The sequence below is a fragment of the Megascapheus bottae genome, chromosome 7, assembly GCF_031878675.1.
Source record: "Megascapheus bottae isolate mThoBot1 chromosome 7, mThoBot2.hap1, whole genome shotgun sequence".
Classification (NCBI taxonomy): domain Eukaryota; kingdom Metazoa; phylum Chordata; class Mammalia; order Rodentia; family Geomyidae; genus Megascapheus; species Megascapheus bottae.
Window position 1 is genome coordinate 47,944,603 of NC_143515.1, and position 72,089 is coordinate 48,016,691.

The 72,089-nt window shown below is 36.6% G+C and overlaps 1 long non-coding RNA gene across 1 annotated transcript; it reads left to right on the forward strand.

Moving 5' to 3' along the window:
* Nucleotides 1-24,832: 24,832 nt before the first annotated feature.
* On the forward strand, nucleotides 24,833-53,732 carry LOC150060758 (uncharacterized). The gene is made up of 3 exons (XR_016536156.1): nucleotides 24,833-24,980; nucleotides 49,438-49,558; nucleotides 53,663-53,732. It is a non-coding gene; the product is annotated as an uncharacterized LOC150060758 (long non-coding RNA).
* The last annotated feature ends 18,357 nt before the right edge of the window (nucleotides 53,733-72,089 follow it).

Below are 72,089 nucleotides of genomic sequence, written 5' to 3' on the forward strand. Positions count from 1 at the left end.
TTGATGAATCTCTGTCTGGTTTGGGGATGGGGGTTATACTGGCTTTTTAGAATGAGTTTGGCCAAGAGCCTTCATTTTCAATGTTGTTGAAGAGCTTGAGGAATATCAGTGTGAACACTGCTTTGAAGACCTTATAGAATTCAGTTGTGAGTCCATCTGGCCCTGGGCTTTTATTGGGTGGGAGGTCTCCTAATGCCATTTCTATTTCAGTGCTTGAAATAAGTCTGCTTAGTTGGATTAGGTCTTCTTGGTTCAGTGTGGGTATGTTAATATTGGCTAACATTCATCCATTTCTTCTAGATTTTCAAATTATTTGTCATAAAGTTTTGAAAAGCATTCCCTTAAGATGCTCTGGATCTTGGTGATTTCTGTTGTGATGTAACCATTCTCATCTGTTATTTTATTTGGATGTGCTCTCTTCTTTTTTTTTGGTAAGATTTGCTAAGGGTCTGTCAATATTGTTAATTTTTTCAAAGAACAAACTCCTTGTTTTGTTGATTCTTTCTATAGTTTTTTTGGATTCCAATTCATTTAATTCTGCTTTGATTTTAATAATTTACTGCTTCTACTGGGATTAGATTTGATTTGTTGCTCTTTTTCCTAGAGATTAAGTTGCAGCATTACATTGTTGGTTTGAGATTTTTCAAATTTGTTAATGTAAGCACTCATAGCTGTAAATTTTCTTCTGAGTACTGCTTTGGCTGTTTCCCAAAGGAGCTGGTATTTTGTGTGCTCCTTTTTGTTAAATTTCATAAACTGCTGAATTTCTGTTCTGATCTCCTCGATGACCCATTGGTGATTCAACAATGTGTTGTTCAATCTCCATGAGTTATGGGGTTTTTGTTGGTGGTGATGTGTGTTCAGTTCCAATATGATACCCTTGTGGTCTGAGAGAATGCAGGGAATAATTTCAGTATTTCTGAATCTGCACGGGTTTGCTTTATGCCCTAATATGTGGTCTATTTTTGAAAATGTTCCATGTGTTGGGGAAAAATCATATATTGTGATGTTGGCCGGTGGAATAATCTGCAGATGTCTGTTAGACCTAGTTGGTCTATATATTTGTTCAATTCTGAGGTTTCTCTGTTGAGTTTTTGCCTGCTTAATCTATCCATAGGTGAGAGTGGTGTGTTAAAGTCACCCACAATCACTGTGTTTTGATATATGTGTGGGTTTCAGTGAAAGTAAAGTTTGCTTGATGAAGTTTGGTGCTCCGGGATTAAGTGTGTAGATATTTAGGATGGTTAAGTCCTCCTGGAGGAGAGATCCATTTATTAGTATGTAATAAACTTCTTTGTCTTTTCTCACCAATTTTAGTTTGAAGTCTATTTATCTGATATGAGGATGGCAACTCCAGCCTGTTTATGGGGGCCACTAGCTTGATAAACTTTATTCCAACCTCTCACTTTCAAAGATATTTGGTTTTTTTGCGCTAGTTGTGTCACTTGAAGACAGCAGAATGATGGATCTTGCTTTTTGATCCAACTAGACAGTCTATGCCTTTTAATTGGAGAGTTAAAAGTCCATTGATAATGAGATTTAGGATTGAAAAACATTTACTAGTTCCTGCCATTTTTAAAAGCTTTCATTAGGGCCTGTGGCTTGACAGTTCTTATGGTATTTAGCTGGTATGAATTTTAGGTGCCATTTGTTTGTTAGTATCATGTTTGTGTTTGTTTTCATTGTGTAGAACACCTTTGAGAATTTTCTGTAATGTTGGTTTGGTTGCTACATAAGGTTTGCAGCTTTTCCTTGGAATGGAAGTTTTTCATTATTCCCTCAGTTATGCATGAGTGCTTAGCTTGGTACAGTGTTCTTAGTAGTTATTTGTCTTAAGGGTATGGCATACATCCTTCCAATCTCTTCTTGCTTGCATGGTCTCTGCTGAGAAATCTGGGGTTATTCTGATCTGTTTTCCCTTGTAGGTGATTGTTCTCTTCTACCTGGCTGCTTTTAGGATCCTTTCTTTAGTCTCTATTGATCCTGTACAGATTATTATGTGGAGGTAGGATGTCCTTTTCTGATCAGGTCTGTTTGGGTTTCTAAAAGCTTCTTGTATCATGATGGGCCTGCCCTTCTGGATATTTGGGGAGTTTTCTGAGATGATTCCCTGAAGTATATTTCCAATAACATCGACCTCTTTCTCCAGGCCTTCTTCAATACCAGATAGCCTTAAATTAGGTTTCTTATTTGTATCTTGGACTTCCTGAAGCATTTTCCCATATTTCCTAGATTTGCTTTGACTCATTTTCTGTTCTTTCTCTATACCAACTAGATTATCTAGTTGGAGATTCTCTCTTCTGCATTGTCTAACCTGCTATCAAATCTTTCTAGTTTATTCTTCCTCTCCCTCCTTCTAATTGCTCATTTTTATGTCTTGCATCTCTTGTTTTAGATCGTGTATGGACTCTTTAACTCCTTGAGTGGTTAGCTCAGCAGCTTTACTCTCATTGGACATATGTTGGAATTCTGTCAGCTTTGTGTTTGTAGATTGTATGAATTTGTCCATTTTTCTTTGTAAACCTTTTATTATAGCCTCCTTTATGGTTTCCTCTCATTCACGTATCACTTTCTTTATGGTTTCATGTCGTTTAGATATGGCTTCCTCACGTATCTCTTTCTGTATGTTTTCAAAGTTTTCATTAATCTTGTTTGTCAATTGCATTTGTGTAGCATTTAGAGTTTTGCCATTGACTGCTCCATTGCCTGTTTATATTGGGTTGAAGATGCTATTCCTTAATTTGCCATCTTTCTTGAGATTCTTGTTCTGCCCATTTGGAAATGGGAGCAAGATTAATACTGCACAAGATTACAATTTTTAAGATATAGCCAACCTAGAGCTCTTTAGCTGGGGACAATAGATGTTCACAATTTTTGATTGATATTATCACTCTCTCTCTCTTTTTGTGCACTTATAGACAAATCTAATACCACCACTGGTCACTGTTTTATGACCAAAAACAACACCACAATCTAATCTCTATTGTATTTAAATCCCTCTGTATAGTTGAACTCCTAAATATACAGTATTGCTCAACAACCATCAATTGTAGAACCATGCATTATAAAAGTTGAAGGATGAACAGAAGAACAGAGATAGAAAAATAGTATGAAAGACAAGAGGGGAGGTAAGAAAAGGGTAATGTAGGGGTGTAAATTTAATATAGTAATGAAGGAAAGGATAGCGTAAGGATAATTGACCTAAGGTGATAGGAAGTTAAAATAATTGAGTACAAAATTTAGAAAAAAATAAGATAAAACTTATGAAAATAAGAAGAGTAATAAGAAGAATATTTAGAGGGGAAGGTATATATATTAGAGATCAATGATAAAAATTTAATAAAAGTAAAAATTAAAAAAAATTTAAGTAAGAAAAATCAGAAAAAAGTTGGGGGAAGTTCCCACACAATTTTGAGTTCTTAAACAAGAAATCTGAGCTTAAGAACCAACAGATTAAAAAGAAGGTGACTGTATCAATAAAAATATAATTTGTATCCAGTCTGTACCCAGTGTTGTCCCTATGTTTCTAAGGAATGACCACAATGACGGAAGAAAAGCAGGAAAAAAAAATGGAAAGAATCATAGCATTAAAAAAAGGGGGTGGAGGTAAAATTGCAAAAAAAGAAATAAGAACACATAGAAATGAAAATAAAAAAAGGTAGAAAAAAAGGAAGGTATTCTTCAGTTTTTTTGGAGGGGGGGAGGGGGACGGGGTATGAAACTTGTGTCTCCACTAAATTCAGGATCCAAACACTTTAAAAAGTCTTTTTCTCCTGCGATTTGGCTTTGCAGTTTTTGTGATCAGTTTGCTTGATTTGGCAGAAAAAAAAAAAAAAAACTGGTGGAGCCTTTGAGCAGCTTTGTTTACCAGGAGTTTGGCCCGGCCCAGGAAGAGGAACTTCTGCTATAACAGGGGGGCGTTGGTCTGGCTAAGCTGCCTCTGGGAAATCCTTTGCCCTTTTGAGTGATGGTGCTGCCAGCACCACTTCTCAGGCTCCTATTGGTTTGGCAGGGTCTTTGCCAGCAGTCAAGATGGGGCTGCTCTAGGCTGGTGAGGGAGTGGATTTCTTTCCACTGCCATTTTGCGAGAAGAGGAGGAAACCGTCCACGGAGGTACTCACAAATTGCTGGATTCTTCAGTTTTGTGAAGCTGGCAGGTCTGCCATGGCTGGGTGACAGCTCTGGGCTCGTGCAGGCTCTATGTGGCTCTGTCTGGAGCCCGCAGGTCTGAGCTGCCGAGAGGTGCTGTCTGCTCAGGTGCAGGAGGGAGGCTTTGTCTCTGCGGCGGCTCCAAGCAGCTGGCACTGCTCCACGCTGTCTTCTTGTCCTGGTTTTCTGCCTTTCTCCTCTCTGACTGAGATCTCTGTGGTGCTAAAGCTTACTTAGGACGGATCTTTGGGTATGAACTCCCCTATGATGCTAGAACTGCTATTTTGGTGAGAGCAAAGAAAGACTCACACTGAACCGCCACCATCTTCCCTGATTTCCAAGGACCATATTTTCGAGAAGTGTAATGTTAGTTACACCAATAAAAAAATTATAGATTTAGTTAAATTATAGATTTAGTTAAATCTGATTCAAATTAAAATGAAATAAGCTGGGTTGGATTCCAAAGCTTCAGACTTTCCCTACTTGTGAGAGAAGGGCTCATGTTGCTACATTCACAGCAACAAGTTCTCAGGAAGTGAAGGTTTGCATTCCCTGGGCCCACATGATGATCATGTTACAGACCTATGTGGAAGGACTGCATCAGCGGGTTGACCTTCAGGCATCACCAACTGAAGTGCTTCCTGACACCAAATGCTTACTCTATAATCAGTGATGATGATTCTGAAGGCAACCTTCTACCCGCTTATAAACCGAAGTGGTGCCCAGTAGAAAGATCTAAGATTTCAATGTGATGTTTCTACTCTTAGAAAATGTACCCAAGATTTCCTTAGTCCATAGCATTTTCCCTGTGTTCTTTGTATTTGGGAGGGGTTTCTTATGGTTGTACCACAGTTTCCCTCTAGCCTTGCTTTGCTTGGTTTCTCTATGAACAGCATCAACCAATAGACATTCAAGCATCTGAAGAAAGACTCAGTAGCTTTCTACATCTTATATCGTACTAACAAAACTTATTTAGTCACTAATTAATTATTGAGTGCCTACCTGATGAATGTATATTATCCCGACAATAAAAAAAAATTCTGGGGACTGGGAGTTTGGCCTAGTGGTGGAGTGCCTGCCTAGCATGCACGAAGACCCAGGTTTGATTCCTTGGTACCACATACACAGGAAAAAGCCGGAAGTGATGTTGAGGCTCAAGTGGTAGATAGAGCTCTAGCCTTGAGAAATCCCAAGGACAGAGCTCAGTCCCTGAACTCAAGCCCAGGACTGGCAAAAAAAAAATTTCTTCTGAGATTGAGCTGGACTTCACGACTCAATCCTATAATCCTAATGATTTAGGAGACTAAGATCCAAAAAGTGGTTTGGAGACAGACAAAACAAAATAGACACACATCTCCAGTTAGCTGGCAGCAGCTAGAAGTATAGGTGTGACTGAAGTTGTCACCAACACAAGTTGGTAGAGAATCAACTTGGAAAAAGAGGAGAGTCCTTGAATACAAGACATACACAAAAACAATTATTGTGACTGTACAACAGAATGCATTATAAGAAAAAAAGCAAGAAGAGAACAGAGAGGTCTGTAAAGAAATAATCATGTAGTGTGAATTAGAAGTGAGGCCCACAGATTGAGTTGAAGACAGTAAATAGATGAACAAACAGTGCAGGCAGCTTTGATCATAGGCTATGAAATATGAGACAGGGAGAACCAAGGAAACGAATGTTCTATTACACAGATTAATATGTATCTATGACATACAAACCCTCAGCCTAATTTTAATTATATTCTAAAATCTAAGTGCCAGTGATTGTATACAGAGATTTCCTTCTTGAATACTTGTTTGTGAAATACGTCATTTGAAATATGATATAAAAGTTCATGTTAATAAATTCGTTAAAAAATAAATTAAAAACTTCAATACTGAGTCCAGTTTATTCAGTCTGGTACCTATTCATTCATATCTGTGACTGAGGTAGTATTTACACAGAGTTTTTTAATTTATTGAATTGATACGTGGAAAAGTCTGTACTCATCTCACATCTTAAAAATTCAGCTGAGATTATCCTCTGAAAAAAAGCATATTGACTCTAGAATCCTATGGCCTAGTTTTTAAAAAGGTCAATTCTACTCCATTAATCACTAAATAGGCTTAATCACTTGTCCTGTAACTTGTAAAATTGCCTCCTCATAATTCACAAGTCTTTTGCAAAACCCCTATTAACCTACTGTAAGAAATTCTTACTTCCTAAGAGAATACAATATTTGTACATCAGCCAGAGCTACAAAAGCCCATTGTGTCATTATGATAATTAGCTTTCTTTTCCCTTGAGGTAAATTGCATATTCTTGCAAATAATATGAAAGTGACCTATGTTCCATATGATAAGGGAAGTATCTCCAATCATCCAGATTGTTTAACAAGACAGGCTTATTTTTTTCACTCATATTTTAATTGGTGCAATGACAGCCTCAGAGCTCATTAAGCATTTTAAGGCACCATATCTTGGGTGTAAAATATTTTTATTGAGAAAATGAATTTTTTCCTGCCTTGAGAATAGCTTTCTAATTAGAAAGCATATACCATTAGTGCAAGTATATCACATTAAACATACACTCTGATGAATTGATAATTCATCTCAATCTCAAATTATAATCATTTTATTACCTTTCTTGCAGAAAAGAAAGCACTCCAGTGAGGCGGAAAGAAGCACAGTGGTATTTAAAGAAATTGGACTTTTCTCAGCTCAGTGATATCTTCTAGCATAGCCATGGCTTTCTAGATGGTTGAATAACAATTCTGTTTTGGGTTTTTTTTTTGTCCTCTTCTTGCTCTAGCAGCCAGCCAGCTTTTGAACCTGCTGCCTCTAACCTACCACCCCACCAAGGCTTTAATAAAGCTGCTTAAATATTAGCTGGTAATAATCCCCTCAGAGAAGGTAAAAAAATGTGTGAAAAAGTTACATCTGTCATCGTTAAATTCACCTCCATTTATTCTAGGCATTATAGTAATTATAGGAAGATCCTAGTCTAAATCTTACTGCAGACACCAACTAATGCCAGGAGAGAATGATTGTCCGCTGTTTGTCACACAATCAGCAGTTTTAGGCAGTATATAATATATTAGCTTTCAAATTTTCTTCATTATAAACTCTCCAAGTTTAATTTACTCAACTATATGGAGGTTAAAGATCTGCTGGTAAAGCACTCATCATTAATGGTGATTATTCATCGTCACTCTCAAGTAGGCAAATCACACTTTTGCAGATTTTTCTCTGCTAAGGAGAATTAATGGGAGCCAAGAACAAATCAGAGCAGGAAGCTCCAGGGCCACATCTTTTATTTGAGGATTAACAACACATAGGAAAGGAAGCAATGCGATTCCATCAAGAGAGAGACATTTGTCAGAGCAGAGGGAGAAGAAAAGGATAAAGGCAAGAAAGAGGGCAGGACAAAGTGGACAAGCCAGTCAAGGTTCTCCTCTGCATGCCTGATTTCTGCTATACCTTAGATGCTGGAATTTTTTGTGGGGGGAGAGGGTCATTTGGTTTGAACTTGGCCTGGGCGCTGTCCCTGAGCTCTTCAGCTCAAGGCTACCACCCTACCCTTGAGCCAAGCTCCACTTCCCATTTTCTAGAGGTTATTTGGGGATAAGAGTCTGTGGTCCTTTTGTGCCTGGGCTGCCTTTGATCCTTGATCCTCAGATCTCAGCCTCCTGAGTAGCTAGGATTACAGGCGTGACCCACCGTGCCCAGCAGGTGCAGACCTTTTTAATCAGAATATTTTCCTTAAAAAACTCACTATTATAAAATTCTACCATCTGGTAATCTTGCTTCAACCCAGGAATGCCTTTTCCAAGCAAATGGGAACCATCCCTTTACATAACCCGTATCATTGAAATGGGTAAGGTCTGAATCTCCCCAGGCCCCTAATATGCCAAGAGTCAATACAAATATAGATGGCATAAGTACATTGACCAAACTTCTCTCAGCTTTCAGAGAGTTTTATTTGGAAGATATGGAGGATGGACTTCAGCCCATTTTGCTTGGTTCAAGCCTTCAGCGTTTTGCTTTCTAGACATTGAAACGTGTCAGTGAGGCCTGGATGGATCTTTCAGTGTGGGTTGTCCCAGCTGATGACAGCAGAATCAGAGATCACTAATAAATTACATGTTACTAGACTGTTCCTGAAAGCTTTAAGATTAAACTAAATATGAGACCTTGGTATTCATCTCTTCTACACTCTGGAATCTTCACACAATTGCTCTGTAATAAGCAAATCCATCTTCAAAATAATAAATAGTAAAGAGGAAAGTCATAAAAATATAAAATTGAACAATGGAAAAGAAAATTTTGAATTATTTTTCTTAATGTAAAAAACACAGAAGTGGCAATTTTCAAAATAGATTATACTGAGCCAGGACAGAAATCTTAAATTATTTCTCTTCCTTGTTATATTCAGCTTTTCTCATGTATGAACTCATCAACTGAGAATGTATTGATTGCTCCCTTACCATTTTTCTTTTCTTTTCTTTTCTTTTACTTTTATTGTTGGGGTAATGTATAGAGGGGTTACAGTTACATTTGCCAGGTAGTAGGTGCATTACTTCTCTCATGTTTTTACCATCATTTCCCTCCTCCTCACCCCATCCTAATCAAATTGTTCTCCCCCTTCCCTTTCCTATTTCAAATAAACAAATAAACATATAAAACAATATACCAGGTAACAAAGTCAGATACAGTAACAGTATGAAATTAACCAAAGGGCAACAAAATCCTTACCATTTTTCTTTTGAAAAAAATTCCAGAAATAATCACACTTATGCGTCAGAATGTACAATGATTATGTTCGTTCATCATAATACAATGATGATCTTATTCAAAAAATTCTCCTTTAACTTTTAGAAATGGTTAAAAAAAATCGAAGACAAAGGAAAGTTGATCCTTAGTTCAGAAGCTTATCCCTCAAGTAGCCATAGCACCTGCAGGTATGGTGTGGTTTGGGATGAGGAGAAGGACAGATCAGTTGGAACTGTGTACTTCATGGACAAGCTGAAATCCCATAATCCCATACTGGAAAATCATACAAAAGTCATATAGTTTGGCCATTCAATCCTGTGGGATTCTGCAAGAAAGAATCCAAAACACAAGGATGCCATTATCGTTGACGTGGTAGAGGCCCAGCAGAGCTAGTAGGATAAAAAAAGAAAAAGAACTGTGCCTCCTTAGAATTACAAATTAAATATGCATGAAATATCCCCCACTCTACCTTTACCTTCTCTTCAAATTTGGCTCAGGGGGTATTTGGAAAATATAGATTTGACAAGTGAAACATAAATAACCTATTTAGTTTCTTGGTAGCTGAATATATTTTTGTTGTTAACCTAGAGAGATGGCAAAAGAGAAAATCAACTATTTAAGTACCCTGTGGGTAGCCTGCTCAGGAAAACGACAAAATAAAATAAATGGCCATTTTCATATTGCTCCCCAGTGCAGCCAGAAAGGAATGGTGTTATTTCTTGAGTCTGACAGAAATACTGGATTTCAAGATTGCTAGAGTATATGTGTGTATTTCCAGATATTAAGTTTTTAATCTATGTTTCAAATAATAGAGTATATATGTGTACTTCAGGATATTATGTTTTAATCTATGCTTCAAATAAAAGACAGGTTATAAAAGTATACAATATATTTGGGTAATTAAAATAGTAATAATCATTGCTGATTTTTAATAAAATTACATGGAACATTTAAATGTACTTGAATCCTTCTTAATACCACAAATGTCTAGATCAATTATATCATTAAAGCTAATAACAGGAGGTTACAGTTTGTTACAATTCCCTGTAAAATAGAATGTGCTTACTGACAACAATCAGTGAAAAGGGAATAGTCAAATTATTGTAAGGTGATTCCTCCTTCAAGGAAATGAATGGTGGGCCTGGCATTACTAGAAGGTTTAGAATTTCCTTGGAGGATTTTGAATTTAGTTGTTACTAGGATATTAAAGGTTTCATTAATTATAGGAATTATTGGGAAAAAACATAGTAATTAGAAGATTTCATTGCTAGTTTCTCTGACCCTTTTGTACAAACATTAGAAATGTCTCATTAGTGGATAGTGTTTGTGATTCATACATAAGCATACCTTGAGTCCAAACTGCAAAGGGATAAAAGAGCACCAAAGTCAGAGGCTAGAAATCCAAAAGTTTTTGTTGTATCTCTGAAAGTAACAAGCTATGTAATTTCCCAAGTAGTAGAATTTCTCTGGATCTGACTCCCTTCCTGCCCCCCACCCCAAACTGGAGTTTGAACTCAGGGACTCACTCTTGCTGAGCTTGCTCATTTATCTGGCTCTCTTAAGATTGAAACTCTGTAACCATTTATAGGTTTTTTTTCCTGTTTACTACAGGATAGTATAGTATTACATTATGATTGATTAGAAGTGCTGCCCCAGTTGCTATTGCCATAGTCATCAAGCCACCATCACCGCTTTTCTGAATAACTACTGTAAGTGCCTCACACCTTCCAATATGAGCCTTATGTAACTTTTCCAAAGCCGGTAGAAGGATAACCTCATAAATTGAGGACTAAATCCTTATTCTAGATCAGTGCCTTGCATATTGATAGTACTAAGTAAATATTGATAGGTGGAATAGATGCCCCTTCAGTTATTATGACACTTCCCTACCTTGACTCACAAGGCCTTCTGTAGTCTTTCCCTGTATCTTATTTCCTACAACATGTGTTCCCCTTCATTCATAATTGCCTTCTCTTTTCTAACATGTAAAACTCAGTCCTGCCTCCTGAATGTTCTTTTCTCAATGAATTACAGCCATTGGGGATAGTCTATGAGGAAAGTGGAAGAATGAATTAAGAAAGGTGAGGGAAGGAATAGGTTGGGAGGGATGGGTAAAAATATTGGAAGGGGTGACATTGATCAAGATGCATTGTATTTATAAATTGTTTTGTTGAGTGGCCACTCAACATTAGTATTTTCCAATGTATTCTCATCAAACAGCATTGAGAAGGTAAGAATAGACAGTTTTCTATAGCATTCTGTTTTCTGATAAAGCTTTAGGAGAAAATGTGCCAAGGAATTATCATGAGAGTATACAGCAACTTTGGAGGCAACTTTGCTAACTCCTGCTTCTGTTATTTGTGAACTCAAGTCAGAACTCTATTTTCCTGGCCTTCCTGGGACAGAAGAAAGGATCTAGCCCATGTAGTCACGTTCTGAGTGAGTTGTAAACAGTACATCCAACTTGGCCAAGACTATGTGTGTACCAACTAATGGGAGTAAATAGACAGGTATTTTGATTTTTGAAAGATTGAATAAATAGGTTTTCTGTATTTATTTTGTAAGTGACTGCTGAAAAAAAAATGGCCAAAACTGAACATTAGTGGATGGTTGAAGATTTGGATAAAGCAGCACAGAGACCTTTCTGTGGCACTTCTCCCATGACCATGAGATAATAAATATTGAAATTAGATTTTTAGTTAGATATATTTTTAAATTCTATCTACCAATCACTCTGCCATATTTTCTCTCTTGACTTCTCCTTTATGTATATGCAATGGTGATAAAGTATCTAGAAAGGAAGTATATAGTAAACACATTGGTAGATTGTGGACTAGTGGGAAAATTGTGTGTAGTTATTTCCTTTGTTTCATATTTTACATCATGTCTAGGGCACATTGAAGAGGTACCAAAAATCTCTGTATGATACAAACCTGAATGATCTGATTAAAAAGGAAATCATGTAAAAAATAATTCTACTTAACAGGCACTGCTAAAATCCTATTTTAGGAGACATTATTTTAATCTTTTAATGTGTCCGTGACTTGCTTACATACATAGAGAAATACAGCCAGTGAAGACAGACCCAACCCATCTAATGTGGTCATATTTCAAGGACTGTGAAGATTCACAATTCAGAACTGATAAAATTATCCCTATTTCTGCCACCCAAGCCAGACTGCTTCTGCCTCTGTTGTATTTTACTTTATGTCTCTATGAAATGGACATTTCTACAAAGATTTTTCTAAAGATTGATGAAGTAATTTGCAGTAGGTATTTTCAAATCCTCAGAGATTCCCACAATCCACTCATTATAGGTAGTTTTTCATGCTTTATTTTACCATAAATATTTGTTCTAGTTTGTTGAGAGGTAGACTAGTGTTTCTTGCATGCTATTTTATCGATAGAACACTTTGATTGAACTCCATAGGGAATCGAGTCTATGCACAGAATGATTGCCTTGATGGAATTAGGCTTTGGGGATCCATCACTTTGAAGGATTTCTTAGACATTGCCAGATAGCACAGCTAACTTCCAACTTTAACAACAACAATAACAACAACAACAAATCTGGACCTGAGCATGTCTGTAGAATTTTCTAATCTCCTTTATCTTTTGCAGGTTTAAAGTCTCTGATATTCTCTTCTGAATACTTCACAAACTTAATATTGGCAATACTGTCCTGAGCCACTTCTGTAGATAGGTCTATAGTATGCGTTTACTCTTTCCTATATTGAAATGAGTCTTCCTGCATGAGAATTAAATCAGAGCACCTCAATGAGGAATGGTGAACAGACATTTGAGATTCTGCTTTGCTTGCCGGCTGTAGATCACATGCCATGCGGTATTACCTTCAGCAAGGGCTTTTTTTCCTGGCTTTGTTTTTCTTCACATTTCTGTTACTGAGCCTGTGAATATGAATCAGAGCCTGAAAACAGTCCATGATTTGCTCTGAAAAAGACTGCATGAAGTGCATCAGTGCTTTCCAGGCTGAAAACATCTGTTAGGAGGCAGAGATTTAGCTTCTCATTGTTGATTTCCAGCATACCAGACAGAGTTTATTATTTAACTAATGACTAGGAGAAATGGGCTTTGGCAGCAATCTGGCCACAAAATAAAGAAGGTTTTTAGATTTACTCTGGAGACAACCTTGAATTGGAAGGACTGTATAATGAAATATTGACCTTAGGTTCTACTGGCTAAGAAATTAACTCCAAGAGAGTGTGTGTGTGTGTGTGTGTGTGTGTGTGTGTGTGTGTGGTTTTAATTCTGAACTTTGAAAAGCAATTTTGTATTTTTATCTATAGACAAATTGATTTTTCTTGAAATTATGTTTTATTTAAATATTTTAGGTAATATGAATTTACTAAAGATTGCATTAGGAATTTTGTAAGAGAGGGAGGAAAGAGAGAAGGAAAACTAATTGCATTGAGATAAAATTCAACCAAATTACTGTTTTGTAACAAGTATTCCAGAATGCCAGGTTGCCATAATGAACATTCATAGTCTCTTCTCCATGTCTCTCCTGTACTTGTCACCATGGAAGCCTCACAACAGGGAATTCGATTTTTTAACTTAAGTGTTTGAAGCACTTATAATAGAAACTACTTATTGTTGATACAATTTCAATAGTCCTGAATGTTGTTAAATATTATTTGATCATTTCTATGAAATGTGTTTCCAACCACATAGCCTTTGATTCACCCCGTCTACTAGTCTTTGCTGTTCCAGTGGTTCTCTTGTATGATTTCCAGGCTTGGTGCCAAGCCAGACCAACATTCAGAAAATATTAGATTGTAATCAAGGTCTGTTCTGGGTTGTCCTAGTCTAATTTTATCCACAGCTTCTTAAGGAAATGTACTCAAGGAGTTATTAATGGACATATACATCCAAAGTCACAGAAATCACATACATTTTTTAAAATGGTTATTTATAGCCAGGTACTTATCATTGGTTTTCTCTAATATTTATTATATTTTTCTGAAATTAGTGTCATTTTGCAGATGAGGAAATCAAAGGCCAGTAAGGTCAGGAACACTTTCCTGGGAAGTAGAGAATATATCCTGAGGGATAATAAAACCTGGACTGAAATCTAAATGAAAATGGAACTGAAATTCACTTTTTCTACTGTCATTGGTGCTTTGCCATTCCCTGATTTAACTTCTTTTTTTTTTTGTAGGTTGTGAGTCTTGAACTCCTGGCTAGGTTACTGTCCTTGAGCTATTCAGCTCAAGGCTACCACCCTGGCCCTTGAGCCAAGCCCCACGTCCTGTTTTCTAGTGGTTAATTGAAGATCAGAGTCTCACAAACTTTAGTGACTAAGCTGGTTTTGAACCACGATCCTCAGATCTCAGCCTCTTGAGTAACTAGGATTACAGGCGTGAGCCACCGTGCCCAGCCTCAATTAGATTTTTAATAATGAATGTTTTAGATTTAAATATTTTTATATTTAAATACAGTCAAAAACTTCAATATATATCCTATAAAACTGAGGCAAGTGGCGAGGCAGGATCTGGGAAAATGATGACAAGATTAACATAGATTAACATGCTTTGTATTAAAAAACTGTTGAATGGAAGCTCCTTTGTACACCTACTTATAGAAGCATAATTTGAAATAAGTAGTATTAAAATTCAGCAGTTGGCATAAAAAGGGATTTAAATAAATTCTTAAATTCTTCTACACTTTAATAGAATCAATAGAATAAAATGTCCCTAGGTATAGTAAAATCCTACGTATGGTTTGTAACTGCAAGGTCAAAGAAATCGTTCAATAAGTACTATATTTATTTATTTACTTGGCCATTGCACACTCAAGTTGGAACACAGTAGAGGATGTTTTAAACCGTCAGCAGGTGGAGGCATCGTTGGCCTTAATCCTACTGAATGCCACAGCTCACCCAGCAGGTATACAGATACTTGTAAAGGTAATTCATTTATTATGGACAATTCTTTAGCTAATGATAGGTTTTCAAAAGGTCAAATATCTGCTACATTTCTGAGCATAAATATAGTAAGCATATTTCTCCTGGCTTATAATACTTTTCCAAACCTAAGAAAATTCAGTGGGATTTAAACTTTGGAAAAGATGTCTAGTACATATGTGAGGAGTGAAACTAGACTTCTGAGGAATAATTCTGAGATTTCCACTTAGGTGGAGGCCTTGAAAAGTCATATCCACTAGTTTCTTCTTTTTCATATGTGACTCCTCTTCCCCTACCAACTTTGGAATAACCAAAACCTCCCATAAGGAATTCATCAGATGGACTACAGGGGCAGTAGAATCATTATTGAGATAGTTGCATGCCCAAGGCAACTTGTCACAAATCATATACATTTGTGAGTTTTGTGGGCTCAGGTTTTGAGCATTTGGGTGTTTGGTTTATTAGAAATTTAAGCATGATATTCTATGTTTAGGCCAGAAGGATAGTATCTGAAGCTTTCAGTATTTAAAAATAGTGTCTCAGAGAGACTCAATGGCAAAGGTGAAACAATGCCAGGAAATGAGATGCTAATCTCATTCCTTTACTTTCAAGATGAAGGCAGCACACATAAAGATTCTATGAAAGAAAAAAAATCTTTTCTAAGATGGCCCTGTGATACTTCAAAAAATCCCCCAGCGAGTCCACACTGCTCATGATAAAGCTAAAAATAGATTTTGCTTCAGGCATTTTCTTTTTCCAAAACGCAATTCAGGAAGAGATGGGCAAGTGTTTCCTTTTAATTACCAAGATTTTTAGCTCTGCATTTTTATTTTCCTTTAACCTCTGGCCACCAAACAGATGTAAGCTGAATAAAAGTCATGAAAACTGAACAAGGTAGATGTTCAAGATCTTTTTTTTTTAAATCATAACACACCATTCACTTTGTGTTATGATTCTATTTTGTTTTTCTCTCTTTTTTTCTTCCTTTCTTTCATATTTTTTTGTACTGGTACTGGGGCTTGAACTCAGGGCATGAATGTTGTCCCTTGGCTTTTTTTTTTTAGAGCTAGTGCTCTACCACTTGTGCCACATCTTTCACTTCTGATTTTCTAGGTTTCTCTGCCAGGCCTGGGTTTGAAGCATGATCCTTAGATTTAAGCCTCCAGAGTAACTAGTAATAAAGATGTAAGCCACAGGCCTCTGACATGATTATATATACTTAATGTTATCATACTTCATTCACTTATCCAGTCTCAAAGTTTCTGGCAAATTCAGGAGTCAGTATGTATTAAGAAATGTTTTCCTACAATAATGCTGTTGTTTAACCTTTTTGTTGTTGTTGTTGTTGCCAGTTGTGGAACTTGAACTCAGGGCCTGGACACTGTTCCAGCTCTCTTTTTGTGCAAGGCTACCATTATATCACTTTGAACCACAGCTCCACTTCCATTTTTTGAGTGGTTAATTGGAGATCAAAAGTCTCCTGGAGATTCTTCTGTCTGGGCTGGCTTTGAACCATGATCCTCAGTTATCAGCCTCCTGAATAGCTAGGATTACAGGTGTGAGCCACTAGCACCCAGCATGTTCTTTAACCTTCCTTCCAACATTTTAGCTGTCCAGTTGTGGTAAGAAGGGTATATCAACAATGATGGTTACTGAAGAAAGTTCATTACAACAATTAGGAAAAGTCTGTATATTTGAAAAACAGATGAATATTGCTACAGACTGGAGATGACGTCCTAGCTGCCTGGAGTCTGGGTGTGGACTGAGTGTTTAAAGAACAAGATAGGAGAAAATTTCCTTCACCTGGGGAAAATGTTAAAATAAATGTTTTCTGTTCAAACATCGCGTCTCTTCATGCCAATGACAGGTAATTTTCACAGGTGGAAAATTGCCATTTTCCTTTTTTCCCAATCTAATTTCTCTTTGAAAAATAGTTTTTGGTTTGGGAAAAGGATATTTTTCTCAAGTAAGAATAATATTTTTCAGTTGATACAAGCAATTTGTCTTGGGCAAGGTTGAATTCAGGAAACATTTTCTTTTTCCTTTTCTAGCGATTAATAGATGTTTTAAAATTACATTAGTAATTTCTCAGTTACCATGGGAAAATATTTAAAATTGTACTAAAATGGAAATAAGGTATGAACAACTCCACAGATGTTTTCCTTAAACAGTGGGCTATTTACTGTTTCTCCAATTCATGTTCCTTTAATATCAGAATTCTTAAGTAGTTATACAAAGACTATGCCATTCAACAAATCAGTATATAAATACAGAACATCTTGATTGATGTAATCCCTTTCATCAGTTCCCCTTCTCTCCCAAGCCAAACTCTCTCCTCAATTGCTTTAATTTTGTATAATATATTGAATATTATGACTACATTCTTCCTGTCTCCTCTCTTCATTCATTTATCTCTCCTTGACCTTCCCCATTATATCTTTCAAGTGCCAGTTTCCTGGTATTCTTTGTTGGACTCTGAGTTAGGATTTTTGTTTTTGTTTTTTGATGGTAGTCCTGGGGCTTGAATTCAAGACCTGATTGCTGTCCCTGAACTTCAAAAGAGGTGAATTATTCTCATGACCAATGCTCTACCATTTGAGTCAAAGATCCATTTCTGACTTTAGTTTTTGGTAGCTTATTGGAAATAGTAGCCTCGTGTACTTCAAACTGTGATCCTCAGATCTCAGCCTCCTGATTAGCTAGGATTACAGAGGTGAGCTGTTAGAACCCATCTTGTGAGTTCATTTTCTACGGAATTACACCATTTGAAAACTGTCCTGCAAATATCATATACTTTGGTTAATACTTTCATATACACTTTCATGCAAACTTTTATGTTACTTTTATATTTATAAATTAAATCTAGCTCCCATAAATGTGAGAAAACATGCACAATTTTTGGCATTTTAAAAATTGTATTATATTGTCGTGTTAATGTTTGGAGGAGTAGGTGCATTACTTCTAGAACATTGTTATCCCTTCTCATGTTTTTGTCTCCTTTCCCCTCCCTCAACCCCCTCCTAATCCTCTTGTTTTTTCCCTTCCCTTTGCTCAGATATATACAATGTTACAGGTAACAAAGTAGGATACAGTAATGACATGAGATAAACCATAATGAGAAAAAAAGAGAAAAGAAATAACTTCACATAGTACATTAAGAACAATAATCACAAAGATAAATTTATTGTTTCCATATCCTAGAGTTCATTATGCTCAGTCTCATCCTATATGTCAATATGTATATAGCTTTTGAGCTATTGTGATCCTCTGCTTTGAGAATCCTAGATGAATATGCACAAAATATTTATGCTGTGACATTTGTAAACATGGTAGAGAACCTTAACTAAAACTGAATTATTTCATGTTTAAATTTACTCTGGACCTGGAGAACTTGTATGGGAATGCACTGATTTACACAGGATTTGATCTTTTCTTGTCACTCCCATGTAGAAACTCATTTGTTAGCCAGAAGCTTTTCTTTGAGAATTTAGACCTTTGTAGTCAAGATATTTTAAAATTCTCATATATATATATATATGTGAGTTTTTGTATTTATATATGAGCTTTCATATGTAACATTATATATTCATAGTAATATATAGATAATTTCTTATTCATTATTGTGAATAGCAGTGAAATTGAGCTAGACATCTTAATTATATGTAACCCATTTATCTTTTCCAATAAGTAGAAAAATACAAATGGAGAAAATCAGCATTATGTATGTTTTCCCATCCCCAGAATCTACCACAATATCTAACACAAAGGGGGACTCAGTTATTGAATAAATAACATTTGCTTCCTTACTGAAGATCATTTAACTAACAATGTTGCAACAAAGCCTGAATGCAGACCTCTTGGGTCTAACAGTCATGTCTTCTCTCTAGACCATTGATGGACTGATAATTACCTGGAGCAACTAGATACTCAGGGAAGCATAAAATAATTTTTTTTAGTTTTTCTCTGAAGTTGATAAAGATATTTACTTTCAATATTCTAGAGGAAGAGGATAAAGTCTGGGCCATAAGAAGGCCACTGCTGAGATGTCCTTGTCCATGAAATGCCATCCATAGACACATCTGTTCCATATCAAGGAGCACATTTTTCAAAATTAACACATTTAGATCCACTTAAGTATAGAGCATATGTTCAGCAAAGACTTTGAAAGTTTTGCTGAAGGCCAAGGAAGTTTGAGGTTTAAGAAAAATTGTTAATCAACTCTAGAAAAGTGTTAATCATTCTAGAAAAATCTACTTAAGCTAGTAAGCAGTCTATGAGGGTAAAAGAAACCCCATGTTGTCTAAAGGGATAAAGTAGACCTGAACATACTGCCTGAGAGGGTTCTGTACAAAATCAGCACTCAATGGTTCCTCCCTCCTCCTCCTCTACCTCCTCTCCTCTCTCTCTCTCTCTCTCTCTCTCTCTCTCTCTCTCTCTCTCTCTCTCTCTCTCTCTCTCTCTCTCTCTCTCTCTTTCTCTTCTCCCTCCTCTCTCTGTCTCATCTTCTTCCTCCTATCCCTCCTCCTCCTCTTCTGACCTCATCTGACTCCACCTCCTTTTTCTCCCCTCTTCTTCCTCCTACCTCCCTCTTGCTTCTCTTCCTCCTCTTCCTTTTCCTTTTCTTCCTCTGCCTAATATTCTTATTCTTCTTTCCTCCTCTTGTTTTGTAATATTAAATAAATTTATAATAGAATTAATATGATTTTTTTCAAGCCAGGCTGATGCCCTACTTTCAAAAGAGCATAATCACCCTTTAAAAGGATATATTAATAGTAATGTATTATGTATTTCAAAATTTCTAAGAGTAGGTTTTCTTTAATATTCTTACCATGAAAAGAGGTTGGTAAAATAATGGATATGTAAATTATTCTTAGAGTGTATATTTTGATGAAAGCATCACATTATATCATAAATATTCACAATTGTTGCTTAAAATAAATTGTAATTGTTTTGAGAGGATTAAAGAACCTGCTTATTATTTGTTAGAGAAAATATATGTTCTCCACAATCCCTGTGACATGTTTCAAACTTCCTTGCTTTAGTCATCCAATTGTCATCAGTCAGTCAACAACCAGTTTTCTAATCCGATTATGGTGACCTAGGAACTAGATAGAAACTAGTAACAGACTCTGATTTTATCATCCAGGACAACAATTTAGATAAAATGTAAGATGATATATAAATACACTTCATAGTGACACAAGTAGCTATTTATATATTAGCATCTATTTTTAAATATATTGGAAAGAAAAATAAATGAATATGTATAATCTTTGCTGGAAAACAATAGCTACATAAAACATGAAATGGAACCCATGTGAGAAGATGAAATCCAATATAAAACTAAACAAAATTCACAGTGTTATAAATTTATCATATTATAGTATTATAATCAATAGGTAACCTTATCATTTCATAGCTGAAATGTATTTTATATTCTAATACATAGTTAAAGTATTTAAAGTACATATCATTTAAATACAATAGAGGCAGACTTTGCGTTTCAGGACCTGGAGAGAATTCTTTAAGGACAAAAGAACTTTTGATGTTTCTTTAATGAAAATTAGTATCTGACTATTTTTAAAGTACAGATGTGAATACTATATGATATATGAGCATGAAGGGAATACCAAGGAACAAATTATTTAGATTATATAGCTAATCAAAACAGGTGAATTTTTGATTCTCTCTCGTAGAAAAAAAAGATAAGAAGGCAATAGATAAGAGATGTGTGCAGAACAAGTAGAAGAGAATGATGTGTTTTCTTCCATACCGTTTCAATGATGTGTTGAGAAAGAATTGTGCTTAGAACTTTCTCAAACACCTTCATCCTTTCTTGCTTTAAAACTCAGATTTCCCATGACATCGCCCCATTTGTTAGGAAATGGAAAGACTTAGAAAAAATCATATTAAGTGAAGTAAGCCAGACTCAAAGAAACATAGGCTCAATGATTTCCCTCATTTGTCATAATCAGTAGAAACCTTGGGCTCTACTAGCAGAAATTTGCAATAGAGCAAAACCTAGGTACATAAGGCCATACAGTATGACGCTAAATGAAAAGACCTCTAGGATATAGAAACAAAAGCCATATAATGAGTGATTGTTGTCCTTAATGTACTATGTTATCTCTCATCTTTTTTGCTGTCCCTTGGTTATCTCATGTTGTTACAGTATCTCACTTTGTTATCTGATATATTGGATATATTTGTGTTTGGTTATTTGAAAATGGATACGGAAGGGGGGAAAGCAAGATGGGGGGGAAGGGAAATGGGGACCAAGACATGAGAAAGGTTTCAATGTATGTGAATTAATGCACTTTCTATCTGTCGAATATAATGTAACCCTTCTATTAATTATAATAAAATATATGAAAAAACCTCAGATTTCCCAATTTTTAAGTAGCTGTCCTCTAACAATTGGATGAGGTACTGGACAAGTTCAGAAAAATATTGAATATGTTGGTAACATATGGCACTCTTCTATTTGCTCTGGCATTAACTTAATGGTTATGCTTTAAAAGATCCCTGGAAATGTAGACACAGCTGTGACAGAGCAGTACCCATGCTGTAGATGAACTCTACATACCTCTTGTGATTCCTGCCGAGGTCTTGTTTTCTCATTTTCAGACAAAGATTACATAGGCTCTCATATGTCCTATTCGTTCTGCCTTCCTTTGTACCTTGGCTCCTCACTATCAGTCTTATACTTAGTTGCTTGTTTTTTCAAGAGCATATTCATGACGCAATAATGTATTTGAAACACAACATCAATTTATCTTTCTTCTTAATACTGTTCAGCTCAATTTATCAATATTTGGCAGGATAAGATTAGACAACTCATCTCCTTAAGACTGGATATCTAGGAGCCTGACTGGAATAGAGGAACGTTTTCCTATTGTGCATCTCTGCTCTAGTAATATGATTCATGGTCTGAAAACTCTCAAGGTAACTTGGAACAGAAAGGCCACAAAAGTAACCTTTCTTAATTTGTTTCTCACAGAAAATAAAAGAGTAGAATCTCATCGCATGGAAGAATTCTGGTATACAGCCAATGACCTGACACAGCTTTAATTAATCGAGATGTAGCCATTGAGGAATCTAGAAGGAACTGATTACACCTATTGATCCATTTCATTCACAGCTATAGAGAAGAATAAATGAACGATTTTTGTCCTGTAGAAGTCCCAGTTTAACAGATTATGAACACATACATGGATCAACGTAGTAGATTAAAGCAAATGTGGTAATAGAGGTATGTAAAGCATTCAGAACAGATCTGGGAACTCAGTCAGTTATATAATTATGACAGATGCAACATTCAATATGTAATTATAGATTATGCAGTAGATGCACAACATTTTGTTCTTGGGTATAATTAACTGATTTTTTTAATCAGAAAATTGTCAACTAAGAGCACTTGACTAAATTTTCTCACCTGGTTACTTCATGAATATCGAGTAGCCTAAGACACATTTAGAGAAGAGCTCTCTGCTGCGGGGACAATCCTTTTTATATCCTCTTAGCTCTTTCCATTGTTATCTTGGCCTGGGGCAGCCACACATACATATAGTTGGCTTTCTGTATTTTTAGGTGTAAGATCTACAGAGTTGATCAATACAAAAAATAGTATGGGACCAACAGACATTTAGTTATCATTATCACATAAGCAATGTAGTGCAACAAGTATTTATATAGCATTTAGTATTAGGTATTATAAATAATCTAGAAATGAGCTAATGAGTGAGAAACATGTCCATAGATTATATATGACTGGTATATCTGTTTATATAAGAGATTTGAACAATCCTTATATAGATTACTATAGAAAAGGACAGTCTTTTGGCATAGTTAAGAATCCTGAAAGCAAGCACCAAATGGAAACTGAGAGATAATTCGATACTGTTTACTCTGTATCCTTATATGATATATAAATATGTTTAAAAATTACAATAGTTGCCCAGGAGGATAATCTTAGTTACACAGGAGGCTGAGATCTGAGGATAATGGTTCAAAGCCAGCTCAGGTACTACAAAGTCCATGAGACTCTTATCTCCAATTAATCACCAGAAAATCAGAAATGGCACTGTTGTTCCAGGGTAAGGAGGTAGCCTTGAGCTGAAGATCTTAGGGACAGCACCAAGGCCCAGAGTTTAAGTCCCATGACTGACAAAAAAAAAGTGGTTCTAATTAGACAATAAGGAAGCAAGACTTTCAACAATTTTCAGTATGGTTATTCTTACAATCTCTTAAAGAAGGATGTAGTCAGAGCCAATCTCAGCACCACTTATAGTCAGATGTCTAGATGCAGTATTAAGTATCAGTGACACCAAGAGATGACTATGACTGGCAAAGAAAATGATGATAAACAATGAGTGTCACTTCTTCTAGGATATTATTCTAATCTGCAGACTTGCATGCAGACTCTTAGATGCTTAGTTCAGCAGTAGATGTACTACTGTATTGTAAGGAGAAATGACTATAAAAAACTTTCAAAAATAAATCACAAATGATTTTGCTTCAAAATTAATTTGTGTTTACAGAGAAAAACTCATGACCCCGATAAAAATTACTGCTGAAATTGTGGGATGTATTCTATCATTTTGTTGATATCTTCCTGTATGTCTTTAATAAAATCTGGTTAATTTCTGTGCAGGCCAGACAAAGTGAGCATAATGAGTTCTGGACATTACTTTCCTGGCTAGCAAGTTTTGTTCCCCAGGAAAAAAAATTACATGGGCTTGTGTCTGTAGACAAAGCAATAACAAATGACTTTCATTCGTGAGTTACCTGAATTCTAAAGTAGTAATGGCTGATTAGTTTAGGAGTCAATACTGAAGCATAATTATAGGTTATACTATACATGGAGAATTTTCCTCCTAGACCCCAGGGAGAAGATAAATGTGAGGCTATGCTACATAAAATACCTATATTTGGAATATTTAAATATAAATCAATTAAAAACAATAAAATTAAATGTTGAGCTCAAGATGGGACATTGGTGTAAGGATGAAGAGAATGCTTCTGTCATGGAGATTACATTCTCCTGGGAGATTCAAACAATGTTTACCCACATAAATCCATAAACCAAGTGATTTCATGTATAAGATTCTGCAGATCGGAGGCCATCTTGTAGTGAATGTGTTATTTTTGCCAGCCAGAAAAACTATCTAGAGGTAGTATGTTCTATTAGGGACAATTAAGTAGGAAGCAGGTCTGAACAGAGTTCAAGAACTATTCAAGTTGGCCAGTGTACTTCTGCTCAGCAGTCTGGGAGTATGGTACGGGGGCTCACCTAAGAGAGGGCTATAGAGAATTTGGATTTTCAGGAAGATACAAGGTGATACATAGACGACTTTGATATATACATAAGATGATGCAATGCATCCCAAATATGCAGCCTAAGAGCTATGATTATTAGAAGCGGCACCCTACATTTTTCTCCAAATGGATTAGGGATAATTTCATGGAGGCATTGTCATTGACTTAACTCTTGATTTCCTGTGTTGAGGGAATGGCTTGAACAAAGCTTTCTGGCAAGAATAAGATGTTGACAACTACTGCTTCACTGACACATGCACCTCCTAAGAATGGGAAGTCTTTTCACTGGAAGGAAGGACGGTAAATATGAAGTCATGGGCACAGGCACACCTGAAATGTTTGGGTGGACAAAAGGTGAGTGTGACACAGTGTGGGACTTTACCCTCCACCTCCCTCAACAGCAGCCATTTACTCTGACACTCTGGAAGCTGACCCTCTTGCTGTACCTTGACATCCTGAGGGACAACACTGATGTCTCAAATGTCAGGAGAAAGGTATTGTGTTTGAGTACTCCACTGAAGTCATAGAGAAAGGTTGATGCATCCTCAAAGCAGAAGGAATTCTCACTAGTGAATATGAATGGGCTGACCTTAGTTGCCTTTGTGTTTCTGTCCCAGTGATTATGCAACAATGCAGTCTGCGTGTAGAAAGGCCAGCCAGTGTTTAAGAAAGGGAATTGAAAGGCCAAATTTTAGTCTTTGGGTTATGCTAATTACTTATAAATAATTGAGGCCTGGTTTAGTAGCTCTATCTGGAAAAGAATGGTTCCCACTACGATACTGATGCGGATTCTACCAGGACAACCTGAAAGGCTAAACAAAGATCTTCATTTACAGGTGATTGTTTCGATTGTGCCATTGGGCTAGCTTGATTTTTCCAACATGCAAATTTGCCAAGCAGTGCTTATTGCTGGTTGATCCAAATTTGAGAGGGATAAAACTTCTATAGAGGGCCAGGTAGATAGCAAATGTTTTAGGTGGGGGGGGCAGCTAAAAGCAAAATCAAGGATATTATATGGCTACTTTCACAACACAAGAGAAACGGAGTCTTCAATATTTTATTTTTGAAGTGAACATATGATAACCAAATGATTTAAAATCTGTATCTGACATTTGTATCTGGTATATTGTATAAACATTAATTTATTTGAAATAGGGAAGGGAAGGGGAAAAACAAGATGATTGGGAGGGAGTAGGGGAGGAAAAGTAGGAGAAAAACATAGGAAGGGGTATTAATGTTCAAGAAGTAATATACCCATTATCTGATGAATGTAACTTTAACCCCTCTATACATCACCCTGACAATAAAATACAATTAAAAAATACTTCATTAGGTCTGGGAGTTCGGCCTAGTAGTAGAGTGCTTGCCTAACATGCACGAAAGCCCGAATTCAGTTCCTATGTATCACATATATAGAAAAAAGCTGGGAGTGGTGCTGTGGCTCAAGTGGTAGAGCTTTAGCTTTGAGAAAAGTCCAAGGACAGTGCTCAGACCCTGAGTTCAAGTCCCATGACTGGCAAAAAAACCCCAGAAACCCCAAAAGCTTCATAAAAAATACTTGTCTACTGGCAAGAAGCATAGAACATTTTCTGGTGCATAAGTTTTCATTAAAGTGAAAATTATTATCCATTCCTTCAATTAAATCCCTTGTAAATGCTAATCTATAGAAAACATTCTGAGCTTACACACTGTACTATGAGTCAATGGATTGAATTGGTTTATGAGATACAGTCTATTGACCTTTGCTAGACTAACTGATAATATGAACATATTTACATGTCAACAACGATAATACTAATAAATCATTTTTGTATAACACCACATCCTTTACACAGGGCAAATAGGTGGTTAACAACATACAATGTAGAATTAGACCAATCTAAGTATAATGTTGGATGTCATACCCTTCAGGATATATGATTTGGGAAAACTCACCTTCACTCTCTGTATTACATCACATTACCACCTGTGATGTAATAATAATACTAGTTCCCTTTAAATTCATCTTGGAAATCTCCTGAGATAAAAGGGTGTCTGACACATAATTAACAATCAGTAGCAACTATAGATATATTTACATGCTGTCTCCAAATATCTCTTTGGAAGTTATAAGACACAGATTGTTATTTACCCTATTGTTATTATTTCTCATTGAGGAAATTTAGGCAGAGATCAAGGAAGTTTCTCAATATAAGTGATGATTCTACTGTTATAAGCCAGTCTTCGTAGCTCATTGAGTGTGCGCTGGGGGTTGTGTGCAGAAGGGACCTTTGAATAGTAGAGGTGGTAAGTTAAGTTGATTTGGTTCTGTTATGTAGCTAAGGTGATTGGGTAGTCATTCTTTGGTCTACGTGGAATTACTTGAGTCTGGCTCTTCTGCTAGCTTTTGTCTGCTTGTGAAGAGGTGAAGAGGTAAAGAAAGTAGGGTTTTAAGGTCATACTCTGGTTACTGAGAGCAGTCCCAAATCTCACATCTCAAAGAGCTGAATTCTGCCAACAAAGTGAATGACCTTGAAATAGGACCCCAAATTCTAAGTGGCAAGGCAAACTATTCAAAGTCTTGTGTTCAGCCCTGAGAGGATCTAGTCAAGAACCCATCTATTTTGGGCTGGACTAACTATGTTGTATCTACAGAAGGTCTAGGATAATCTATGCTTTATGAAATGTCTACATTTGAGACAATTTGCATGCAGAAATGAATAGAATGCATGATATCAGTTGATTAAGATTAAACTGGAGAAAAAACAGACTTAGTTCTTATTCTGTTGGATTTATGATTTAGAGAACAAAGGGATATTTTAATATTTGCATAATAGAATTAAGAAGACTGTAGTCATTGGGGAAGAATGAAGGTCATATGTTTAGAGTGGGCAGGAAAAGTTTTCTAAGGATACACTAAGACTAAGGAGAAATAGAACACATTGAGACATGAGTGGAAGACTACTGTGTGAGGAAGTAGAACAAGTACTTTATTTTTTTATATATATTTTTATTGTAATTAATAAAAGAGTTACATGATATTTGCCAGATAGAAGGTGCATTAATTCACATACATTGATACCCTTTCACATGTCTTGGTACCCATTACCCTCCCCCCACCCACCACCCACTCCCCATATTGGTTTTCCCCCCTTCCCTATCAAGTTTCAGATAACCAAATACAAATAAATTCAATATATCAGATAACAAAGTGAGATACTGTAACAATATGAGATACTCAAGGGACAGCAAAGGAGATGAGGAATAACATAGTACATTAAGGACAACAATCATTCGTTATATGGCTTTTGTTTCAATATCCTAGAGGTCCTTTCAATTAGCTTCATACTATATGGCCTTATGTATCAAGGTTTTGCTCTATTGCAAATCTCTGCTAGTAGAGCCCAAGGTTTATACTGGTTATGACAAATGAGGGAAACCATTGAGCCTAAGTTCCTTTGAGTCTGGTTTACTTCACTTAATATGATTTTTTCTAAGTCTTTCCATTTCCTAACAAATGGGGTGATGTCAATCTTTCTGACAGCAGCATAGAATTCCATTGTGTACAAATACCACAACTTGTTGATCCACTCATCAACTGTGGGACACATAGGGTGGTTCCATATCTTTGCTATGGTGAATAATGCTGCAATGAAAATTGATGTGCTAGTGGATTTAGTATGCCCTAGATTCTGGATGGTTGGGTAAATGCCAAGTAGTGGAATTGCTGGGTCATAGGGGAGTTCTATGTTTAGCCTTTTGAGGCACTGCCATACTGCTTTCCATAGTGGTTGAATGAGTTTGCACTCCCACCAACAGTGTAGTAGTGATCCCTCCTGGCCACATCCCCTCCAACATCTGTTATTCATTTTCCTGATCCTGGCCATTCTAACTGGAGTGAGGTGGAATCTTAGAGTTGTTTTGATTTGCATTTCTTTTATGACCAGAGATGTTGACCATTTCTTCATGTGTCTATAGGCCATTTTTGTTTCTTCTTTAGAGAAGACTCTCTAAGTCTTTGGCCCATTTTTTTAATGGGATGGTTGTTACTTTGGAGATTAGTTTTGGAGTGATTCAATTTTTTGAGTTGTTGATATATTTTAGATGTGAGGCCTTTGTTGTTTGGTTGGTGAAGATCTTCTCCCACTCTGTAGGCTTCCTAATTAATTTACTAGCTATGTCCTTTGCCATAAAAAAGCTCTGCAGTTTAATGCAGTCCCACTTATCCAGCCTTTCTCTGATTTGTTGTGATTCTTGGTCCTTATTAAGAAAGTTTCTATCTGTGCCAAGGAGGCCTAGTGTATCTCCTATTCCTTCCTGTAAAGTTTTCAGTGTGTCAGTTTTTACCTCGAGGTCTTTGATCTATTTGGAGTTAATTCTAGTGCATGGTGACAAAGAAGGATCCAACTTTAGTTTTCTGCAGGTGCTTAGCCAGTTCTGCCAGCACAACTTGTTGAAGAGGCTGTTTTTCTTCCATTCTATTTTTTGGCTACCTTGTCAAAGATTAGGTGGCCATAGGTCTGTGGTTTAATATCTGGGTCCTCAGTTCTATTCCATTGGTCTTCAGGCCTGTTCTTGTGCCAGTACCAAGCTGTTTTGAGAATTATAGCCATGTAATAGAGTCTAAAGTTTGGAATTGAAATTCCTCCTGTGCTGTTCTTTCTGCTAAGAAATGTTTTTGCTATACAGGGTCTTTTATTATTCCATATGAAATTTTGAATTGCCTCTTCTATTTCTTTAAAGAATGCCATTGGGATATTGATGGGTATTGCGTTGAATTTGTAGTTAGCCCTTGGCAAGATTGTCATTTTCACAATGTTGATTCTTCCAATCCAGGAGCATGGGAGGTTTTTCCATTTCCTTAGTTCTGCTTTAATTTCCTTTTTTAGGGTTTTAAAGTTTTCGTCAAAAAGGTCCTTTACATTCTTAGTTAAGCTAATTCCTAGGTACTTTATATTCTTTGAGGCTATTGTGAAAGGAGTTTCTTTCCTGATTATTGCCTCGTTCCTCTCACTGTTGGCGTAAAGGAAGGCAGTTGATTTTTGAGGGTTAATTTTATAGCCTGCTACCCTTCCAAAGTTTTGAATTGCTCAATGTGCTTGGGAGTAGAGTCTATAGGATTCTTTAAATACAGAATCATGTCATCTGCAAAGAGGGATAGTTTTACTTCCTCTTTCCCTACTTGGATCCCTTGCCTCTTGCCTTATTGCACTGGCTAGGATTTCTAGTACTATGTTAAAGAGTAGTGGAGAGAGTAGGCATCCTTGTCTCGTTCCTGATTTTAGAGGGAATGGCTTTAGATTTTCACCATTAAGTGTAATACTAGCAGTGGGTTTCTCATACACAGCCTTTATTACATTAAGGAATGTTCCATGGATTCCTAGTTTCTCCAGAGCTTTTAATATAAAGGGGTGTTGGATCTTATCAAATGCCTTTTCCTCGTCTATTGAGACAATCATGTGATTTTTGTCCTGGCTCCTGTTGATGTGTTGAATTATATTAATTGATTTGCGTATGTTGAACCAGCTTTGCCTCCCTGTGATGAATCCAGTTTGATCATAGTGTATAATTTTTTTGATGAGTTGTTGTAGACGGTTGGCCAGTATTTTGTTGAGAAGTTTTGCATTGATGTTCATCAAAGAAATAGGTCTATAATTCTCTTTCATTGATGAATCTGTCTGGTTTTGGGATGAGGGTTATACTGGCTTCATAGAATGAGTTTGGTAAAAACCTTCATTTTCAATTTCGTTGAAGAGCTTGAGGAGTATTGGTGTGAGCTCTGCTTTGAAGACCTTATAGAATTCAGCTGTGAATCCATCTGGGCCTGGGCTTTTTTTAGGTGGAAGTTCTCTAATTGCCATTTCTATTTCAAAGCTTGAAATAGGCCTGTTGAGTTGGGTTAGCTCTTCTTGGTTCAGTGTGGGTATGTTAATATTGGGTAGGAATTCATCCATTTCTTCTAGATTCTCAAATTTGTTGGTGTAAAGGTTTGAGAAGTATTCCCTCATGATATTCTGGATCTTGGTATTTTCTGTCGTGACATTACCATTTTCATCTGTGATTTTGTTTATTTTGATATGCTCTCTTCTTTTTTTGGTAAGATTTGCTAAGGGTTGGTCAATTTTGTTAATTCTTTCAAAGAACCAACTCTTTGTTTTGTTGATTCTTTCTATAGTTTTTTTGGATTCCAAATCATTTACTTCTGCTTTGATTTTAATAATTTGCTTTCTTCTACTGGGATTAGGGTTGGTTTGTTACTCTTTTTCCAAGAGCTTAATGTGAGACATTAACTTGTTGGTTTGCGATTTTTCCAACTTGTTGTTGTAGGCCCTCAGCGCTATAAATTTTCCTCTGAGTACTGCTTTTGCTGTGTCCCAAAGGAGTTGGTATTTTGTGTGGTCCTTATTGTTAAATTTCATAAACTGTTGGATTTCTGTTCTGATCTCTTCGATGACCCATTGGTGATTCAACAATGTGTTGTTCAGTCTCCATGAGTTACAGGGTTTTCGTTGGTGGAGATGTGTGTTCAGTTCCAATTTGATGCCTTTGTGGTCTGAGAGTGTGCATGGAATAATTTCAGTGTTTCTGAATCTGTCCAGGTTTGTTTTATGGCATAAGATGTGGTCTATTTTGGAAAATGTTCCATGTACTGCTGAGAAAAACGTATATTGTGTTGTTGCTGGGTGAAATATTCTGCAGATGTCTGTTAGATCTAGTTGGTCTATATATTTGTTCAGTTCTAAGGTTTCTCTGTTGAGTTTTTGCCTTGTTGATCTGTCCATAGGTGAGAGTGGTGTGTTAAAGTCACCGACAATCATTGTGTTTCGATCTATGTATGGTTTCAGTGTATGTTAAGTTTGCTTGATGAAGTTCAGAGCTCCGGGATTGGGTGTGTAAATATTTAGGATCGTTAGTAGTATGTAGTAACCTTCTTTGTCTTTTCTTACTAATTTTAGTTTGAAGTCTATTTTATCTGATATGAGGATGGCAATTCCAGCCTGTTTATGGGGGCCATTAGCTCGATAAAGTTTATTCCAACCTTTCACTTTCAAAAGTTGATTGTTTTTTCGATAAGATGTGTCTTTTGAAGATAGCAGAACGATGGCTCTTGCTTTTTGATCCAACTAGACAGCCTGTGCCGTTTAATTGGAGAGTTAAGTCCATTGATATTGAGAGTTAGGATTGAGAGATATTCATTAGTTCCTACCATTTTTAAAAGCTTTTATTAGGGCCTGTGTCTTGACAGTTCTTGTGGTCCTTAGATGGTATGCTATTTAGGTACCATTTCTTTCCCTATATTGCATTTCTTTTGGTTTTCTATGTATAGAACATCTTTGAGAATTCTCTGTAGTGTTGGTTTTTTGTGACATATTGTTGCAGCTTTTCCCTGGAATGGAATGTTTTTATTGTTCCCTCAGTTATGAATGAGAGCTTAGCTGGGTACAGTATTCTTGGTTGGTAGTTATTTGATTTAAGGGCATGACATATATGCTTCCAGTCACTTCTTGCTTGCATGGTCTCTGCTGAGAAATCTGGGGTGATTCTTATTGGTTTGCCTTTATAGGTTACTGATCCCTTTTCCCTGGCTGCCTTTAGGATATTTTCTTTGGTTTCTATTGATCCAGTTCAGATTATGATGTGGCAGTGGGATGTTCTTTTCTGGTCAGGTCTGTTTGGGGTTCTAAAAGCTTCTTGTATCTGGATGGGCCTGCCCTTCTGGATATTTGGGAAATTCTCTGTGATGATTCCCAGAAGTATATTTCCAATACCATTGACCTCTTTCTCCAGACCCTCCTCAATACCAATTAGCCTTAAATTAGGCTTCCTAATTGTATCTTGGACCTCCTGAAGTGCTCTCTCATATTTCCTATATTTGGATTGGCTCATTTTCTGTTGTTTCTCTATAACAACTAAATTATCTTCAGGCCCGGAAATTCTCTCCTCTGCATTGTCTAACCTGCTATCAAAGCTATCTACTTTATTTTTCATCTCTGTTGCTTCTAATTGCTCATTTTTGATGCCTTGCATCTCTTGTTTTAGATGTATGGATTTCTTTAGCTCCTTGATTTCCATTTGAGTGGTTAGCTCAGTAGCTTTATTTTCTTTGGACATTTGCTGGAGTTCGGTCACCTTTTTATTTGTGGATTCTATGAATTCATCCATCTTTCTTTGAAAAACCTTTCTTATGGCCTCCTTTATGGCTTCTTCTTTTTCACTTATCACCTTGTTAATGGTTTCCTCTTGTTTAGCTATGGCTTCCTCCGTTATCTCTTTCTTTATATTTTCACATTTTTCATTAATGATCTTTATCAATTGCATTTGTGTAGCACTTGGAAGACTCTCCTCTAGGTTTTCCAGTGACTGTTCCATTGGCTGTTTACATTGGATGGGGGATGTTGTTTCTTGATTTGACATTTTTCTTGAGTTTCTTGTTATGCCCATTTGAAATTGGGAGCAAGATTAATACTAAACACGATTATAGTTTTTCATATATAACCAACCTAGACCTCTGTAGCTGGCAGATACTAGATGTTCACAAGTTTTGATTGGTGTTATCCCTCTTTCTTTTTGTGCACTTACAGACCAGTCTAATACAACCACTGATAAGTGACTTATACCCAAAACAATAAGCCTTTCAATCCAATCTCTATTGTCTTTACGTCCCTCTGAGCTTAGAGAGTAATTAAACACCTAGATATACAGTATTGCTCAACAGCCATCAAGTGTAGATCCGTGCAGTATAAGAGTTGAAAGACGAATAGAAGTCCAGAGATAGAAAAATAGAATGAGGGAGGTCAGGGGAGGTACAAGAGGATTAACGTAGGAGTGTAAGAGTATTGTAGTAATGAAGAAAATGTATAGCTTAAGGATAACTGACCTAAGTTGGTAAGTAGGTAGCGTATTTGAGTACAAAGTTTGTAAAGTATTAGAATAAAACTTATGTGTTGCTGCACGACTAGCTCTTAGTCCAACCAGTGGCCTCACAGTGGACCATGGGATCGATCTGCAAGCTTCTGTCTGAGCACGGTGCACAGACGTTTTCCTGTGCTGCTTCCAGGGGTGGCCCCCAGCCAAGGGTCTGGGGATTGAGAGTTTCCAGGGGCTCTCAGCAGGACCAGCAGGAGACTGCTCTGTTCCCAGGGGCGGGGCCTAGCTGAGGCCATGTGCTCCAAGGGCGAATCCGTGCCTTTTTGATTCTCAGAAGGGGAGCTTGGCTGCTGGTTGGCCCTTCAGAACCCTGCTGTGTTTCCACTGCTTTGTCAGAGAGTCTGTGACTGTGGGGGGCCCCTAGCTGCTGTCTTGCTCAGGAATCCCAGCTGGAGGATGCCCCGCTCAATAATTGAGGGGGGGAAGATGCTGGCTCCTATTTTCCGGCACCCCCTACCCGCTGTTGTAAGGCAGGGCCCCAGCGCCCTCCACTCTCCAGATCCAGTGGCCTGGGAGAGGAGCCTGGTGGGCGGGTGGGAGCTGTGACAGCTCCGTCTCCCCTGGTGGGGTGTTTGGTCTTAGGTAGCCCGCGGAACAAGTGAACAAGTACTTTATTGCAAGCACAGAAGTCTGTCTGGAGATGGATGAGCACCCAGCATTTTTTTTTGTTGTGAAGTTTAGCACTGGCGGCTGGATGCTGTACCTGAACTCTTCAGCCCAAGGCTAGCACCCTACCACTTTGAGCACCACTTCCAATTTTCTGGTGGTCAATTGGTGATAAGAGTCCCACAGGTTTTTGTGCCTGTGCTGGCTTTGAACTGAGATACTCAGATCTCATCCTCCTGAGTAGCTAGAATTACATGCTTGAACCACTGCTGTTCAGCCAAACCTAAATTCTATAAACTCCATATCACTCACAGTGGCTGCAAGGAGAGTGTGGAGAGAGAAAAGAAAACTGGCAAGGACAAGTTTATGAAATGCTTTGAATGCCATGCCATAGAGTGTGTTACAACATTTGTCATACACTTGTTTCTGTGGAGGAAAACAGCCAGTGAATGCCTTCTTTGAATTCTGTGTTGAAATACAGGGTTAAGTAAGAGAGTCTTATTTAGGAATAAGACCACAGATCTTTTGTCAGAGTATGGCAGTTGGAACTACAGCCATCACTTTGGTATAATAAAAATGGTCAAGTTCTCCTATATTTCTTAAATATGGGGAATGTGCTATCTTAGCTTCTGCCAAGTCACATGTGATGGTTTATATAAGCATAGATAAAAGTGTAGAAAGTGACATTCCTACTGAACCTTTTACAGAATGGATGACATGACCAACATGACTAGACTACAGGAATAATCAAGTTTAATCAAGTGTCTTTCTTATTACCTGCAGTGGAGGAAAATACCTATGACAATCTATTGGCTCAAAATAAATGCAATTTTTTTTAAAAGAAGGAGGTGCTGTCAGAAGAGTGGTCACTCATTGATCCTTCTAGAGACTGAGAAATGATCAAAATGTTCTAATTGCATTCCTCTGTCATTTGGTGGAAAAGCCATTAGCCACTTTTCTTTCCTCAGTAATAGCAATCCCCAAGTCAGATCAAACTCCCTAGTTAGTAGAACGTATAGCAGGTCATCTGATAAGCTGTAGTAAGATAAATGTTGGTATTTTATGTAGTGACCAATGGAAGCCTGCTGAACAGGATTCACTCAAAAGAGTGTATGATTAATTGCAGCCTACAAAATGATATGGATCTATCATGAATCTAGGGTTTGCTATTAATACTTTCATTGTTGATGTGATATTTTATGGTAACAAAGATCAGTTGATTCACTAAAATATGTAATGGGTTTGTTTTGAGGGAGATGTGGTATGATCACTACCAGTTAGACTTCCATTGAAAGCACAATACAGATACTTATTCTTATCCTTTAAGTAGGATTTAGAGTGATTCTCTATTCTCCTGAATAGGGCAATTGTTGTAGCTTCTTGTACAGCTATTTCAGTGAATGAAAGAGGCAAAGCCTCCAACAATTGAATCTGAAATAAGAGGTGGTTTGACAGCCAGAGAAGGCTTTGATCATGTGATAAATGAGTCAATGAGATGAAATCTCTAAGGTTAGAAAAGCTATCGCTCTATCAATTAGGTGGGTCTATAAATCAGGAGAATTGGAGAGAGAGTGGAAGGTTTCCTTTCAGCTTACTGTCAAATGGATTTTTAGGAGAAAATCCCAGCTGCATTCCACCACTTGTCTGTGAACAAACTCTCTGTAGTATGTTAATGTGCTTAGGATGCTATAGAAGACCTAACTGACATGTTTCCTCATCCTCCATACAATACCATCTGTAACAGAGACAAGTGTAACTTCTGATTCTGATGCTATTTTTTGATGTAGAATAAACAATAATCCTCTCCTATCAAGACTTTTTTTTTAAGTGATGGGGAATGAATCAACTGTCAAGGTCTCTACCACTGAACTGCCTCCCACATCCTATAGACAATTAAAAACCCACTGCAAAACTTTATCCCTGCTTTCTTTTGCTTTTCTTTTCTTTTTTTTCCTGGGGCTTGAATCAGGGCCTGGGCACTGTCTTGGACTTTCTCAAGGATAGCACTCTACCACTTGTGACACAGTGCCACTTGTGGGTGTGTGTGGTTCCTGGGGAATCAAACCCAGGGATTCATGCACGCTACCATAAAGCCACATTCCCAGCCCCAAAATGTTTGGTTTGGGGCATTTTTTTTGCCAGTCCTGGGGCTTGAACTTGGGGCCTGAGCACTGTCCTTGGGCTTTCTCAAGGTTAGTGCTCTATCACTTGAGCCACAACACCATTTCTGGCTTTTTCTGTGTATGTGGTACCAAGAAATTGAACCCCGGTCTTCGTGCATACTAGACAAGCACTCTACCACTAGGCCAAACTCCCAGTCCTGTTGCAAAATTTTTAACAGATTCCTTCCAAGGTTCTTCCATGATCTGTGTGTGTGGTGGCAGTCAAGAATAGCAAGAAAATACCTTCCCTCTCAGAAAGCCAGCCTCTTATTTGTAGTGGCTTTATGTCCCATAGAGAAATTGCTTCCAGAGTTTGCTTAAATTGATCAGGGTATTGGAAATCTCATAAAATGTGCTGTCCTTGAGAGATTTCTGAGACTTTTGATTCTTAGATTTGGTGGGTTCTCTCATCCAGGAAAGTGAGGAAAAGAGATCTGTCTTCCACCACTTTTCCTAAACTGGTTAAAAGGCCACTTTATCAACTTTAAACTTTTCCAACTGATTAAACTTTTAGTGATAAAACATTCCCAGCAATAGAACTAGTATGCATGAAGACCAGGGTTCAATTCCTCAGTACCACATACATAGAAAAAAGCCAGAAGTGGTGCTGTGGCTCAAGTGGCAGAGCTCTTGCCTTGAGAAAACAAGGACAGTGTTCATGCCCTAAGTCCAAGCGCAGGACAGACAAAAACAAACAAACAAACAAAAAAAACCCAAAACAAAAAATTACAACAGAAAGCATTTGCTTCCTGGACTTTTGTGGTCTTTTTTTGGGGGGGCGGGTTATGGGGCTTGAACTCAGCCTGGGTGCTGTCCCTTAGTTCTTTAGCTCAAGGCTACCACCCTTCCCCTGGGCCTGGGTGTTGTCCCTGAATTCTTTAGCTCAAAGCTACCATTTTCTAGAAGTTAATTGGAGATAAGAGTCTCAGGTCCTTTTGTGCCAGGGCTGGCTTTGAACCTGGATCCTCAGATCTCAGCCTCTTGAATAGCTAGGATTATAGGCCCAGCTACTTTTGTGGTCTTTGCAAATACAACTCTTCACTTACCCCATCTGCATCCTCTGCTAATAATAGGCATTTCTTTATTAGATTGAAATAGATGCTATATAAAGCAAGAGGACAGTTGATAGTCCTCATATAAAAAAAGAAGGGATCCCCCTTGCAAAATGTTCTTACCACTACCTTGGATGAAGTATCACCTGACCCCTAGTCTGAGTGAGAGTATTTTGAGATGTGATCTTAGATTACTGTGTTATCCTGACACCGTAACATTTTGCAAAGGGGATCACAAGAGGCTGTTTGCCTAGGAAAAGACTGCAGGTACGAAGCTTTGGGTTAACTAAAAATGCACTTGTTTAAAACTAGAGAAAATCCGGTGTTCTTTCATTCTTTTTCTCCAATTATTTTCTGTCCAGATGCAGGCAGTAGATGGCACTGGGTTAGTCAATGTCAGGATCATCCTAGGGTTCTCTTGATTTTTTTTTTAATCTCTGGAGACAACTATTTGTAACTATTTGTTGTTTCTGCTGTGACAAAATATCACACTGTTGATTTAAACGTCACAGTGGTAAGACGTCTAAGATAAAGATATTAGCAAGATTGTTTCTTCTAAGGTATCTCTGATTTATAGATAGCTTATCACCCATTTAGTATCTTCACACAATTTTCTCTATGTGTACCTGTGTTCCAATCCCCTTTACTGGACATCAGGCATACCTGTGGAGGCTAACTTTGATGATTTTTATTTTCCTTTACCTCCTCAAAGAAATATCTCGAAATATAGTCAGATGTTGAGGTTAGGGCTTTAGCATCAGAATTTTAAAGGTGCCCAGTTCTGTTCATCACCCTGACAAAGCTTGAATAACCACACCATTCTATCAGGATAGGATGTAGGGCCATGACAACTGTACGATCATTGTCCATAAAGAAACACATAACCATCTTGAAATGCCAGCAAACTTCAGAAAGAGTCCACTTAAATTTGTTATGATATGTTTAACTCATTTGCCATCCATTGTCTGAAAATGGGTACTTCATTTACTTGAACAAAATCCCATTTTGTTAGCAAGTTTGAAGGTGGAAGATTTATGCTATACAGGTAAATTAGAAAATTTTACTTTCTATACATAGAAAACCAACACAAATGTAATACAGAGAAAGAAATGGCACCTAAAACTCATACCATCTAAGTACCACAAGAACTGTCAAGACACAGGCCCTAATGAAAGCTTTTAAAAATGGCAGGAACTAATAAATATTTCTCAGTCCTGACTCTCAATATCAATGGACTTAACTCTCTAATTAAAAGACATAGGCTATCTAGTTGGATCAAAAAGCAAGATCCATCATTCTGCTGTCTTCAAGAGACACATCTTACCCAAAAAAACAAACATTTTCTGAAAGTGAGAGGTTGGAATAAACTTTATCAAGCTAACAGCCCCCATAAACAGGCTGGAGTTGCCATCCTCATATCAGATAAAATAGACTTCAAACTAAAATTAGTGAGAAATGGCAAAGAAGGGTACTACATAATACTAAAGGGATCTTTCCTCCAGGAGGACATAACGATCCTAAATATCTACACACCTACTCCCGGAGCTCCAACTTCATTAAGCAAATTTACTTTTACTGAAACCATACATAGATCGAAACACAGTGATTGTTGATGACTTTATCACACCACTCTCACCTATGGACAGATCAACAAGGCAAAAACTCAACAGAGAAACCTTAGAATTGAACAACTGTATAGACCAACTAGATCTAACAGACATCTGCAGATTATTCCACCCAGCAACAACACAATATACATTTTTTTCAGCAGCACATGGAACATTTTCCAAAATAGACCACATTGTAGGGCATAAAACAAACCTGGTCAGATTCAGAAACACTGAAATTATTCCCTGCAGTCTCTCAGACCACAAGGGCATCAAATTGGAACTGAACACCCATCACCACCAACAAAAACTCTGTAACTCATGGAGATTGAACAACACATTGTTGAATCACCAATGGGTCAGCAAAGAGATCAAAACAGAAACCCAACAGTTTATGAAATATAACAAAAAGGAGCAAACAAAATACCAGCTTCTTTGGGACACAGCAAAGGCAGTACTCAGAGGAAAATTTATAATAACAAATTGGAAAAAATCTCAAACCAACAATTTAATGTGTCACCTTAAGCTCCTAGAAAAAGAGCAACAAACCAACCTTAATCGCAATAGAAGGAAGCAAATTATTGAAATCAAAGCAGAATTAAATGAATTGGAGTCCAAAAAAAACTATAGAAAGAATCAACAAAACAAAGAGTTGGTTCTTTGAAAAAATTAACAAAATTGACAGATTCATAGCAAATCTTACCAAAAAAAGGGAACGTATCGAAATAAACAAAATCACAGATGAAAATGGTAATATCACAACAGAAATTACCAAGGTCCAGAGCATCATGAGGGAATACTTCTCAAACCTTTATACCAACAAATTTGATGAATTTCTAGCCAATATTAACATACTCACACTGAACCAAGAAGAACTAACCCAACTAAACAGGCCTATTTCAAGCACTGAAATAGAAATGGCAATAAGAGACCTTCCACCTAAGAAAAGCCCAGGCCCAGATGGATTCACAGCTGAATTCTATAAGGTCTTCAAAGCAGAGCTCACACCAATACTCCTCAAACTCTTCAATGAAATTAAAAATGAAGGCTCTTTACCAAACTCATTCTATGAAGCCAGTATAACCCTCATCCCCAAACCAGACAGAGATTCATCAAAGAAAGAGAACTATAGACCCATTTCTTTGATGAATATTAATGCAAAATTTCTCAACAAAATACTGGCCAACCGTCTACAACAACTCATCAAAAAAATTAGACACTATAATCAAACAGGATTCATCACGGGGAGGCAAAGCTGGTTCAACATACGCAAATCAATTAATATAATTCATCAACAGGAGCCAGGACAAAAATCACATGATTGTCTCAATAGATGCAGAAAAGGCATTTGACAAGATCTAAAACCCCTTTATGTTAAAAGCTCTGGAGAAACTAGGAATCCATGGAATATTCCTCAGTATAATGAAGGCTGTGTATGACAAACCCACAGCTAGTATTATACTTAACGGTGAAAAGCTAAAGCCATTCCCTCTAAAATCAGAAATGAAACAAGGATGCCCACTCTCTCCACTCCTCTTTAATATAGTATTAGAATTCCTAGCTAGTTCAATAAGGCAAGAAGCAAGCATAAAGAGGATCCAAACAGGGAAAGAGGAAGTAAAACTTTTCTTCTTTGCAGATGACATGATTCTGTATTTAAAGAATCCTATAGACTCCAGTCCCAAGCTCCTTGAGCTGTTTCAAAACTTTGGAAGGGTAGCAGGGTATAAAATTAACTCTCAAAAATCAACTGCTTTCCTCTATGCCAACAGTGAGAGGAATGAGGCAACAATCAGGAAAGCAACTCCTTTTGCAATAGCCTCAAAGAAAATAAAGTACCTAGGAATTGTCTTAACTAAGAATGTAAAGGACCTTTTTGATGAAAACTTTAAAACCCTGAAAAAGGAAATTAAAGCATAACTGAGGAAATGGAAAAACCTCCCATGCTCCTGGATTGGAAGAATCAACATCGTGAAAATGGCAATCTTGCCAATGGCTATCTACAAATTCAACACAATACCTATCAATATCCCAATTTCATTCTTTAAAGAAATAGAAGAGGCAATCCAAAATTTCATATGGAATAATAAAAGACCCCGTATAGCAAAAACATTTCTTAGCAGAAAGAACAGCACAGGAGGAATTTCAATTCCAAATTTTATTACAGAGCTGTAATTCTCAAAACAGCTTGGTCCTGGCACAAGAACAGGCCTGAAGACTAATGGAATGGAAGTGAGGAACCAGATATTAAACCACAGACCTACGGCCACCTAATCTTTGACAAGGTAGCCAAAAAAATAGAATGGAAGAAAAACAGCCTCTTCAACAAGTTGTGCTGGTTAAGCACCTGCAGAAAACTAAAGTTGAATCCTTCTTTGTCACCCTGCACTAGAATTAACTCCAAATGGATCAAAGACCTGGAGGTAAAAGCTGACACTCTGAAAACTTTACAAGAAGGAATAGGAGATACACTAGGTTTCCTTGGCACAGGTCGAAACTTTCTTAATAAGGACCAAGAATCACAACAAATCAGAGAAAGGCTGGATAAGAGGGACTGCATTAAACTGCAGAGCTTTTTTATGGCAAAGGACATAGCTAGTAAACTAAGTAGGAAGCCTACAGAGTGGAGATCTTCACCAACCAAATAACAGACAAAGGCCTCATATCTAAAATATACCAAGAGCTCAAGAAATTGAATCACACAAAAACTAATCTTCAAAGAAACAACCATCCCATTAAAAGATGGCCCAAAGATTAAAGAGAGTCTTCTCTGAAGAAGAAATTAGAATGGCCTATGGACACATGAAGAAATGCTCAACATCTCTGGTCATAAAAGGAATGCAAATCAAAACAACTCTAACATTCCACCTCACTCAGTGAGAATGGCCATGATAAAGAAATCTAACAACAGATGCTACATGGGATGCGGCCAGGAGGGATCATTACTACATTGTTGGTGAGAGTATAAACTGGTTCAACTACTATGGAAAGCAGTATGGTGGTTCCTCAAAAGACTAAACATAGACCAAGACATGTGGAAGGGTATCAATGTATGTGAATTAATGCACCTTCTATCTGGCAAATATCATGTTACCCTTTTATTAAATACAATAAAAAAATAAAAAATTTTGAACCAAAAAAAAAGACTAAACATAGAGCTTCCCTATGACAGCAATTCCACACTTGTCATTTACCCAACCGTCCAGAAACAAGGGCATACTAAATCCACTAGCACAACGATGTTCATTGCAGCACTATTTACCATAGCAAAGATATGGAACCAACCCAGACGTTCCTCAGTTGATGAGTGGATCAACAAGATGTGGTATTTATACACAATGGAATTCTATGCTGCTGTCAGAAAGAACAGCATCACCCCATTTGTAATGAAATGGAAAGACTTAGAAAAAAATCATATTAAGTGAATTAAGCAAGACTCAAAGGAACATATGCTCAATGGTTTCCCTTATTTTTCATAATTAGTAGAAACCTTGGGCTCTCATAGTAGAGATTTACAATAGAACAAAACTTAGATACATAAGGCCATATAGTATGACGCTAAATGAAAGGACCTCGAGGATATAGAAACAAAAGCCATATAATAAGTGATTGTTGTCCTTAATGTACTATGTTATCTCTCATCTCTTTTGCTGTCCCTTGGTTATCTTATATTGTTATAGTATCTCACTTTGTTATCTGATATATTGGATATATTTGTATTTGGTTATTTGAAATTAGATAGGGAAGCGGGGAAAACAAGATGAGGGGTGGGCATGGGGGGAGGGAAATGGGGACTAAGACATTAGAAAGTTATCAATGTATGTGAATTAATGCACCTTCTGTCTGGCGAATATAATGTAACCCTTCTATTAATTACATGAAAAATATTTGAAAAAAAGAAAATTTTGCTTTCTCGATTAAAGAGAAAGTGACATAAGAAGAGGAAAGAAAGTTTTCACTTTTTTATTGTAAAAGTGATGTATAGAAGTTACTGTTACATATGTAAGATTATGAGTACATTTATTTTGTGTTACCTACTTCCTCCTTTTCTCTCACTTTCCCTCTAACTTGCTTAATGTCAGCCCATATTTGGTTCAGGGGAGCCGGTCATAGTTATACTTAGTCAATGGTGTGTCTGCTGTTTACTTTGTTAACCCTCCACATGCATTACTGACTGTTCTGTGCCAGCAGATTTATCATATGTCTTTCATTCAAAGCTTGCCCTCAGAAAAGCACCCATCCATGTAGACTACCTTTGATATCAAATGTGAATAATCTTAGATTTTCATGCCAAGCTTTCAACTCTACTGAAAGGCTTTTCTTACAACTCAGAGGTTTCAAGCACTAGCAGACAAATATGGGAGTATTAGAACCCAAACAGCTCTGAAAGCACTCTAGAAATGGAACCAGTTTAGGGACTGACATTATAGGTGGCCACCAACTGTCATAATGTACAAAATTTTTTCAGCAGTACATAGAGTTTAGGAGGCCTAGCAGAAAATGTTAAAAATTTTATATGTGCTTAATTGGTTATTTGAAATTGGATAGGGAAGGGGGGAAATCAAGCTAAGCGGGGGGAGGGTGGGAGAGAAATGGGGACCATGTCATTAGAAAGTATATCAATGTCTGTGAAGTTATGCACCTTCTATCTGGTGAATATAATGTAACCCTTCTATTAATCAGAATAAAAAATTATTGAATAAAAAATTGTAAAAAAAAACTTCATTCCATCACTGTTCTAATTGTATTTGTTTTCTGTTATGAAATTTAAAAAATTGCCATGTATATAGTAGCTGGAAGTCATTCCCAACAGTAAAGAATCATGTTTTGGGTTTTGCGGGTTTTTCTGCTTAGGATGGTACAACACAGACATCAAAATGCTGTCCAGGCTGTGCTCATTAATTTTGAAGGCTCTCACTCACTGGTGTAGACAGATCTCCTTTCTGTGGTTACAGAACTGAGGTTCCTACTTCCTTACTTGTTGTTGGCCAGAGGTTGTGCTGAGATTTTTAAAGGTAATTCTCCTGTCATTTCTAGATGGTCTATCTTTTAGCCAGTTGCAAATCTCCCTTGTGCTTTAATTCTGGCCTTATCTTTTGTTATCAGCAGAGAAAACAAATCATACCTGTGTTTAGATTAGTCCATGTAAGGTCCCTAATTTAAAACAATTAATTACCTAAATTGCACTAAAATATATATTATGTAATCAAATAGGAGGCAAAAGTCATGAGGAGGGCATCATAGAGGGTTTTGTTGTTGTTTTAATACTGTCAATCTAACTAAGGGAATGCTCATGAAGAACTGGTTGCAGCCTTATTTCTTTACTTTTTTTTATTCTTGGCAAACAGAAGGCAGAGGGAGTAGGAGAATGCCATATTCAAATTTTACCAATTCAGTGAATTCTCTCATTGATGAGCCTTTTTAGACAGTCAGATGACATGAAAGATGAAGAATAGAAAACTTTAAGCTCTGTGACAATTGGCATGGAGTCACATTTGTTTACTTATTTGCTCTTACATTCCCTATGTGTAACTTCACAAAAGTGTTTATTGGGCACTCAGTATTTAAATACTTCAATGAATAATGATGATATTGTGAATTAGTCAACTTTGGTTATGAAAACACTCCTAATTTTACTCATTGTGAGATACATTTTATTTCTAATTATCATGATCTTGATTTTGTGTTTTTTTGCTTCTCCTTATGGAACTCAGCAAAGGAGGCCAACTTGGTATGTAAAATTATGCTACAATTCCTTACGGGTGGGCAGTGTCATGCTTTGATGTAAAGACTTAGAGTATAGATGATTGAGACTTTCCTACTCTAATATTTTGCTTTCTTTCTTCCTTGATTTCCCTTGTTCTCCTTTGTGGCAAGGCATGGTAAGCCTCAGGGAGCGTCCATATATCTGCTAATTGACACTATAAGTTCTCCATGCTAGAGTTACGCGGCACTCACTCAGCCATAAAAAGAATTTACCAGGAACAAGAACGGAAACTGGAAGCCATGATGTTAGGTGAAATAAGCCAGACTCAGGAAACAAGTATCATTATGTTTTCTCTACTCTATAGTGTCTTGGGGAGGGAGGCAAAGAGGACATGAAAATCATGAGAAATAATTAGAGATATGTGAGCAAACAGAGGAAGGTGGCATACAAACCAACAAAAGGGAAATGAATGTGATCAAAGGACATGTCTATGTGGAGGAAAAGTGAGGAAAAAATGTACAATTAATATATACTAATAAAAGCATTTTCTTCTTTATCTTCAAGGATTCTTGGCTATTATGGTCTCCTACACGTATTTCATATGTAAGGTCTAATTTCTAATTATGTAAATTTACTTCAAACCTGCCCTGTTTGGAATAATGACATTAATTTTACCACAATGATTAGAAGCATTATTTTGCAAAGGAAATGCACTCATGACCCAATTTATCTTCTTATTTAAAGAAAGATATATCTCTCTCTTTCTTGTTTTCAGGCGACATTAGTCTTAAATTATAACAACATCTAGTGAAAAAAATACTGTTCTCTGACTTTTAATACACATTCATCTCTCATAGTTGGAAGAAAAGTTGTTGTGGAAATAACATTTTATTCAATAGATTACTAACATATTGTGTTATGTGCCTTGTACCCTGGGTAATGTGATGTATGGAAAATAACATAGCGATTAGTCTTCAGTGGGAGCCAAATGAATAATGAGAATCGGTCATTTATCTTACCTTTTCAATGATTTTCAGCAGTATCTATGTCCTTGGGGCCACTTTCACAAATGTTAAACTTTACTGTTTCCTGATCTGAAGTGACAGAAGGCTTTTATTTATTTATTTTTTAAGACTTTGATTTTAAAAGAGGATTGAGGCTTGTCTCTTGTCTGAGTTATGCATCCATAAAGACAGGCAGGCAGAAACAACTATTTGTTTGAGTTGCTTTTCAGTAGTGACAGCCAGAACAACGGCTGTCTTGTGCTTCCACATGAACTTTCTAAGGCATCTCAGGCAACTCAAGTCATTCTACCACCAAATAAAAAAACAAGTGCAAGCCTCACATCTCACCTTTAGTCCTGATCCAAGACTTCACAAGCAACTTGCTGCCATAATGGGACAAGTAAACACTCTCAGTAGTCACAATAGACTTTTCTGTTAGTGGCAAGAACAGAAGTCTTTTCTAATCTATAATAAGTAAACAATAAATATTGTAAATGGAGAAATACCCCTGTGGATGAATATCAGTCAGAAGATGGAATACACAAGGAATTCTCCTGTCATGTCTATCATGCCTGCTCTGAGCATGTCACAATCACCTCTGGGATAAAAGAAAGTGACCAATGGTTGTTCCTTTCCTAAGCTTCCTAAGTTGCTGCCTCTTGAGTTCATTACAGTTAATGAAACTGTTCTTGTTCTTAAAGAGATGGAAGTGAAAGGTAGAGGGGAACTGAATTTTCTAGGAAGTATGGATGGCAGAAATGGGATAGAAATGGGCCAGCTGTTTACTATACTGTACTGATTTTTTTTCTTGCTAAGCATTTGAATCATTTTCCAGATTTTCTTACAATTAGGGGTGGTTCTTGAGTTCCAAAGGGATATAGGAGCACAAAGGTAATATACAACTCTCCAGGAATCACCCCAGTAATGATCACTCAACAGCTAGATGAACACACATAAGCTGATCTTTGAATATCTTTACCCAGAAACCAATTCTTATGTGTCTGACTTGAAGAGCTAAACTATCAGAACTACAGCATGAAACACAGGGAGAGGCCTGTCTGCTGTTGTGCAGGCAGAGTCAACTATTCCTGGTCAGCCAGCTATAGCTTCCTACTTCTGCTGCAGGTGATTCAGATAATTCCACATTTCTGTTAGTAAAACGATCCTTAAGAGATTCTCCTCTCCCTCTTCCTCCTCCTCCTCCTCCTCCTCCTCCTCCCTTCTTTCTTTTTTTCTCTCTCTCTCCCTCCCTCCATAGCTCTGCTGTTTCTGCCTTCCCCAAGGTTTATTACAGTATGGTTGACAGAAGTTAAACACAGTCAAGGTGTAGAATGCAATGGTTTCATAATATAGACATTGCATAATGAGGACCACAGTACACCTGACACATGCATGCCTTCATGTGGTTGTCATTTGTGTGAATATCTATGATCTACTCTAGAAAATTTCAAATACACAGAGAAGTAATGCACCTTCTATCTGGCAAATGTAATTGTAACCCCTCTACACATTAAAATAAAAATAAAAAATAAAATTTCAAATACACATATATAACCACAGTTGCTATGTTACATGTTAGAACTGCAAATTTTATTGTATAGTAAGAAGTGTCTATCCTTTAGTAATATCTACCCAATTCTTCAATCCACAGCTCCTGGTAACCACTGTTTATTCTTTCTACAAGTTTGAATCTTGTAGATGATACCTATGGAATACCATGCAATATCTATCTTTTTGTGTCTAGTTTGTTTTACTTATCATAATGTCTTTTCATTTTGTACTGAGGTTTATCAGCTCCATTGGGGACAACTGTTGATCTGATTTCATTTACTTTCTGTTATCTACAAAGTTTTCAGAACTCTCTCACACGTAGGCAGCTCTTTGCTTTTTCTCTAGACTGATTTCATACATCTACCATTTTGATGAGACTGAAAAGAGATAAAAGGCATGTGGGCTCATGTGGTTTTCCATTTATACCACAGAGTTCAAATATCTCTTGCAGTTTTTCTTTTGTTAGGTTTTGAACTACAAAGTCCTTGCATTCCATTCTCTGACAATTATACCTGAGACAATTCTTATGTTAGTATTATTTTATCTTTGAAAAGAGTCATGCTGATTAAATTCTTCAATAAATATTGTCTGATCTGTGCTTGTTTACTATTAATATATTGTTAGAGGTGAATGACAGATAATATATTTTCAATTTTTTGATATATTTACACAACTGAAACTTAACTAAATTTTGAATTGGTAAATCTGACATTTGAAAGTAGTATCTTAAGATTCTGGCATTTTTATTTTATACTTTTAACAATATTTATCAGGTATTGTGCTAATATATTGTTTATATACTATTGCAGTGATCCCAGCTTAACTGATGAAATGCTACTGATTCTACACATTTAATTTCTATTTTTAAATATGATAGAAAATTTTATTAGAGGTGAAATATGACAGAGACAGAAAAAGAGAACACATAGCATTGATAGGCATGGAAAGACCTCATTTAAGACCATCTCTGCCCTCTTACTCTATCTTTACTGTTACAGACCTTTTCTTAGGGTCAAATAATGAAAAGTAGATAATGTTCTGATTCATGAGTCTCCTTTCTGTTTCCTGTAAGCTTGTGATGCCAAAGATTTACTATTTCATTACTGGGCTTTGAATTCAGGGCCTCCTGCTTGCTAGATAGTTACAGCACTACCTAAGTGACACCTGTAGGCTCTTTTCCCTTTAGTTCTTTTTCAGACAAGGTCTCCTACTTTTGCCCATGCTGACCTGTGGGACATATACCTCTGTAAAACTGGAATTTCACTTGCCAACCACAGTTATATCCACCAAATAGTAGTTGTATTACTTCACACACATTGATACCCCTTCTCATATTTTTGTCCCCATTACCCTCCCCATAACCCCCATCTTGTTTTCCCCCTATCCCTTTCCTATTTCAAATAAACAACTAATCATATATACAATACACCAGATTACAAGGTAAGATACTGTAACAATGTGAGAATAACCAAGGGACAACAAAAGACATGAGAAATAACATAGTACATTAAGGACAACAACCACACATTATATGGCTCTTGTTTCCATATCCTGGAGGTCCTTTCATCTAGCCTCATCCTATATGGCCTTACGTATCTACGTTTTGAGTTATTGTAATCAAAATTCCTGTGGTTCTTACTAAATCCTTTTCTCCTCCCCCAGACTGATTTCCAAGAATGAACTTTCTCATCTCTGCCTTTAAAATGGTTGGGATTACCAGAATGCATAATAATCCTAACCTGTAGAAGTAGAAGAGTTTGCTCAATTTTAATATACTGAGTAATTAACAGGTCAAAAATTCACATCTATAGATTTTCTTCCCTAGGGTGTGCTAAGTCTTCCATTCTTTTTTTCTTCAAACTGATTCCCCTGGGTGGTTTCTAGTAATGCCCATGATTAGTTTTCGTTTAGATTTTCCTAGGAAGTGGGGAGAATTAAATCCTCCATTTCAGAAGTGTGCGTATTTTGTGAAATGGCAATATATGTGGGAATATCCATCTAAGAAGGTACTTTAAAATATTTTTAGAAATGATCAGTAGCTTGAATCTAGAATTTGATACTGGTGTAATGAAGTAAACCATTACAGGAGTAGAGAGAGAAGTAATTATTTGCCAGGTACATTGAATACTTACTTGCAGTAATAGTTACAACTAGTTTTTGGCATTTTTATTGAAATTGGATGTCTCTATGCACATGTATTTTGTGTGGATAGGTAGCATTGGATAGTTGAATTATAATACTTGGATATTTAGTGACTTTGATGTTCCCTAGTTTATGCCACTGTTTCTGCTTCCTATAATTATTGAATAGTAAAATGCTTATTGCAGTATGCCATAGTGAAACTTATTTACAATCTTAACATATGAGTCTATTTCATATTCAAACAGGAAAAAAGTGATGCATAAGGACGCATTAGTTATCTGCCTTAGGTAATTAAAAAGCAAACAAATGAAGAGGTGAAAAAAATCTCATGAAACCCATGTCGACAGCTTGATGTTATTTCTTAAGTAAAAATGATAAACACCCACTTGATGAATATAATTAAAATAGATATCTGGTAATTAAAGTTTGCATGACTGACTTCTTAAGTAAGCATATCCATTCCCACCACTAACAAGAATAGATCACTATAGATAGGTAAGTGAATTCTCTGTATTCAGACATGTTATCTTCTCCCTGTTTCATGTGTTGTCATAGCAACCATTGACTTCATATGGCCTGACTCAGCTACTTGGCAACCGAAGAGAAAAGAAATGTCCTGTTTTCTATAATTTGCTGAGAGAAGCGATACCTTTTGATTGTGCAGTACTAAGACCTGGTGTGTAAACCTACTGTATTTTCTTTCTGATGACAGCAAAATCAATAATTACCTATTAGATCCAGGGAAATTATCATTTGAGAAACTGGCTGGTAATTTCTATAGGTGAAGACAGAAATGTTTTAAAAATGTGTCCTCGGTTGTTCAAAGAAAAAGGCAGTGTATATTTTGTAATATTTATTTGTCTTTTTATGTGTAACTTATATGAAAGTACAGATATATACACTGTGAGATTTTTGAACAGAGAAATACTATAAGAACCCATCAATTCAATCTTTTTTCCTTATCCTCCTGTTTTAGAGAAACCTCACAGATTGTTATATACAGAGATTGAAATACATTTACAGAAATGGTTACTAAAATCAGAAGGGGACAAAGAATACTTATTAACAACTGAGTGTAGCACATTCGATACTGGTGCTTTTCAAGATAACATTAGTCATGTAATAGTAAAAAGAAATATTATCAACAGTTTGTATAGTTTTCTCTGGATATTATGCTAGAGAGATACCTATTTTATGCTGAATAAGTCACAAGTAGAACTTTATTTCTACTTTATTGTACAGAATCAAAAGAAACAATGACATACAAATATTTAACTTAGAATATTACTTGTTACTCATTTCAGTTATACAGTTTCCAGTTTCTGAGGAAAATGGTGTTTGAGTCCATTTCTTCCCAAGTATTTCTACTCAGTAGGCTCCACAGCTACTATAAACAGACCTATCCTGACAGGGAATACCAACCAGGCCTGAGAGTGCTCCCTATATTGGAAAATACCTGTAACCACTATATTTTTTGGTAGTTAAATCTTTCCAGATACATATTTCCATATATTTCTTTCAATATATTTCCTCACAGACACATATATATATATATATTCCTTAGTGCTTATTATTGAGGAAGTTGTCTGAGTTTAGAATGTAATGGAAATATGAAGAGAAATCAATTATGAACAGATATATCTATGATTAATATCTATGCCGAATGTACAACTCATGGCTGTACTGTTAGGTGGCTAATGACTCCTTTACATCTGAGTGTACATTATAATTAAACATATAAGAGAGTGCTCCACTAGGATATAGAAACAAAAGCCATATAATGAGTGATTGTTGTCCTTAACATACTATGTTATCTCTCATCTCTTTTGCTATCCCTTGATTATCTCATATTGTTAAAGTATCTTACTTTGTTATCTGATATATCGGAAATATTTGTATTTGGTTATTTGAAATTGGATAGGGAAGGGGGGAAAACAAGATGAGGGGTGGGGGCTGAGAGGGAGGGAAATGGGGACCAAGACATGAGAAAGGGTATCAATGTACCTTCTATCTGTCGAATATAATGTAACCCTTCTATTAATTACAATAAAAATATATGAAAAAAGAGAGTGCTCCAGTCAGTTATTTATAGGATTTCCCCACTATACTATCTTATTTTATTTTCCTTTAATTTAAGAAAAATAGCTAGGGGACATGTACTGGGGCTAAATACTCAGGAGGCTGAGTACTGAGGATTGTGACTCAAAGCCAGCCCAGGCAGGAGAGTCTTTGAGACTTTTATCTCCAATAAACTACTCAGAAAGAAAGCTGGAAGTGGTGGTATGGCTCAAATGGTAGTGTTCCAGCCTTAAGTATAAAGAGGAACAGTACCCAAAACCTTGAGTTCAAGCACCAAGACCAGTGAAATAAAGGAAAGAGAGAGAGAGAGAGAGAGAGAGAGAGAGAGAGAGAGAGAGAGAGAGAGAGAGAGAGAGACAGAGAGAGACAGAGAGAGAGACAGAGAGAGAGACAGAGAGAGAGAGAGACAGAGAGACAGAGAGAGAGAGAGAGAGAGAGAGAGAGAGAGAGAGAGAGAGAGAGAGAGAGAGAGAGAGAGAGAGAGAGAGAGAGAAAGAAAGCAGATAGATAGGAAATTAATTTCATAAAAAAGATCTGAAATGGTCTGGGTGTGGTGGCTCATGCCTGTAATCCTAGCTACTCAGGAGGCTGAGATCTGAGGATCAAGGTTCAAAGCCAGCTCAGGTACAAAAAGATCTGAGACTCTTATCTCCAATTAACCTCTAGAAAATGGACAGTGGAGCTTGGGTCAAAGGATAGGGTGGTAGCTTTGAGCAGAAGAGCTCACAGACAATGCCCAAGCCCAGGGGTAGACAGTAGCCTTGAGCTGAAGAGCTCAGGGACAGCACTCAGGCCGAGTTCAAGACCCATGAACTTCCCCAGGCCCCAAATGAGGCATTCTTAAAAGCCTGTTTTCCATTCATGGTCTCTGATATCCATGAGTCCTGTGTCTCAAGAACACAGAATTGGTTAGTACAATGTCAAATGCTTGAAGCTTCATAGGAAAATTACCTTATATTAATACAAACCATGACTGTTTATTTATTTGAAAATGACTCATTCTCTGGAGTCTTAGTTTCTTCTCTACAAATTTGAAATGCTGGAAGTTGTGGTATTGATCTTGGCATAAAGATTGGGCTTCAATTTATCAAACTGTGTTTGAAGTTTGAGTCAAGTTAGAAATTCAGCTGAAAGCAGGACCCAAATAAAGTAAAAACAAAATTCTTTTAACTTCTCTGCATTTTTCAAGGGAATGGGTTCTCATTATTTTTCCTGTGGTTTTTTTCACCTTTGTTCCTTCTATCAACAATGAAATCCACACCTGTAATTGCAGCTTTCAAAAGATGAATTGTTCTCAAACTTGCTTTCTTTTTATTGTAACACTGTGCATTCAGATCATCAGTACATGGTTGCTTTTATCTGTTAGATCACAAGTTTAAACAATTCTAGGCCTTAGACAAGATACTGGACTCCTAGGTCTTTTACTCATAGTCTAAACCTCTACCACATAGAAAAATATCCTGCCTTTTTTGATAGTTTCTCATTTACTCTTTTTTTAATTTTTATTTATTTTTATTTTTTCCATATATTTTTGTAATTAATAGAAGGGTTACATTATATTCACCAGATAGAAGATGCATTACTTCACAAACACTGATACCCTTTCTCATATCTTGGTCCCCATTTCCCTCCCCACCCCCACCCCTCATCTTGTTTTCCCCCCTTACCTATCTGATTTCAAATAACCAAATAAACATATATAATATATCAGATAATGAGGTAAAATACTGTAACAATATGAGATAACCAAGGGACAGCAAAAGAGATGAGAGATAACATAGTACATTAAGGACAACAATCACTTATTATATAGCTCTTGTTTCTATATCCTGGAGGTCATTTCATTTAGTGTATGTGATATGGCCTTATGTATCTAGGTTTTGTTCTATTGTAAATCTCTGCTAGAAGAGCCCAAGGTTTCTACTGATTATGACAAATGAGGGAAACCATTGAGCCTATGTTCCTTTGAGTCTGGCTTACTTCACTTAATATGATTTTTTTCTGTCTTATTAATTACTCTTTTTTTTAAATGCAAGTCACTGCTTGAAGCCTCAATGACTGTAATTTAAGGGACAAAGAATGGCTCAGAGGAAGCTGGGAACAGATGTAGATTTAACTGGGTCTTCACTGCAGGCTCTATATTCTTTTATGGTAACTGGAGACAAACAAGACCAGACAATGTTGTGTAGGCATTTTTGGGGGGAGGGAACTTTGTCCAGTGTCTCACAATAATAGAGAAAGGGAAGACACTTCCCATGTCCCAGCAAGGGCAAGAACACGTTTCATACACCATCAATTCTTAAGTCTAAAAGCACACCAGAACAAATGGGTCAACTAACACATCTTGGTTCTTTCACACCTTCATTCATTGCTACTAACCTAAAATGAATATAGAACAGGTCTCTGGTAACCGACAATCTATGCCTTATACCCAATGATGAGTTAACTCATGTGTTTACATGCACATGTGTATACCTTGAGCTAGAAAGAGAGAAAAAATCATAAGATTTAGAATGGACCATTTTGGAGTTCTAATAAAAAGCAAGTAACATACTGCCATCATTTCTATAATAGGGTAGAGTTCAATTTATGTAATTATTATGGTATTAAACACACCAGCATTTCTTAAAAGTTTAGGTTAGGGCATAACATAATGAATACTGTATAAGTGCTCATTTTCTCCTTGTCTTCTGCCCTTTAGGTGTGGAAAACGATTCTGTGCTGTAAGTGAATCTGTGCTTACTGTATTAATTGTTGCTGCATTATATGGGAATCCAAACTGTTTAAACAATTAATACCACATTAAAATGATTACACACCACTATCTAGTTGATTTCATTTCAGATATGCAGGGATGGTTTGACACAAACAACTCAATAAATATACTGTAGTATATAAGAAGAATCAGAAAAACATCACATGATCATCTCATGATACACACCATCATCATCACGACAAAGGAAAGGCCTTTGGGGAAAAAATCAATATCCTTTCATGAATAAAGGAAGAAAACTAGAAACAGGAGCATATTTTAAAATAATAAAGGCTATATGTGGACAAACCTATAGCCAACCTCATATTAAATGAGGAAAAGAGAAGCACTCCCTTGTGAATCAAAAATATGACATTGATGTCCATGTTCCCCAATCCTATTTGACAGAGTATGAGAATTACTAGCTCTAGCAATATGGCAAAAGAAAATAAAGATACTAAAATATGAGTAGCAAAGTCAAATTATCTCTGTTTATAGCTGATATGATATAGCTCACACTTTACAGATTAAAGATAATACCAAAATTTTTATTTGAGATAAATACTTTTGGCAAAGTATCAGGGCATAAAATCAATATACAATATCATACTATTTCTATATACTAACAATGAGCAGGCTGAAAAGGAAATTGGGAAAACATTCCATTCATAGGTGCCTGTGAAGAGCTGTATGAATAAATTTAGCTATAGTAAAAGAACTCTACAATGAAAGCTATAAACCCTTAAAGAGAGACGTTGAAGAAGACACCAGAAGATGGAAAGATCTCTCATGCATATGAATAGGCAGAATCAATATTATAAAAATGGCCAAAAGCAATCTACAGACTTAAGGCAATCTCCATCAAAATAATAATGTCATTGTTGACAGATGAAGAAACATCAATCTTAGAATTAATATGGAAGTATAAAAGACCTTAAATAGCCAAAAGCAATCCTGAGCAAAAATAGTGATACTTTTATCTTAGAATCATCATAACAAAAACAGCATGTTACTGGCAGAAAACAGACACATCAGTGGTGTAAAAGGGACTTCCAAAATAAACCCTTATGGTTACAGCCATTAGATTTTTGACAAAGGATCCAAAAACATACAATGGAAAAAAGACTACCTCTTACCAAGAAATGGTGCTTGGAAGACCATGTATCCACATGCAAACATTGAAGCTAGAACCCATCTCTCATTGTGTTCAAGAATAAATTCAAAATAAACCAAAGCATTTAATAAAAGATCTGGAACTTTGAAACTGCTACAGGAAAACATATGCCTTTATATTAAAGATAAAGGCATAAACAATTATTTTCAAAATAGATACTCAATTGCTCAGGAAATAAGAGCAAAAATGGAAAAATAAGATTGCATCAAATAATAAAAGTTTGTACAACAATGTAAACATTTATCAGAATAGACAGACAATTCATCGAATTAAAGAAAATGCTTGCCATTTCTTAATTGGATACAGTATTGATACTCAGTATATAATGAGCTCAGAAACTAAACAACAAAGAAAAAATAATTTACTAAATGAGCAAATGAATTAACAGATAGATCTCAGGAAAAAAAGTGCAGTGGCTAATAAACACCTAAAGAAATGTTTAGCAGTTTTTAGCCATAAAAACTGCTTCCTAACTACCTGGAAATTTCATGCTACCCTAGTCAGAGTGACTTTCATCAAGAAAGCAAAAGTAAATTCTTGATTAGATGCTGGGAGGGAAGTAGGGATATAGTAGTAGAGGAAGGAATTTTCTCATGTACTTCTTATTTGTTTTTGCCAGTCCTGGGTTTTAAACTTAGGATCTGGGAGTTATTCCTGAGCTTCTTTTGCTCAAGTCTAGCATGCTACTATTTGAGGTACATGTCAACTTCTGAATTTTTGGTAGTTCACTGGAAATAAGTGTCTCGTGGACTTTCGTGTCCCAGCTGTCTTTAAATTGTGATCTTTAGCCTTCTGTGTAGCTAGGATTACCCGTGTGAGCCACCAGTACCTGGCTTCTCATGTACTCTGGGGAGCAATATAAACTAGTGTAATCACTATAGCAATTTGTATGGAGATTTGTCAAAACACTAGAACTAGAACTACTTTGTAGCCCTGATTTCAAGTTTGAGCATATATCCAAACAAAAGTAAATCAGTATACAAAAGAGATAACTATGTACTCATATTTATCACATCACTATTTACAGTTTTCACAATTGACAAGCTGTCAAGCTTGTCAACCAATGAAGAGATATAGAATATATACATAAATTTATTATTTTACTGATTTGCATTCCTTTGGAAATATACCCAAGTATAGCATAGTATGATCACACGGTAGTTCTGTTTTGTTTTGTGAGGAATCTCCAGATTGATTTTCACTATGGCTGCATTAATCTACATTCCCACCAAAAGATATGAGTTCATTTTAATCAGTCAAGATTTGAAGAGAGAACAAACTCTCCATGATGCATCAACAGGCATAGAAGAGATTTACTTTAGGAGGTAAACTTGACACATTTGTGAGGTCTACTAAAATAAACTCTGTCTCTGCTTGTCTGTCTCCCTCTTTCTTTGCCTCTCTGTCTCTGTTTCTGTCTCTGTCTCTGTCTCTCTCTTCTGTGCTGTTTCTGAAGTCATCCAAGAAGAAAAGTAAACAAAAAAGTCACCTAGAACTCATGAGGACACACTCTTGCTCATGTCTGTATATCACCACTTCTAACCTTGGTGTGGAGGGTTGGTCACATGATGAAAGGGAAATTTGTGTCCTTCATTATCATCGTCTTAATCTCTTAACCTGAGATCCAAAAGAATAAGAGAAAGAATCACATAAAAGTCTATTTACTATTCGTTTTCCTGATCCTGGCCATTCTAACTGGAGTGAGGTGGAATCGTGGAGGGGATGTGGCCAGGAGGGATCCCTACTACACTGTTGGTGGGAGTGCAAACTCATTCAATCATTATGGAAAGCAGTATGGCAGTGCCTCAAAAGGCTAAATATAGAATTCCCCTATGACCCAGCAATTCCACTACTTGGCATTTACCCAACCATCCAGAATCTAGGGCATACTAAACCCACTAGCACAACAATGTTCATTGCAGCATTATTCACCATAGCAAAGATATGGAACCAACCTAGATGTCCCTCAGTTGATGAGTGGATCAACAAGATGTGGTATTTGTACACAATGGAATTCTATGCTGCTGTCAGAAAAAACGACATCACCCTATTTGTTAGGAAATGGGAAGACTTAGAAAAAATCATATTAAGTGAAGTAAGCCAGACTCAAAGGAACTTAGGCTCAATGGTTTCCCTCATTTGTCATAATCAGTAGAAACCTTGGGCTCTACTAGCCGAGATCTGCCATACAGCAAAACCTTGATACATAGGCCATATAGTATGAAGCTAATTGAAAGGACCTCCAGGATATTGAAACAAAAGCCATATAACGAATGATTGTTGTCCTTAATATACTATGTTATCTCTCATCTCCTTTGCTGTCCCTTGGGTATCTCATATTGTTACAGTATCTCACTTTGTTATCTGGTATATTGAATTTATTTGTATTTGGTTATTTGAAATTGGATAGGGAAGGGGGGAAAACCAAGATGGGGGGTTGGGGGGGGAGGGTAATGGGTACCAAGACATGTGAAAAGGTATCAATGTATGTGAATTAATGCACCTTCTATCTGGCATATACCATGTAACCCTTTTATTAATTACAATAAAAAATATTAAAAAAGTGTATTTACTCCCTTGGTCCATTGTAAATGACTACAGTTTTTGACTCTTGGATTCAAATTTCAAGAATATAAAATGTACTACTAATATTTATTTCATTCTTCTCAGTTGCATTAAAATATCTCTTGGCCTAAAACCAATCTGGAGCTATACAAGGAGGAGAAATTTTAAAGTTTTACTCTGCTGTTTTGTAAAAATATATTTTTCATTATTTCTTTGGATTTTTGTTGTTGTGGTGGTGTTTGTTACTGTTGTTTTTTGCCAATCCTGGGGCTTGAACTTAATTAAGGCTTGAGGGCTGTCCTTAGCCTCTCCTTTTTTTCCCATATATTTTTTATTGCAATTAGTAGAAGGGTAACATTATAGTCACCAGATACAAGGTGCATTACTTCACATACATTGATACCCTTTCTCATGTCTTGGTCCCCATTTCTCTCCCTCCAACCCCGCCCCTCATCTTGTTTTCCCCCCTTCCCTATCCTATTTCAATTTCAAATAACCAAACAAAAGCCATATAATGAATGATTGTTGTCCTTAATGTAGTATGTTATCTCTCATCTCTTTTGCTGTCCCTTGGTTACCTCATATTGTTACAGTATTTCAGCTTGTTATCTGATATATTGTATATATGCGTATTTCCTTTGTTTGTTTGTTTGTTTATTTATGTTTGCCAGTCCTGGGACTTGAATTCAGGGCCTGAGCACTGCTCTTGGGCAGTCTCAAGGCTAGAGCTCTACCACTTGAGCCACAGCACTATTCATCTTTTTCCATGTATGTGGTACCTGGGTATTTGGGCATGTTAGGCAAGCACCCTACCACTAGGCCAAATTTCCAGCCCCTCATATTTCTTTGTTTAGTTATGGTTTGTGCACTTTATGATCTAGTCAATTTTTTTGCCATACTATGGATTAAACTCAGTCCTTTTACTTGCTCACTCTGCTGATCTTCTACCAGTTGAGCTACACCTCTAACCCAATTTTTTTTCTCATTATTGTGGAGATAGATTCATGGGGGCTTTTCTGTTCAGGCTTGCTTAACTCCTCTGTCTGCTATAGCTTAGCCTCCTGAGCAGCAAGGATTATACATGTGAGCACAGATGCTCACTCATCTTTTAAAGAATTCATACATCTCACCCATTCCTTAAAATAATTTAGACTGCTAATTTACTTAGAATGGCAGGAATGATGTCATTGAATATATCACTTCGGAATAGTTAGCATTGTATCTGCTTTGCCTATCTAATAATGCTCGACAAGAGGACCTTATGGTTTCTAGAGTTCTTCCAAACTAGAATTTTTTGGAACATATTTTGTCAACCATAATTGTATAATATGTTTCACAAGTCTAAAGATCATGGCTGAAAATTTAATTTTAAATATAATTATTTCAATACTAACCAAGGGGACATATAAACACTCAAGTTAATTAGGAATTTGTTATCACTGAGTGGAAGAGATTACTGCAATAACTGAATAATTCAGATCTTTAATTACTGACAAATTTTAGTGAAGCTCTCTGATCTCAATGTAAATTTCCAAAATTTAATATTAGAATTAATCGCAATGGCAAAATTGTATGTTTTCTAATCTCAAAGCAATTTACAATTCAATGACAACTGCACTGTTGTATTCTTAAAACAGTTTACTATAGTAATATCCATAACTAGACAATTTAAATCAAAGATCATATCTCTAGATGTATTCATGTATGTATACATTATCCATCTCTTTATTTAGGTTTCATCTCTATCTGTTTTAATGAATGTTTTCCCTGGAGCTTTGTTTAAAATCGAGATAAGAAAAATCAACTTCAATTTTTAGAGGAAACATCAAAGACCTTATGGTATAAATCACAGTGAGAGAAGAGTTGAAATGGAATTGTTAGTGAAAGTGGGATTTATGAAGGGATAGTTTAAAATATCTTTTAAAATATATCTGTACTGCACATTTTAATGTGTTTTGTCATTATTCCCTAAATGATGCAGTACAATACCCATTTATATAACATACATATTCTATGTAATCTATGGATGCCTAAGTATGCAGGACATATGCACACTGTGTGCAGCATTGCAGCATTATATATATATATATATATATATATATATATATATATATATGTATGTCATGAGCACCCAGAACTTTTCATATCTGTAGGGGATTCTTCTACAATATTGAAGGACACCTGCATGTATATAAAACAATAAATACTACATAAAAGACTTGATGGAATCAAGGAGAAGTTTACAATGGGCTGGAGTATTGAAGGGAAGATATCGATGGGGAGATGGGATTTTACTTGGCCGTGGAAGGAACAATGGAATCTTAAAATGCAGTGGCTTAAAATAACTCTAACAATTACCTCTCTACACCCTGCTTCATAAGAATTGCTTGTCTCTGTCTCATGTAGTAATAATACTAGAATAATGTCAATGGAGCTAATGGATTCAAATGGCTCTCTACATGTCTGATGTCTTGGAAGGGTTGGCCCAGGGCAGGTTGGGCTGGCTGGACCTCTATCTTTATGAGTTGCCCAATGATGGGCTGATTGATGTTTGGGTCTTAGATATTTTTCACATGGTGGCTCTCACTCTCTTTCAACTTATTTTTCTAGAGTCTTTATTTTCAGCGAGGTAGTCCAAACCTCTTGGTATTTGTCAGCTTCTAAACCTGAGAGCCAGAACAAAAGCCCTAGAATGTGGTTTCTTTCCCATGTTTTTGGCTAAAACATGTGAAGGGTGTAGCTGTATTCAAGAAGAGCAAGTGTAGATGGGAGTTGTGATAGAGATGCCTTACTAAGAGAACATTTAAGATGCAAGGAATTGTTGCAATAAATTGACAAGTAATCTACTGTTAACCTTCTGCCTGGTGACTTATTTTAATGTAAATATTATAAAACACAGAAAATATGTCTATTATAGAAAGGATAGCTATGAGGATGGTTACTCTAATTCTCAGCCATCTTACCATAAAGTTGTTTTCTTTATAATGCACAAATAAATGAGTAGGTAGTATAAAATATTGAAAATTATTCTTAGAACTTGCTAGCTCGTATGATTTGGATAAAACTAGAAATCTATATCTTCATCATTGGAAGTGCATAAATAGGAAAGCAAATGCACAGTTTGGTCAGGTTGCTAATACCCTGTAATTCATGCAACAATAATGAAGCTTAGGAATAATACTGACATAATACAAATGAAAACAAATGTCCTTTTATGAGCTCTTAGAAACAAGCATTTGTATTATCTTTTCTAAATTTAAGGTAGAAGAATGGCTAAATTAGAAATAAATGTGATATGCCTTATATATAACCAAAAATCTGTGCTTATAGATACAAGATTTTGTTATTGCCAGCATTTTTATAGTTTTCAGACTTGTGTTAGACAATGCTATTTCTGCTTTATTGAAAGGATTGAAAGGGAGCATCTGACTCAGTAGGTATTAGCCAAACCTCATAACAATTCAGGAGTATGATTTAGAAAGAGTGAAAACTCTTAGATTAGGAAGGCCAGCTCTGCCACTTATTGCTGTGTCACCTGCTCAAGTTGTTTGAACTCTCTCTATATATATTCATGCATAAAAAGGGATAAAATACCCAAGTTTTAGGGCATTCCCTCAGAATTGTTACATGGGTTATTTGAGTTACTAATGTAATATACTTACCCAAACTGTGTCGTACACATATTAGATACCCATGCCAGGCCTTTTAAGTTTGTTTATTTTTTGGTCAGTAGGAAGGATTAGGACTTCACTGAAGGTTAGCAAGTGTGAGCTTTCACAAATACACCAAGCAGGTAACAGAAAGTATGCAGCTAGACTGAGGACAATGTATGAAAAGACAAAATAAAGGTGGGAAGTTGCTTAGTAAATTGTTATTGGCTTTACATAAGAATGAAATGACATCAATTTGTTATCACCTAAGAGTGAAAGCAGTGCAAGACTATAAGCAAATTTCTCTGGATAGCAAGAGACAAAGCATTAAGTTATTGATTCTTCTCTAAAGTAATGTCTCAATATGGGATGCGAAAGCTAAGAAATACATGTGAAATATCTTTGAAACCACAGGTTGACAGAACTCAAGCAGAATTGCCCTCATGCTCTTGTTTATTTTTGTGTTCTTTACACCCCCCACACACCTGAGTTGCTTGATGTGATCCTCTTGTAAGCGACCACCAAAATTGGCCATCTTGTATGTTGCACATGTTCACCTTGTAGATATAAAAGGCATATTTGCTAAATTTAATTGGGAATTTTACTCTTTAATAGACTAAATTAGTATGATTAAAAGCTTATTGGTATAATTCAGTAAGGAACCACAAAAGGGTAACAGAATGATGAAAGATGAAGGAACTCTTATTTGAGGACAGTTTAGTAGAGCTTTTTTCCTTCATAGAAATAAGGGATTTGGAGAATTTTGCAGATATATTCAAAAATGAGAAGGACTACCATGCAGGAAGGAAACTGGCTTTGTTATTCCAATAGATGAATTCTATTTGGCAGCCATCACAGTAAGGCAAGGGTAAATAGAGCAGAATTGTAGGCTAGGCTGGCTTGCCGGGAGAAAAAAGACCATTTCCTAAAAGTGATGAAAGCAAAAAAGGCAGCGCATAAGGTAGAGTTCCCACTTGGCAAATGTAAGGCCCTGCATTCAAACCCAAGTTCCATCCCCAAAAGAAAGAACAAATAAAATTATTTTCATGATGTGAGTATCTAATGTCTTCTCATTCCTGGAATTTCTTTGAACAAGATCTTGCTATATAGCTTGGCTGTCCTCAGACTAACTATATTACATAGACTGGCCTTAAACTGAAGATTCTTCTTCCTCCGACTCCCTAGTGCTAAGAATATATATATATATATATATATATATGATGTTTATTTTGTTAGTACCAGGGCTTATATTCATGGCCTTTTGCTCTCATTCAGGTTTTTGGATTTTTTTTTTTTGCTAGTCCTGGGCTTGAGCTCAGGGCCTGAGCATTGTCCTTGGACTTTCTCAAAGCTAGAGTGCTACCACTTGAGCCTCAGTACCATTGCCGGCTTTTTTCTATGTATGTGGTGACAAGGAATCGAACCCAGCTCTTCATGCATGCTAGGTAAGCACTCTACCACTAGGCTAAACTCCCAGCCCCCTGGTTTTGGATTTTGCTCCATGATTTTTACTTATTGGTGGGAGACAAGAGTTTCCAGGATGGGTTTGGAGTGTAGCCTAATGGTAGAGTTCTTGCCTAGGATGCACAAAATTCTGGGTTCAATTCCCTTGTACAACATACACTGAAAAAGCCAGAAGTGGTGCTGTGCTTTAAGTGGCAGAGCACTAGGCTTGAGCAAAAAGTGTCCAAGAACAGTGACCAGATTCTGAGTTCAATCCCCAGGACTGGAAAAAAAAAGTCTCCAAGATTTTTCTACTTGGGTTGGCTTCAAACCTTGATCCTCAGATCAGCCTTGTGAGTAGCTAGGATTATTGATGTGAGCCAACAGAGTCTAGGTTGTTGGAGGGGTTTCTTCTTTATTCACTCTCTATGAAGTCTTCATTGTTCTCTCTGTCCTTTGATTATAGTGATTGCTGCTTTACTGTATCTGCCTCAAATTAAACTCACCTAGAGAGATCTGACTGCACAAATTAGTAGATATTTACTCCTTCCACAAGAGCTTTCTCACTAGAACACTTTATAGAGAAATGGGCAGCTCTTTTACTTTTTAACTCAAAACCCAACCTTGGAGCAATCAGGCATGATTAAGCTAATATGTCCTCTAGTATTATCATAGCAAGCAACTGATACTTACCTTTTAGAGAGAAGCTCTAGAAATTGAAAGCATCTAAAAACCGAGGCTGCCCAAAGTATTCTGAATCCCATATTGAAACATGGGGTGGGGGGTGGCTGGATTTTATCTCAGATAAGAAGAGGAAGAGGGCTAATTTGTGATTTTCTACACTTGACATCTAACAAGTTATTTTTCACATATCTTACACAGGCATTAAATGGAATTAGAATACTATAAGACTACTTAAATTATAAATCCTCCATGATTTATTCAAATTAAGTAAATACAATTTTGAATGTCTACTTCATGTATGGGACTATAGATTTGATTTTCTCAATTTTTAATGTATTTCCATATTTTAATTTGATTCAGTTTATGTTACTGGAATATTAACTAGAATGTTAAGTATCTCTTTTAGGTCATAATTAAGTTATAGTCCAGGAAGAATTTAAGATATATTATACAACTTCATAAAATGTAACGAGGTAGCATGAGGCTACAGAAGAAAATACAGATTGGTGCAATGTGGAAAAATGATTAAGAAAGAAAGTAGGAGGAGGATGCAAAATGTTTGATCATAATGATGTTTATAAATATTTACTGGTCAGTTTACTCCATGGCATATAACATGAGCAGAACAAAAATCAGTATACAGTAAAACTCTTTTCATTGCATAAAGAAGAGTTCCAAAAGCAGGATCTAACTATTCTTCTACTGGTATATCTAAGGGAAAATAAATCAATGTATCAAACAAAGATGTGGGCCGGGTTTTTGGTCTAGGGGTGGAGTGCTTGCCTAGCATGCACGAAGACCCGGGTTCGATTTCTCAGTACCACATACAAAGCAAAAAGCTGGAAATGGTGCTAGGGCTCAAGAGGTAGAGCTCTAGCCTTGAGAAATCCCAAGGATAGTGCTCAAGCCCTGAGTTTAAGCCTCGGGATTGGCAAATATAAAGATGCTAGCATACCATTTTTTTATTTTTTAATTAATTAATTAATTAATTAATTAATTTATTGCCAGTCTTGGGGGCTTAAAGTCAGGGCCTGGGCACTGTCCTTAGGCTTTCTGAAGGCTAGAGCTCTACCACTTGAGTCACAGCACCGCTTCTGGTTTTTCTATGTATGTGGTACAGAGGAATCAACCTGTGTCTTTGTACATGCTAGGCAAGCACTCTATTGCTAGGCCACATTACTGTTCCTAAACATACTATTTTTATGGAAACAGTACTCATAATAACCAGACAATCCTAGGTGCATCTCAACGAATAAATGAATAAAGAAGTTGTTTAAGTTTTTATTGGAATATTATTGAACCATAACGAAGAAAGAAGTCACGTTATTTGCAAGAAGAGATAAATGTGGTGGGGATTGTGGTACTTATCTCACATAGCTCTTTAAAGAGCTAGTTGAAGAAATCTTACTACATCAAGGGTCAGCAAACTTTTCCTGTAAAGGACCAGGTAGTATTTTAGTCTTTTTTCCCCCAAATGTGGCCATAACTGTGGTTATACCACTGTAGAATCATAGCCACTGTTCAAATGATTCAGTCCCAGGAGAATTTGCTGGATATTATTAACACCATTGTTGCTACTATTATTTGACTACAGAGAATAAAGGAATCATTCCTACATTGAGTTTTTAAGAATCTATGCGCCTCTGTTTGCTGATTTTCCTGGAGCTATAGTCTCAGAATTCTTTCTTAGCAAACACAGGGGAATTCCCTCCATACCTGTGCTGTTCTGGTCTTGAACTCTGTGAATCACTGTAGAGGAGGCGAATGGGCCTCCTTCTGAAGTTGCAATCCCCATAACAGTTTTGGAGGATCTGCAAATTCCTATGAATAGTTCCTAACACTTAGCTTCTGCTCAAGATCAGAGGTGCTGAATGTGTAAAGTGAATCTGCTGTGTGCACCCTTCATGTGAACAAGACCATCAGGTTATGTAGTTCGTACAGGAAACTGCCAACCCAGATCTGTCAGTGAGGAGCCAGAGCAGCGATGTAGAAATGTGTGTGGGCACTTGACGTAAAGATCTCACTCCCTGGAGACGCAAATATAGGCCGCAGTGTAAAAAGTGTAGACACTGGCAAAAATGTGTTAGGGCAATGTCTGGATTGTGCTTTAGGACAAAAAGAATTAGTTATAAGTGTCTATTTCATGACACAGCTTTTTTTAATCATGTACAACTATTACAATAAAAACTGAATAGGCTCTGGAAGGCAGTGATGAAAAGCTGGCTCTTATAGGAAGTGAAAAGTTAGTCTGACAGGGTAAGAAACCTATTCTCAGGAGAAATGAGGACCTCTTTTGGTTCTATTGTTGAATTTATTTCTCTGAAATTTCAGGAAAATTTTGCTCACTGATAGGACCTGAAACAGTAACAGCCAGTGGGTTAGTAAAAAGATTCAAGAAACTGTTTCCCTGGAACTTACTACTTGAAAACTGTGTGAAGTAATTAGTGGGCATCAAATTTTTAAATAACCTATTTTTAGAAAACAATAAGTATATATATATTGTTGTTCTAAAGGTGATGTACAAAGGAGTTAGAGTTACACAGGCAGGTAATAATTATATTTCTTTTGGAATAGTATCACTCCTTCCCTCCATGTCTCCCAATTTTTCCTCCCTGTCCTCACCCACAAATTTTACTATTCATTTTCAACAGTTTCTAGTATCACTGCTGCATTCATTCATCCTTTGTTCCCCCTTTCTGTGTTGACTGGTAGCACACCACCCCCTCCTTTCCAAATGCAGATAAACTTACAAATAAGACAAAAGGTACAGAAAACAAAAACAGCAATAAAGAGGTAAAGAAAACCTCTTGTTTCCATTTTGGGAGTTCATTTCCATAAATATTTTCTATGATTGAATGCTCATAGTTGTTGAGTCTTTGTGGTCCTTTCCGAAGAATATCTTCTTTGGTCTCACTGTGTGAATGGAAGACAATCTTTTTGTTCAGTCCTGGGGCATGAACTCAGGGCCTGGGTGCTGTCCCTGAGCTTTGTTTGCTCAAGGATAGCACTCTACTATTTGAGCCACAATGCCACTTCAGCTTTTTCTCAGCAGTGTATTGGAGATAAGAATCTTACAGACTTTCTTGCCTAGGCTGGCTTTGAACCATGATCCTCAGATCTGATCCTCCTGAGTAGCTAGAATTACAGGTGTGAGCCACTATCATCTGGGTGGAAGTCAATAATTTTTAATTGCATTTAAACTGATTAAGGTGTTACTATAAAGGTGATGAACAGAGGGGTTATGTAAATCAGATAAAGAGTACATTTCTTTTTGAACAATATCATCCCCTTCCTAGCTCTCTCCCAGTGTTTCCTTCCCATCTCCATCCACAGGTTGTATACTTCATTTTTAACATAGTAAAAGACAATGATTTTTAAAGTATCTAATAAATACCTGGGGCAAAGAGGAAAGGTTCTGTCTGCTGGACCATGTCAAGAATGGAAGGATAGTGTAACTAATGGCCCAAGATGGTTTACATCATAGATTTGTATTGTGCTTAATTTTGAGACAATGGCTAACATTTTTAATATATTAAATAATACACACTTATATTTTAATGCAGGAATACTTTCTATTTTAGTTCTTTTGTACTAAAAAATGGGATTCTAGAGGAGTGTCAATGTGTGAGGAATAATGCACCGACTAAATGATGAATATAAAGGTAACCCCTCTACATTATCCCAACAGTAAAAATAAATTATTTAATTTAAAGAAAGGATTCTAGAAATAACACTCAATTTATAGCTTGGTTCTTTTAATAGTGGGATTAATTTTCTTTTGTAAAGTCCCAAAGAATAAATGTTTTAGGCTGTGCAACTTATATAGTCTGTCACAATTATGCAATTTCACCAATGGGGAAAAGGAAATGCATGCTGTGCTTCTTTAAAACTTTATTTAAAGAAGTAGTCTTTGAAAAATAAAAAAAGCAATGGCAAAGGTGCAACTGGGAGCTAACTGAGTTCTCTCCTAGAAACCTGAGCTTTAGGGTCCCAGCAAATATTTAACATCTAGAGAGTCACACCAAGTGAGCCGTAATTGCTTGGAGATTTTTGCCAGAGAGGAAAAATACAGGTAGCATGCTTAAGAAGACAGATTTGAGAGCATCCTGGCAGCAGCAGATGCAGCCACAGCTACAGCCTGAGAGTGTTGGGACAAAGGCATCAGAGACAGAATGCACATGGCTTCATGGCTTTTCACTCACCACCAGTGACAGTGGATGACTAGGAACAGAAAACTTCATCCAGCTGGCCACAGAGGGATGCAGATCATGGACAGTCTGAAATTCCAAGGGAAAATGTGTATGCCCCACAAAAATCCATCTTCATTCCTCTCAGAGAACAATTTCTGGAAGGAAGCCTTCCACCCTCACCAAGGAACATTGTCATCTTTGAGCCTGGCATAGAGTATGCTAGAGTAGGGAGCAAATAACATTAGCTGGGAAAGCAGTGACTGTGGCCCCATTTTTTTCAACTAGACAAAGGAATCTGACTAGTGAGAGATAGCTCTACCAAGAGAGAGGAATCTTCTCCCACGGAGAGACAGCCTTTCCCAGGGCAGACACAACATGAGGTGACACCATCTCTCTGCAGTAAGCAAGGCAAGGGGTACCAAGACCCCAAGCTTGTAAGGCAGAACTGACCAAAGAAACCGATTTGAGTATGGAACTAAGCTGTCAGGAAAACTAAACACTGCAAGAAAATCAAAGGCTCCATCAAGAGATGGGATGGAGAGGGAGAGAGGAGCTAAGGACAGTAGACACCGAAGAGAATCACAATAGCTTAATAGCTATGCACATAGGAACGTATAAAATGATACTTATGGAAATGAACTCCAAGATATGGAAGCAAGAGGTTTGTCTGTTTGGTTTTACTTTTAGCTCACTGTTTACAGTTGTTTCATTTTTCTTTATTTCCCTTTTTCCACCTTTGGTTTATCCCATTGTCATTGTTTTTTTTTTAGTTTTGGTACCTTGTGTCTTGTATGTAAATTTATATGATTTGGAGTTGGGAATGGGAGTCACAGAAAGAGTGAAACAAAGGACTAAGGATGAACCAAAGCAACAGGGATACTCACAGGACACTATGTTGGGAATGAACTTTACAACCTGTGGCAGAGAAGAGTCAGGAGGAGGGAAAGTGGTAAAAAATTAAAGATGGGTAACCATGTTCAACAAGAACTGTACTCATTTCCTTAATTATGTAAATGTAACCACTCTATGCATCACCTTTTCAGTTATAAAAATAAAACAACCTCTAGGCTTTGGGTTAAATTTGGTGTTTAGACTATAGTTTTGTTATTCCTGTTATAAGCAAGTTTCTAAAAGTTTTTGAGAGTATATTACTTTAAGAGGATTCTGTATCTGCAGCTGTTGTCTAGCAGTTACCCAATCACAAAAAAGACTATTTTCATTCAACAGACATTATTTCTAAAAGGAGGGCAGAATTTACATATACATCATGAAAAGTTTAGACCTGGGGACCCGCAACATACAAATTCTACCTTGATATGCCATGCTAGCTTTATGCATGAGGCTGAATGAGAGGGAGGTCTTACCAGTGCATAATATTCCCAGAGAAGGTGGTTATAATATTCCATAGGAAGATGATTATGCTCAGGTCAGTGGGATAATTAATTTACATAACAATTAAACACTTCAATATTCTCTAGATGCATTACTATTGGGATCTGTTTATCTATTCCAGAATGCACCTAGAGAATATAGGAAAGTCAGTATTTGGTATTTATTAGAGTCTCAGGATGAGTGAATGCATGCTGACAATGTTGACCTTGTGTCATTGCTATATTTCTCCATTAACAAATTGATTTCTAGATAGTTACCGCGGGGTAAGTGATGGAAGTTCTATTTATTACATGATAGACAAAAGCATTTATCAAACAGCTCCTAAAATGGAAACAAGGTTAGTGCATGAAATAAACTCTGGAAATTCATTTTGACTTTTCTTTTCTAGTAGGTTACTCACCACACCTTCCTCTCTCTAGGCTTCTTCCCCTCTACATTTTCAGTTCACAACCACCGGCCCTGATTCGATAGCAATGCTTGTGACAGAGAGATGAGTGTTTCCATTTCTTCTTGCTCACTTATTCATTTGATCACTGAGTGCAGGCTGAGAGCCTGATGAGCCAGGTGTTCTGTGCTAGAATCAGATTTAAAGACCAAAAACTCAGGCTCTTTCATTAGGCAGTAAATGTTTGAATACGTTATATACCACTGTAATTACTACAGGTAGCTTATGATTCTCAGAGCTTGGACAATTGTCTAGGAAAAATCTTCCTAGTTGAATTCAAAGGGCAATTGTGGTTCAATAACCAATTGATAAAGTTGGAAAGCATTTCTTAGGAAGCAGCATGTACCAAGGCCCAGAGGCAAACAGCTAGTTGCTACCTGAAGAGTTTTGTTGAAAGGTAGCAGAAAAAAAATGAGGGTTAAGTAGCTCCAGGAAAGAGTCTGTGGACATAAAAATAAAGAGCTGAAAACCACGCTATGAGCAGGTGGAAATCATTGAATTACCTTAAGAAAAGGCAAATATGTGATCATATTAAGCATTTCAGATAGTCACTCTTGAAAATTTAGGAGAGTGGGCTGGTTAAATGTAGTAGAAATAAGAGGCAGAAAGGCCAATTTTATTAAAAATCGCAATAATCCAGAAGTACACTACTTATAGCAAAGGCCACAGAAACAGAGGTAGAGAGAAAAACATGAAAGTTTTTATAGGCTCACTGAATTGATTCACTGTGAGAGAGAAGAAGCAACATGTCTTGGTTAAGAGGAATTTTTCTCAAGGAATAGTGTTCTGGAAGGAAGAAAACAGGGTTATTTTTTATCATGTTGAGTTGGCACACTATTCAAGTGACAATGTCTTTTCAACATTGAGTAGTGACTTTTTGACAATGAAAGTAGCAAATGTCACATATACTCTTAGTTTTTATTTGCTTTCTCTATTTAGACTCTTAGGAACTTTACTAGGTCAGGAGTATGATATCTGTTTTCATTCAAAATGATTGAGGTTCAGGGAAGTAATTTCTTCATTGTTACAGAGGAAGTGACTGACCCAAGATTTAAATTCCTTGCTCTGTGATGTTAGGGCATCTATTTCATTCTTCTCTATGGTCCCACTTTTTTGTGTGTGTCAATAAACAGTTTCTGTGTTGCTATGGAGGCTGACTCATCTGAGTTGGGTATTTTTGTGCAAAAGCAGTAGTTAAATGCGTCAGTGTGTACATTTCTTTGATTTTTCATGGCATTTCTTATGAAGTGCACCTAAGATCTTGTACAAGCTGGGCACTGGTGTCTCCTGTCTGTAATCCTAGTTACTCAAGAATCAGAGATCTCAGGATTGGAGTTCAAATCCAACCCATGCAGAAAAATCCATGAGACTTTCATCTGCAATTAACAAGGAAAAAAAATCCCAAAGTGAAGTTATGGCTCAAGTGGCAGAGTGCCAACTTTGAGGGGGGAAAAGCCAAAAAAGAGCATTAGGTCCCAAGTTCAGAATGTGAATTTTTAAAAAAGATCCTCTTCAGTAAAAGATATTTGGATGGTGAAAAGATGGAAGATGGAAAGTGAAAAGGAAAAAAAAAGAGAGGAATGTCCTTGTCAAAATTTTCAGCTTATTTCCCCAAATAGCAATGAAAATGATATCATTCTTCCTCATCAACAGCTAGAAAATTAGAATTAACAGTGTGTTCATTCTTTTCCAGTCTTTCTATGTGGAACTTCAATCTTCATCTGAATCTTGTGGAATGTAATGGAGAAGATATTTTGTGCTTGTTTCTCATTCTCTCCAGGCTTAAAGGGATGCATTTCAAAAACCTACAGGATAGAAAAACACCAATGATATTGCTCTACATACAATCTGTAAGACACCAGCACACTACAGGCATTGATATATCAACAGTAGGGCAGTTAACAACATATTCTTCTTCAGTACTTGAATATTGGAGGCAGTTTCTGGAGCTGATATCCTCTCAGAGTCTATTTTGCTGCTTCTTTTCTTGCTTTCATTCGTTTAAAAAAACTTTCTTTGCTAAAAAATAAAAAAGTGACACATAATTCTTTCTTTGATTTTAGATTGTACTACTTCTAAGAAGTGATGATTATCTTGGTTTGGCTTAGTTTGCTTGTGTCTGTGGACAAATTACATGACAATATTTGCTGGTAGCTTAGAGAAATGATGAAGTAAATCCATATTGAGAAGTAGTCCTTAAAGGGAACTGTATTGAACCCACTGAAACCTATACAGTTTCAACTGATTCTTCCATAGAACCATTCTCAGTTTCGCTCTTAAGTGATAAATTTGAAACGCATTTGATAAAGAAAACTGTTGAAAATAGATAGAATGGACCCTACTTAGTTATTGAGTAGTTATGGGGGAAGAGAAATAGATATGAAGTTTATCTCCCATGAGTACTAGGTAATAGGGTGACATGATTGCCAACCTAGCTGGAAAAAGGAGTCCAAGAGATCTGTTGGTTCATATATGATGAAATAAACTGTTTTCATTACAATTGTGTATATTTGTTAGAGAAGTTTATGAGATTAACCTAGCTCTCATTTGCATATATGTACCACACATGCCACAGAGCCACTACTATATCATCATAAGGTCTGGCTAGCAAAATTAGGAACTGGGTACATTCCTCTGGAAAAAAATGTTTCTTTACTCCTAAACTTCTCAGTGAAATTCTATGCACTATTTTATTTTTAGTATTTTAACTTATATATCTTGCTTTAAAATTATTTCAATATGTCACTAAAGTCTGATATATCATGACAGATTTGTATGGTAAGGTATAGGTAGGAGTAAGATATGACATTATAAAGAGAAATTATAAAATAGT